Source organism: Diabrotica undecimpunctata, chromosome 3 (assembly GCF_040954645.1).
Source record: "Diabrotica undecimpunctata isolate CICGRU chromosome 3, icDiaUnde3, whole genome shotgun sequence".
Classification (NCBI taxonomy): domain Eukaryota; kingdom Metazoa; phylum Arthropoda; class Insecta; order Coleoptera; family Chrysomelidae; genus Diabrotica; species Diabrotica undecimpunctata.
In genome coordinates, this window is record NC_092805.1 from 22423147 (window position 1) to 22495235 (window position 72089).

The 72089-nt window shown below is 32.7% G+C and overlaps 3 protein-coding genes across 3 annotated transcripts in view; all 3 read right to left on the reverse strand.

Moving 5' to 3' along the window:
* Positions 1-1137: 1137 nt before the first annotated feature.
* LOC140436578 (uncharacterized) lies at positions 1138-28983 on the reverse strand. The gene is made up of 4 exons (XM_072525521.1): positions 28721-28983; positions 28160-28234; positions 16167-17043; positions 1138-11882 (listed from the first exon to the last, which is right to left on the reverse strand). The coding sequence occupies exons 1-4, from the start codon at positions 28781-28783 to the stop codon at positions 11233-11235; spliced, it is 1665 nt and encodes a 554-aa protein (XP_072381622.1). The 5' UTR covers positions 28784-28983; the 3' UTR covers positions 1138-11232.
* A 26803-nt stretch (positions 28984-55786) lies between these two features.
* LOC140435703 (uncharacterized) lies at positions 55787-56535 on the reverse strand. Its single transcript, XM_072524424.1, has 2 exons — positions 56479-56535; positions 55787-56275 (listed from the first exon to the last, which is right to left on the reverse strand). Exons 1-2 carry the CDS (start codon positions 56533-56535, stop codon positions 55787-55789), a joined length of 546 nt encoding a protein of 181 aa, XP_072380525.1.
* Positions 56536-56777: 242 nt separating this feature from the next.
* The window catches only part of LOC140436579 (protein zyg-11 homolog B-like), a 41907-nt gene continuing 26595 nt past the window's right edge, over positions 56778-72089 (reverse strand). Inside the window, 2 exon segments of the mRNA XM_072525522.1 lie at positions 56778-58156; positions 59904-60260. Coding sequence (XP_072381623.1) covers positions 58020-58156; positions 59904-60260 — 494 coding nt within the window. The 3' untranslated portion in view covers positions 56778-58019.

Consider the following 72089-nt stretch of genomic DNA (forward strand, 5'->3'; position numbering starts at 1 on the left):
GTTTAGCGAGGAAAAGATCTCTTCAGTGACAATTTCATAATTAATTATACTATTAGTAGTAATATTCCACTATAGTTTTTTTTTAAACAATAGTCAGCTTCTGTAAAATGTTTTGATCATATTCTCGTGGTTTCTACATTAAATTTGTCTTGCTGAAAACACTTGAAGACCCATACTTTACGCATTTGTTTGTCTCCAGGAAACACAAAAGAACGACGCTTCGAAAAAGATTTACTTTTTTTTATTATAATTGTTTAAACAACCCACCACTGCACAATACATTATGGCAACCCAATAATTAGTCTTCTTTATAAAGTAGCTACAGGTAGTCGAGAGGAAGTTGCGTACGATAAATAAATTAGGTGATATTAACACAGTAAACTGAATGTTTTCACCACAAAATTTATATAACAATATAATATCCAAAGTCTTTACTACATCAATGAATAAATAAAAATCTCATTCATTACGTTTTGAAGCACACAGGAAAGCAACAGATAGAGCATTTAACTTGGCATCATTAAAGTTGTCTCGGGCTTTCGTCACAGGTGTGCGAGAGAGATGCAAGAAAATGCGCGTTGACTTATCTTGTTAGTTATAGTATCATGCTTACTTCATACTTTACTATTTTCCGATCTAAAGAGCATATATTAAGAGTTTGAAAGAGATCTGTTTGAGCGTTCTATACAATATGGAATATTACTTGATTCATTCGGAAGTATTGACAATGACTGCTATTACATAACTACTGTGAATGTATTGTGTTATAGATTGTTTATCTTATCTGTGACCTAAATATATTTTTTGCCCTATTTTATTTACCACTTCTCTTCTTGAAATGTATTCTTAAAATCTTTCAGAAACAGAAACTGGGTACAGAATATTCTTAAAAAAGAAAAGCTATGACAGTATTTCTAAAATATCCTTCTATAGTAGAAACCACAGTTAGAATGCAGTGCAGGTAAGATACGCAATGTATTTCTTACGGGAGAACGGCCGACCACGTTGCCGGTTTGTACCGAGCGGCGCATCAGGACCGGATTTAAGAATCATAGCATTGGAATATACGCGCACACAACAATTGCCTACGGTTGTACAAAAGACATGGGTTTTGAATGTGGTAAAAGAGGTCGAGATTCATATCTTATCCTGGAGACACAAGTACCTCAGACAAATAAAAACATTGAGAAAGAAGGATAATGTAAACTTTATACCGATGAGTCCTGGATTAATCAAAAAGGAATGGAGGGACACACCAATCAAGAACCCACGAGATGCCTTTTTAAAAGGGCTCTCTACTGGACTGAAAGCTCCAACCCAAAGAGGTCCTCGGTTTGTTGGTCACTGTCCAGGTTCCTTTTGACAACGTCTTTCGCAATCGAAAAGAATGTATCATTGTAAACTCAGTTATTTATTTTATATAGTGAAAGTCTAAATGACATTAGGAAATTTATTTCACTGGGAAACGACAAACTGCTTCGTCTCAAGCAGGTGAAACACTTGCAACATGTCTCAACACTATGACGAGGTACATAAAGATCATGATGAATTTGAAGTATTCTTGGCTGCAAAACTCTTTAAACATGAATGCAGACCTATAGTACATAAATATATATTGGTAAAATGGTATTGAATCACACTGTGAATTATCTAAAAGACGATGGTTCAGGCTTTGGTCAGAAAAAAATGTAGCAGTTTACAATTTTTAATTAATCTGTTACTTCGACCGGAATACGCTGGTATATCAGATGGACCTATGGATAAGAAATACGGCAAGAGATGAGGCCTTGCAGCTCTGTGCTACTCCCCCATAGTCCCTACCGGAAGAGCGGGTACGCTTGAAAAAACAGGAATATAGATAGATTGAACGCCATCCTTTCACGTGGAACAGATATTTTTTATATCGGCGTCACCGCTGCATAACTTGGTTTGGAAAGGTGGGAGACAAGGTCTCACCGAACTTACCAGTTGAGCTGAGACGATTTTCATTCCGCCGAATTTTGTCCTGTGAAGTTTGAGATCACAAAATACAATTTTAACGATAAATGGTATTATCTGTTGAGGAAAGAAATTAATATGAAGTAACAACGAAGTGGTCTGATCTAGTAGCAGAGATCAAAGCAGCCAGGCTAAGATGGACAGACAATATAAAGGTAATGCCACAAGTGTGATCAGTTAATAAAACTACCTAGGGACCACAGGAGACAGAAGACGAAGGAAGATTCATCTTCGCTGGCTCAACGGTGTTGAATTCAAACCGATTATATTTGAAAACATGAGATGAATGATTTTACGAATGTTTAGGAATTTCTAACGCCGAAAGAGGATATTTTCTTTAGAATGTCTTTTGTTTCAGGTCAAATGATAATTAAAATATAATGTAGAAAGAAATGTTTGCTAAATTAAAGCGATTGAACATTTTGTGGTCTCTGCTGTTTTATATCTTACTGGCGAATATTTTGTATCGGTTGTGTGGTCATTTCTTCGACTTCGTAGCATGTATTTTGCCGTTATACGCCGACTCTCAGTATCATTAAAAAATTATAAAATGTGAACACATAATAATATCCACTAATTATATGGCACTTGAAAAAGAAGGCACTAAAATTTTATAATATTAGTCATGCATAGAATAATTTTTTAAATATTTCTAATTTGCATACCATCGCGGCATCATTATTTGTCCTGGTTGAATAAAATATCGATGTAAATTAATAAAATTAATAAAAAGTGATAAAATTACAAAAGAAATGTATCCATCACGCAAAATCATTTTGATTTAAGATTGAGATTTAACAGTTGTAAAAGGGGAAATCATGGTTAATATTATTATTAGAAAGAAAGAAAGAAATAGGGCGTAAGAGATCATACCGCTTACCGTTTCGACTATGAATCAGTCGTAACCGTAAGGCCGCACAATGTTACAAAGTAATATATGCTTATACAGTGAATCAATCAAATATGTGCCGTATTAACTCCAACATTACAAATGATATAAAATAATTTTTTATTTTGCATACTTGATGAATACTTTTTTAGGTTTGCATACTCATAATGAATATGAAAATGTTACAAATACTGAAACCGCCCTAAAGAAACCGACAGTTTGTCATTAGATATGCCCAAAAATTAATTGAAAATAAAACTTAAAGCACCACTCATATGATTTTTCAATCATTTATGTCAACAATATACCATAAGAGAAAAATAAAATTAATCTTATGGTATATCCCTTATGACACGTTATACAAAGTGTAACAGAAAGATTGGTCATATAAATATTTTAAAAACAATAAATTTGTGTTTTTTTTTTTCGATGAAAGTTGGATCAAGCATTAGCAACTAAAATATATTCATAGCCAACAAAAAGCACGCGAAATGCATAGAAACCGCATGATCATCTTTCCGACCGCATATTCATTGGTCGAAAGTTATAGCCTAAGAGACCGTGAAACCCAGACCTTGCGTTATTTTTTAAAAGATGAAAATTTGTCAGCGCATAGTCCCGATAATCATGAAGTTTGGGTTATCGTGGCCATGGCGGTTAGATGGCGCTAAAGGTGTGTAAAATACCAGCCTTCATTCATAAAATCATAAAAGCATAATTTTTTATATTTCCTTCAGAATACTGGTTAAAATTACATTCATTGCCAGACACTTACTACCGTGGCAACTCTTTGATAGACTCCCTTAATGCGCATTTAATTGTAAACTGTACTTACGTTTTAGTATAAAAGTTGATTTTTATACAGGGTATGATAAAAGAAGCGGGACGATTGAATATTTCACGAATTAAATATCCAGCCACACACCCTAGAGCAGGGAGGGAACAACTTTAAAATCATAAATGGGAACCGCCATTTTTAATACAGATTTGGATTCCGAATAAAAAATAAGCAACTTTATAAGAAACATTGATTTCGAATTGTTGATAGATTAGGTTATAATCGAAAAAAAAAAAAAACGATTTATCCTCATACCCTAGGAAAATCACGGAAACGGTTTAATATCTCGAGAAATAGACTTCAAAGTGACTAAAAAACACGTGTTTAATATTTTAAAATATTAAATAGGAACTCCCATTTTTTATTGCAGACATTGCAAACATTCTTAAAAAACTGTATTCAGTAGATACCGTGAAAATTAGCTTACAGACTTAATCTGCATGTTTTTCTGTGATTGCAACGCAATCTATCACGAATCAAAAAAAAAAATTCAGATAAAACTTGTTAACTTTTTGACGTAAAATCCTAGCCTGCAATAAAAAATGTGGGAGTGGTTGTGTGGGGTCGTGTTTGGTGTCATTCGATAGATTTTTGAAAAATATTAAAGAAGTGTTTTTTAGTTTTTCATTTGTAAGTATATTTCTCGAGATATTAAATATTGTTTACATAATTTTCTTAGGGTATCATGATAAATGTTCCCTCTAAGATGTATTTATTTTTTTATGAGGAATCCAAATCTTCAACAAACAAATGGAAGATCCCATTTACGATTTCAAATTTGTCCTCCTCCCGCTAGAGGGGATGTGATTGGGGGTCGTATTTGGTGCCATTCGACATATTTTTGAAAACCATTGAACACATGTTTTTCAGTTGTTCGATCCGATGCTTAATTCGCGAAATATTCGACCGTCCCACATCTTTTATCACACCCTGTATAAAAATCAGCTTTTATACTATGTATAACGAAAATACAACTACAATTAAATGCGCATTAAGAGTGTCTGTCAAGGGGTTACCACGATGGTAAGCGTCTGGCAATGAATAACGTAATTTTTAACAATATTCTGAAAGAAATATCAAAAAATCACGCTTTATTATTTGATAAATATAGGCTGGTATTTTACACACCTTTAGCGCCGTTTACCCCCAAGGCTACTATAACCCAAACTTCATAACGACACCATGTTTCGTACTTGTGTAGGGAGCATGCGCTGACAAATTTTCAACTTTTATAAAATAACGAACGTTTGGTTTTCACTGGCTCTTGCTTTATTAGTATAATAACCATAGAGAGAGTTGTACATCGAAACAGCTTGTGTTCGCTTGACGTTCTGTTTACGTACATGGTTTAAGTTAGGCTCATTTTTTTCACTTTGAATAGATTATAAAGTAGAAAACCTCGCACAGAATTGTCAATACAAGAACAAAAACTTCCAAAAAAATTGCACCAGCATAATGAACGACTTGCATTTACGGATTTTTAAGAATTTCTAAAATTGCTTTGCCTAGCTGAATTAAAACTTTTTAAGTTTGTCTTCATCGAAGATAAAAAAAGGAAAAGTTAAAAGTAATTAAAGCATACTATAGCATAAAACTCATCAGTGCACTTAAACATTTGAAATAGTTTTAAAAAAATGGATTAAATAAAAAATGGTTCAACTTTTGCACAAAACTTTTGTGCACCTGATAAAAACTTTTTAAAAATGTATTTTAAATGGCCAGTAATTATTTTACATAAAAGTTTAAATGATAAATGAAGAGACCAGAATGCAGTGTATTACTGGTACTGGTAGAATTATTAGTAAGAAATTTACAACTACTAACGTATAGGGACCAAAATTTTACTTTTTATTTAAAATTCATATTTTAGATCTGCTCTGTTAGTTTGGTCTCAAAGATAAAGTTAAATTTTTTAGGTTATATTTATGTGAATTAAGGATTTACATTATAAATATAATATAGATAAAAATAAAAATTAAAAGAATGCTAAACAATTAAAAAATACTCCTCGTTATATTAATTATGATGTGGATATATTAAAAGTAGAAATGATGAAGCGGTGGGTGGCGGTTGCATGCGCATAATATTTATGATTGCGTAAGTTATTCTAGGATATAGTTTATGATTATTTCATAATAATTTAAAAACATTATAGACCAGGCGATATCTGTTATGGGTTGGGTAAATCGTATATGATCTTATTTTTTGTTTTAATCGCTTCGAATTGTTATTAAAAATGATAATTTCACTATGCGGACATTTCAAAAGGTGGGCTAAATTTTTTTATTAAACAATTTGTAAAAATATTTAATGGTTTTTCTCCTTTTCGTTTCTATATCTCGGCAGCCATGCATTTTAGGAAAAATTTGTGAAGACAAAAAAGTTTTGCAATTCAATTTCCTACAAGATAGAATTGATTGCAAATTGAAAAAATAATAATTATTATTGCAAAATTAGCAAAAACCGTCAAAAAGGGTCAAAAATCAATGCTTTTTCAATATACTTTGTCAGATACTTAAAAGCCACATAGAACATACAAAATTTGTGTAGAAAATATTTTTAATATAAAAAAAAACACTATACAAAGATTAAATTTTTTTTTATATATTTAAGATTTCAAATAAAATTAGAATCATTGAAATTCGTTATATAGGATATCATAGGAAGTTTTTTAAACAATTGTACAATTTTTAAGCTAATAAACAAATAGAATAACTTTTTCAATTTCCAATAATTACAACATATTAATAAAAGGCTTTTAGATTTTTCAGTTGTGTCATTAAAATTATTTAATTTCTTATTTTTTGTATATTTTTGTACTTTGGACAAAATTATTAAATTAATAAATAAAGAGTAAATTCTAGATCGATTACTAAGTCCTAGGCTCTCGTATTTAACGGATTTCAATAATTCGAATTCTATTTGAAAGCTTGAATGCTCTTTTACATGTAAACAAATTTTCAAGTAATTAAAACTTTCTTTGTTGGCTTTGCATAAATTTGAAAATTAATAAATTATTTTTCAAAAATTTAGATTGTAAAATTATTTAGAGAAAACAACTTGATCGATTCTGCTGAAATTTTGTGTAGTGTTTTTTATATTAAAAAGATTGTCTGGGCAAATTTTGAAGCTTCTAAGTGGCTTTTTAATATCTGAAAAAGATTGTTGAAAAACTAATGAACTTTGAACGGTTTTTGATAATTTTGCAATAATAATTATTATTTTTTGATTTGCAATCAATTATATCTTGTAGGAAATTTAATTACAAAACTTTTTGTCTTCACAAAATTTTTCTAAAATGCATAGCTGACCAGACACTCTATTTTTTTCATAAATTGTTTATAGTACATCTGAAAATGATTGATAGAACAAATTTTATTGCACGTGGGATAAAACCCAATTATCACAATCATTGGCTCCACAACCCATGGTGGGTCTTGACCTACTCAAGGATAAGTCTTCATTCTCTCCTATTCTTCGCCCTGGCTTTCCAGTTTCGTACTCCAAACATTCTCAAGTATTCCTCCACCTGATCTTTAAATCGTGCTCTGGGTCTGCCTCTCCTTCTCACTCCATCTATTCTTTGGTTATAAATATGTATTGGCGGCTCCATCTCATTCATTCCCTCTATGTGACCTAACCACCACAGCCGGTTTATTTTGATGGACCTAATAATATCAGGTTTGTCATACAGGTGGTAAAGTTTGAAATTATAGCGTCTACGCCATGATCCGCCCTCCTGTACTCCTCCATAGATATGCCGGAGGATTTTACGTTCAAAGCATCTTAAACGTTCTTCATCGCTCTTTGTCATCGTCCATGTTTCCGACGCATAGGTGAGGATGGGCTTGATAAGAGTTCTGTATATCACTAGTTTCGTTCTTCTTGTAACCAGACTTATTGTTAAAAATTTTTTTAATCCATAATAGGCTCTATTTGCCAGATATATCCGTCTGCTAATTTCTGCACTTACTCCATTATTCTGATTAATTTGTGAGCCTAGGTATATAAACTCAATATAATATCATAAAACAGTGACGGAGATTTTCTAAAATAAAATATTCAGCATTGTTCTGTTGTTTTATCTAAAATTTTTACACAAACCAATTTATTTCAATTGTTGTCTTAAATTTTGTAATCATTTTAATCAACAAATAATATGAGTACGTAATCTCTACAGGTACAAAATATTTACAATTTTCAAAAACGAGAGGGTCAATTTATAAGCCCTCAACTTTATTGAAAGGATTAAAATTTCCAAACGCGGGGGAACGTGTTTTGCAGATTGTGAATCATTTTAGTTAATATTAACAGATTGTGTTTGTAAAGTCCTGTAATTATAAAACGCAGAATTGTTAGTTCTATAATAGCGATATTAATAAGCGAACTTGTGAAGTAAAAATGTCACAAATGTCTAATTTTACTCCTGTGAAATAAAGTGCCATTTAACATGTGTTAAACGTACGTGATGTTCTTGTACATGAACATTTCAGTTACTATTCGGAGTATAGTTTCTAAGTGTTCAGATATGACTGGAGTTGGAGAAGCAACTATTTATAGACTTTTAAAGCAGCCAAAGAGTGGAAGTATTATAGAAGCATCTAAAACGTCAACAGGGAGAAACCCCATTAATATAGACGATACTGTGAAACAATCGAGTAGAAGAAAAGTTCATCAATTTTATTTACAAAAAAAGATGCAAATGCTCGCCAGGCATTTATAGAAGGTTTGTCTATGGGCTTAAAATTTCCAAATGGTAAAGGTCGCCGATTAATTATCACTCATATTGGAGGAGATAAAAGATTTGTTGATGGAGGCTTGCTACTTTTTATTTCTAATTTCACAAGCAACTACTATGTAGAAATGACTGCTGATGTTTTTGAGGAATATTTCAGTCAAATGATAGATTTACTACCGACCAATTCTGTAATAGTCATGGACAATGCCAGTTACTATTCAAGATTAAAGGAACCGTAACCTAATACTAAATCGAGAAAGCAAGAACAGTTGAATTGGTTAATAACCAAAGAAATAGTAGTGCCAGTAGAAGGTTTACTCAAAAAGAGCTATGCAAAAAATATTCACCAAAATTTAATATTTATAGTGTAGATAAAATAGCAAAAGAACATGGAGTTAAAGTGTTGCGATTACCACCTTATCACTGTGAACTTAACCCCATATAACTAATCTGGGCTCAAATCAAGTGATATGTCGCGAGAAATAATACAACATTTAAACTGCAAGATGTTTAGAATTAGATGAAGAGCAAGATGAAGAATGATTACCTGACTCCATATCAAAAATTTCATCTGACAATTGACAAAAAGCTATAAGACGTGTCATAGCAGGGGAAGAAACATTCTGGAAACTCGATATGTTAATAAAGGAAACAATAGAACAAATTATTATTTCTGTGGGAAATGAAGAAACTGATGATAACGATGATAATGCCTCCTTATCGGAAGAAGACAACTTATGTATTTAGGTATGTGATTATATATTTATATTACTAATTATAAGTTTATATGACACTAGTACCCGAAATATATTTATTATTAAATTGTAAAGAAATGCCCTAAACGAATATTTAGTATTTTTATAAAAATTAATGTGGTTACGTAATATTGACATTTTAATTATTTTATATTAAAGTAATTTTATGTTCTCCGTCACTGAGTCGTTATTTTTTAATCCCTTTTGGGGAAAAGGCTTTGCTCATTTGCATTTTATGATATATTGTATTTGAGATTTGTAGGGGTGGTCATATTAAAGTCAACTAAAAATTCAGATAAGAAGGTATCAATTATTACGTTTTTTCTGCAGTGACCAACACTGTATTTACAGCTTTGCTATAAAATGTGTGCTATCAATATCACTTTCAAATGTACTATAATAAAAAAATTTTAGCCCACCTTTTGAAGTCTCCACCTCCACATTGTAAAATTATCATTTCTGATATTTCGAAGTGATTAAAGCAAAAAAAATAGGAACATATATGATTTACCTAAATGAGGGTGTTTTGGAACAGATACTGCCTGGTCTGCTTATGTTCGTGCACTCCAGCGCGTAAGAATTGAAGACTGGCTCTAGCTCTACTTGAAGTAAAGCAGCCAGTCTCTCTACAACTACTACAACAAAAATTGATTTTTATTTATTATCGAACTTTTCGGGGTTATATCCAAATAATTGCTTTTGTCATCTTTACTACGAATATATAACTAATCTTTTCGTTACATTATGTATAAACTTTAATTATTTTTGAACTGAACTTGTGCAACATAATAATTATTATATTCGTTGGTGATAAACCACGTGTAACACCTTAAGTAGATCTGATTGTTCTATATATTTACCCTGAACATAACTGAATACAAGGCACATTTTTAAAGTAAGTACCGCTTCAGGCACGCGCGCTGTGTACCTATACCTGTCTGGAAAAATCCAAAGGCCATCAAGGAAGTATTCTGACATGTTCACATCAATTTTTGGATACTTTAAACTGTCTTAAACGATTAAAAATGTCACTGACTATGAAAATAGTCGCTGTGATTAGTTTTCTGAGAACTAAAGGCGTGAAAGTGGCTGATATTCAAAGGGAGATCAGGAAAGTTTATGGAAAAATGCAATGATTAGTTTTGCTAGTACCTACTAATTTAAATAACAAGAGTGGTATAGCTTATAAGTGGTATTCTTTTGAAAAATATCGTTTTATTGTCGTTCAGTGTTTATTCTAATAAAAATGCTCATTGTGTACATCTTGATAAATACACAATAACCCAAAATAAGATTTGATAATGATATTATTCATCTTCGGTCATTATTTGTCTGGTTTATTGGATTTCAAATTTAATTGTCTACAATTATCTTTGATTTTGAAGATGTAAACTGTTTCAATTTGATTGTTATAAAAGATTTTTATTGCAAGCGGTGAGTCTTTTATTTAGAAACACTATACTTAAAAGGGTTAGAGCTGTTAAAAATGATCATAGAATGCTCATGATATGGAACGAAGCAAATACCTTCATTTGTGATTGACGATATGGCGAAAAACAAGTCTTTGATGATGAGATCAAAAGGAACGTTTATCAAAAACAAGTTATGTGATACTATAATGTATTATTTTGATGGAAACTATGTTGAAAACTAGATGACAATACAGGCTTTCAGGTAAACATAATTTTAAGAGAACAGTGAATTCGCCTGGCTTAAGGTCCCAAGCCGTAAATTTCGGATGCGAAGAGCAGATATGACTGTTTATTAAGTATATGTGAGTCCGGGGGAAACAAGGATAGTTGCACCTTGAGCACATCTAAAATTAAAAAAACTATAGGCGAATTTACTAAGAATCCGTAGTTATTTGTCACTTGAAATCAACACCATTGAGTCCTAAGTCTGGCGAATCATCTGTATACTTATCTATATCAAAGCGGTACTTACTCTAAAAATATGCCAGTAGTAATAATAATGAATAATAATAATAATAGTAATAATAATAAAGACTAGCATTTCAATCGATAATAACATAGGGCAAAATTTTAAAAATTTCACCTTGGTACGAGGTAGTGTCAGTGACCTCGTGCCATTCTCTAAAACATTTATTATCACTAGTATACACATCACCTCCTGTCCGTTCCTCAGGCTCTTGCTTCACTTCTGGCGTCTCTGAGAAACTATACCTACTAAAATTTTCACCTGCAAAGTTTTTCACATTTTTAGGTATACTTTCTATATTTACATTAGGCACTACATTCACATACAATCCATTCTCTTGCATGACGGGCTCAGGCGCTGGGGGCCCCATGCTGGAGTTACCATTTACATTTGGTATCAGGGTATTGTGTAATCTTTCGACCATCTCGTCGGTCACGTGGTCCAAGTGGTAGGTTTCCCTTAATTTATACTTGGCTTGGCAGTTGTGATCTTCCACGAACTCGAACTTGTGTTCCAAGTCGATTTCTGCTTCTTCCTCCACCGAGAAATCTGATTTGTTCTCTTTGAGAATGCAGGTACACTGTACTTCGTCATCTTCTAAGAGAACTGACTTGTCAATTGGGGGAAGCTGGGCCAAGGCGTCTTCCACACTTAGGGCGGAAACGAAATTTAAGTTTTCAGTCTCTTGACTCTCTTCTTTAACTTTTGTTTGGGATTCTTCTTTTGCTAAAAAATAAATTTATAATATTGAAAAACATCAATTAATGTTCTATGATTTCTACTTCAAATATGTTTAAATGTGAATTTGATCAGAAAAATAGTTTGTTTTACTGCAGAGTTATGTTAATGGATTAAATAACACTGGTCTGCAACCAAATCCCACAAATTTTGTGATATCAATGCTCTAAGTCTATCGCAGTTGACCGATTTTTCTATCACGTCTAGATTTTCTGTTATTATTTTTTTTCCATTGTTGTACCCTAATGAGAAAAGGAAGAGCAAGATCGTAGAAGATGAAGGGCCATAGTGGATGCGGTGAAGACTCCGGAGTTGTAAAGCCAGTCAAGAATTATTTTTAAATATTTACAATTGATGATTTTTTTTATTTTGTTTTTTGCATCAACACTAAAAATGGTGGGTACACATACAATATGGGTTTTAGCGAGTAGTAAAATAAAAAAGATAGGTTTGTTCCAACATGCCACTTTTGTATGGTTTTAAAACGGTAATGAAACTGTTTGGCATCGATTTTATGTACATGCTTCGACTTTGCACCGTTCACTCACGATGTGAAGAGGAGACGTATTAGAACGGATTTTGACACTGGCCTACGGACCAAAAAAACAAAGAACGGTTGTTTATTTGTTTGTTCGCTACTTGTCTCTCTTTCTATATTTAACCCAGAGATAATAAACACGTTCCTGATTTCTTTGATTACTTAAATAATTTCAAAAATGGATAATGTACTACTTATAGGTAAAATTTGGAAAACGTATTTGTTAGTTAAAATAATATTGTGTATTTGTAAGTTGCAGATTTAAAATACATCATTTTTGATCGATCCATGCCAGGAACGTCCACACAAAACACAGACATCAAGTTTGATTATAAATGGACTGAAAACGATTCCAAATTATTACGATCACAAGTTGAGTTAGAACGCCAAAAGGATGGTACGATGAAAGGTCCATTTTCAGTTGGAACGCATTTTATTTATTGCGCAGAAGCATTACCGTACATTGTACGGTTTCTGGACGAGTTGGAATAGACCTAGAATCGCGAGTTTTATAGTACTTCATACAAGCATGCGCAGATTTTGCTCAGCTAGCTATTTTGCATATTTTTTTATGTAGTGAGTGGGTGATCAAATTATTAAAGCCACCCCATAAAATGTTACTTTTTGTTTAATAATGGTATGTAATTGAGTTATAAAACATATTTTTGTGCTTAATTCTATTTTAATGTGATTTAGAACCTTATAAAGTTTACAAATATTAAAAAAGAAACAAGTAATTACATATGACATACAAGTAAATACATGACAATACTTAAAATTATGCCTTAAGCCGAATACTTGGTAGTGTCATGATTTGCAGCTATGACTGACTGGCACCTTCTGGCAATTTTGTTGAATTGTCCACTTCTGTGTCATATTGCTATTAAGCGCTCAATCAATTGACGCTTTGTGGTGTTATAATTTCGTTACAAGGCACCGAGTCATGCATAAACGTGAAATTCTCATTCGGGAACCACTCCTGGAACTGAGGAAGTATTTTTGTTTGCAGCACTCTCAAGTACTTGTCCTGCCGCATTGTTCCTTCGATAATGTAGATTCTACCAGTTCTTTGACTGCTTATGATAAGACCACATCATGATGCTTAGGGGGTGCATTACCGTCCTTACAATACAATCCGCTTTGCATTTTTCTCCAAATCTTCTCCTTACAAATTCAGCTCTATCCATGAAGATCTGCACGGTAGATTTGCCCGAGAAACAAACCTGGAAAATTATTATTATTTTACAATCGTGGACAAACTGATCAACTGTAAACTCGATAAAACAAAAACAATGTTAAGTAACGTTATTTACCTGATTCCAATCATCAATGGTATTATGGTTATGATTTTATTGCCTTATGGTTTACGATCTTTAGCCCATTGAAGCCTTTTTCTTCATGGCTGGTGTGAGTGGCGGCTTTTTTGCAGGGCGACAGGTTGAAAATCCCAAATCCATTATTCACCGACGAGCTTTCATTGGTAAAATATTGATGCCAGACCTCCTGCATCATTTTCGTTAAAATCCTTCGAGGTTGTTTTCTGTTTGCCAAGACAATATCTGGAATTTTTCTTTCATCTCGTGGTGTTGTAACTGTTTTTCGACCGCATTTTTGTTTGCACAGTAGGGTTAAATCCAAATTTTGGTCAAGTTTTTTCTTTATAGGGTCCATAGTGGCCCTTGCAACTTTAAAAATTGATGCTATCTTTATGTTGGAGTGATTATTGTTCAATAATACAGTTTTTATTTCCGCTATTTCCCTTGATGAGATGTCTTTGGCTTTTCCCATGATGTTCTGGTACCACTGGTGTAACAAACATGCAATGTTTGCTAAATTCACAAAAAATAGTAAACGACTGTCACAATATCACTAGAGAGCAATGGAAACTATTTATTATAACTAAACACTAAGAATACAAAATAATATGCACACGAGTTGCAAGCTAGGCTGGACAGCAGGGACAAACAATGGCATCTGAGTCACATATTGCCGCGCCCAATGTTGTCAGACTATTCATTTTACTAGGTGGCTCTATTAATTTGATCCCCCGCTGTAATGAGTGCTACAAGTATTTTATGTGTGTACTTTATGTATTTATTTAAAAGCTGAGACAATAAATGTTGTTAAAGCATGAATATATCACCAATAATTCCACATTATTTTTGTTACAATTATTAATAAAACACGAAAATATATTCTATTTATTTTCGATATATCTCAGCTCAAATAGAACGAGTTCGGTTGAAACACCTGCTAAAACAGGTTGTTTCTCTTGGTATCTAAACACGCTTCAATATTATGTTACCGCTAATTCCCCTCTTCTCAATATAAAAAGTTATCATTTTTACGACAACAAAGTTTTTTGTCTACCTAGAAATGGCTCAATAATGTTTATTTGTTCTCGGAACTCGTAAAAGGGCAATAAATCTTTTAGTTTTATTGTTTTATTATTATGCATTTTCTTCGTAAATGTATAGAAAAAGTGGCTTATTATAGCCCACCGTTGGAACGTTTAAAGTTCGTTAAAAACGGTTGACATTTGGCGGTTCTTTTCCTACAAAATGTTATATTGCAGCGGCATTCAGAGACTCCGTTCTCGGTCTCCGTGCTGGACATTGACGAAATTCGTGTACCCCCCAACAATAAATTGTCAGCAGGACCCTGGTCTACTTGGCCTTTCGGCATACGACCGTTAGCTAGCCACTAACCCCTACGAGTCCGACACCATTTGAGGATGGCGCGTTGCACGAAGCTTCGCGGGGCTCCACCCTTCGCGTAGTACCTATGTTGCGGTACGCACACACGTCCGTTATTCTCCCCCACCCCGGGCGGAAAGGTGAACGCAGGTCGAGGCTCGACCTCGCACGTTGGACAGGTAGCCGCCGAGGAGCTCTCCTCTACCACTCTTAAGTCTCCTCCCAAGGTGGGTACGTGCCGTAACCCCACGCCCTTAATGGGGAAAGGGTGTATCAGGGACGCAGCACGTTCAACCTCACCTTGGTTCTGTGGAATGAGAGTAGAGTGGTCCCACAAGACCACAAGAGGCTCGTCTCGGATACTAGGAGTGTAGATCGGTGACCGTAACGGCGAAGCGCCCTGCGTGCGTTTCTACGAACCCGACACCTCGAACGACGGCTCTCCACCTCTTCATTCCTTCCCATTAGTCGCCTCTTACTAGCTCAAAAGTTTACTGTTTTTCAGTTTAGTTTGATAACATGTGTAACCTGCATTTACTCTTATTTTGTTTATTACAGTTTTAGTCATTTTTTATGAATAATACTCGTTACGAGTCTCCTCAGTAGTAGTAAAAACAAAGTCATTAATTAATTCTGAAAATCATACTTAACATTGAATAAAGAAAATGATCAAGATGAGGGAGCCCTGAAGTAGATTTCTATACAGTTTTTTAGATCATAACCCATGTTTGCTTATATGCAATGAAAACACTTTTATGTCTGATTACTATGGTTTAAATATTTAGTTACTATAGATGTTATGGGATGTAGGTTTTCAAAAACTGGAAAATCACGTTCATAAATGTATACGCAGTTTTTAAAATGCAATAAAAAAGAAGTATAAAACCATCCATTGCAATATTAGCCATTTTCTAATTCTTATAACCAACATATTATGTTTGGCTCAAATCTAAACTCACGACCTCTCGATTAAAACATAAGTACCTGCTACATTTGACTGTCAAGGTAAAACAAAATACTATTGATAAATTTAATTACCTTCGTGCGGATCCTCGTCTTCATCTTCTTCCTCTTCGGCGTCCACCACAACGGAGTCCTCCTCCTCTTTTTTAATCAGAAGGCTTTTATCGTTGATCACAGATCCAGATTCTATCACCCTCTCGTTCTTCTCGAATTTGAACTTGTTGCGTTGAGAACTTTTATTTCTGTTGGCATTGGTATTCAGCTGTTGGTCAATTATAGAGACGCGTTCGGTGAGCTTAGCTGCTTTCTCAGTCAGATCTTCTTTAGGTTTCACCAAGGAATTTAACACGGAACTCGAATTCCTACTCTGCAAACTGGCGACCAACTCCTGGGTTGTTTTCACTTTGGAATTTCCCCTCGAAACGGCTAATTTGCTAGTAAAGGAACTTTCGGCCTCGTCCAGTAGAGACCTGTGGTTCTTCGATCCTTTTTTCCTGCCTCTCTTCTTAGGCAACTGTTGATCTAACGGCGGATCGTGTTTTTCTGGCATACTAGAATTCGAATCTGAATTAATAATAATCACATCACGTTTTGGTTCCGTTTTTACAGTAGCTATCACATCTTTAAAACTCGAATTGGAGTTATCAGAAAAGTCTAACTCTGATATGCCTCCATTTAACTTAATCCTCTTACTGTTTATATTGTCTAGTGCTTCCTTTGCTGGTCGCTTCTTTGCTTTTATCTGGTTTAAATTTACATCTTCCTGGCTTACGGGTAAGGCGGATGACAGGATTACGGCTTGTGGCAAAGGCGGACTTTGTTTTAACTGACCATTGGATTCAGGTAAAACGGCATTTCTCCATTTTTTAACTAATTCTTTTGCTCTCTTTGATAAGGCTTCATTTGTAGTCTTCTTTCTTAATTCGTTTATGTATTTGCCCAATCTGGTGGTCTAAAAAAACAAAACAAAATTAGTTTCACATACTTCAATTAAATTAGTAATCAAAGTTGGTTTTAAAATATTCGACGAATAAAAAGACAGAATCAAATTAAAATCATTATATAACAATATAACACTGAAAACTTTTGTTTTCAAAACTTACGCAAAATTTATTATAACTTTTTATACCAGCTGTTTCGGCATACAAACTGTATACAAACTTAAACGTGGCGACTGCCCAAAAACTTACATCGGTCAAACTGGTAGAACTTTTAACAAACGTATTGCAGAACATAAAATGGCTTTCAATAATAGAAAAACAGATTATATGTACGCATTTCACCTTCTAGACCATAATCATTCTTTCACATTCAATATAAAGGCCTTAAGCTATCGTATTGGAATCTATGGAAATTAACAAATTAAAAAATACAGACATAATTCTGAATGACCAACTTAAGACAAACAGTTCTACCCTCCTATGGGAGTGGTCTTAAGACAATGCATAAACTTCATGAATTAATATTCGAATTGTTGGAGCATCTATCCACCATATTCACCAGATTTGGTCCCTAGTGACTTCTATCTGTTTCAATACCTAAAAAAATTCATGCATAGAAAGAGTTTTTCATCAAATAATGACGTCACAACAGCTGTGGACGCATATGAAATGACTTTTTATGAATTTTGACATTTGGTGCACTCGCGAAATTGGGTCCTTCAATGGTTACAAATGCCTTGACAAAAATTTAAAGAAGTGAGCAAAACCAATATATAGACCAGGAAAATAAGGTTTTGTTCGTGACACTAAACCGACCAGGCAAACTACAGTTGTTTTGAATAGTAGGGACCTCTACAACGAGAACCTATATCTTTCCTGCAGTTGATTTTTTGGACTATCTTAGTTATTAACAAATTGAGGTCAAAAATGGTAAATTTACACTGTTTTCGTCTATCAGTAAAAAGTGAAGCATTGGAAACAAATTTAAGAGTAATAATTCATATAAAAACCTTCACAATGGCGTTTTTTTAAATGTTTCTATCCTTATTTGTTGGTTGGTAAGTTGCAAAATAAGTCAGAAATTTCGGTTTTTATGAATGATAACTTTTTTAAAAATACTCATAGAACCTTCATATTACAAGGAATATAGGTTCTTGTGGTGCTTAAAGTATGATCAACATTTCATATCGGTCAAATAGTTTAAAAGTTATTTAATTTGTTTATCCCAAATTAAATTTTTTTGCAACAATATAAGTCATAAAATGATGAAGTTACAGTAATTCTATAAATAGATTATGAAAGAAGCAGATTTATTCAATCAATATTATTTTAAAAATTGAAGAAAAACGATTTTAAATATTGCAAAATGATTTTGCAAAAACATGTCGATTTTTTGCTTATAAACAATTAGAATAACTTTTTAACTGTTGCTTAACAAAAATTGTTTTGTCATATTTGGAAAGTTTGCATTTTTTTTATAAGTTTTAAAAAAGAAAAAGTTGTCTTAGGACAATTTGGGACGAAGTTAGTTTCTTTTTGTAAATTGACAGCAGCTTTGTTTATAATTACAACATCTAATTAGCATCATTTTAAAGAACATACTTTAAAAGTTTTAACGTGATAAATTTGAAAGAGATTCCTTTAAACGGAATCGGCCAAAAAGCTTCAAAATGTGGTCTTCAAAATTCGCGGGAGCGAGGGAGGGGGAAGGAGCTATTAACTGTATCTCTGGTTCTTGTTTATGGATTTTGATGTTTCTTTTCTAATTTGCATGTACTTTTTGCGTTAATTACGAATATGTATTATTTAAATATATAAATAATTATTAAATAAATCATCTAATTTGCTTAAACAATTTTTTTTTAATCTTTAATTTTTAGAATTTTTAATTTGAGTATTCTGAGACCAAAGTTATTCTTGTATTTTTTTCGTAAAATACTTACTTTAAACGTAAAATGCAAATTAACATTAAAAATTCTGAAAAAAAAAAAACCGATTTTAACGTTTTCGAGGCCATTTTTTAATAGGGTGGACATCGAATTTAAAAAAACAAAAAAATTTGAGGTGAAAACTTAAGTCCATTAGTTTCAAAATGCGTAAGTCCAATTTGATTTTATATGGCATGTCAGTTTAAAATTTCCATAAACAAACAAGTTGACATACCATCGCGTTTCGGGATACTTGACGAAAGTATAAATATAAACTTTAACGTTGGAAACACAGTGTTTATTTTCCCAAAGTTTACCGCGGGAAGCTGTTTATTTTTAACAAATTTTGAATTTTTTTGAAACCAATTTATTCTTTCGTTTATAATAAGCAGGTTCCCGTGGTAAACTTTTTAACCCTCCGTTCATCGGGTGTGGTCTGTGAGTCTACGACAAAATAAAAATTTTGGATAATTCTCTCATTTTATTTTTTAAAATTTCTACCTTTTCAGTACCTTGCTAGAAACTAAATACCAGTCGTTTTTTTTTATACAAAACTGTTTTTGAAATTTCTAAATGGCTGCTGCATGGCCGTTTGTCCTGACAGACCCCACCCGATCAAATATGTAACAATATTTGGACTGCTTCTTAGTTGTATTTTTCTTGCAATCTTGTTTCACTTGGCCAGACCTAACGCAAATTAAAAATAGGCAGGTATATTCTTCAGTTTTTGCATTTAGCAACGATATGACTGCCGCATATATACCGAAGAAAGGAAAAATGTGATTGCTGTTTCCACTGTGCACAGAGATGATGGGATTGATGAAGATACTGGTGATCAGAAAAAACCAGAAATTATTACTGTTTATAATTCCACAAAGAGTGAAGTAGATGTTGTAGACAGAATGATCACATCATATGTTTCCAGAAATACGAAACGTTGGCCAATGGTAGTAGTTTATAATCTCCTTAATCTCGCAGCAATTAATGCATTTGTAATTTACAAAGGCAAAAACCCAGATGGAGAATTTTCCAAAACGAGAAGATTATTCCAAAAAAACCTAAGTATGGAATTGGTACAGGAGAGTATACGACGGAGAGCAGTTGACACGCATTTGACAAAAGCTGTACGTATTTCGGCCTTGAGACTCTCAGACATTCAGGTCGACGTTGTACCAGAGCCCCAACCAGGTAAGAGAGGAAAATGTAAAATTTGCAAATCCTGGCTATGTATGGACCACATAATGGCATGCTGCAAAGATTGCTTAGAAAATTTGACCACCAAAGTTTGTGTCCACAATTTAATTTTTTAGTTTATATATGTTTTTGTAGTACTTTGTTTGTTTCTAATTAAAGTTTTAAATGTTTTTTTTTTTTTTTTTTTTCATTATTTATACGCTGTTCACAAATTTGAAAAAATATGCGTTGAAATTGTAATCAATTTACCTAATACAACTTAAAAAAAATTTGGAATTGTTTCTGTAATAAACATTATATAGTAAATGATTTGCTTAAAACACGTTGATGCGAAATTAGTAATAAAATGTATGCTGTTGCAAATGTATTTTGGTCCTCACATACCAGACCCGACCGAAAGTGTTTCAGAATAGTTACCCGATGAACGGGGGCTTAATGTAATATTGCAGCATCATATTCTTTCGATTCAAACAACATTCAGCTTGTGGGTAAGAAACAAACAATATCTTTCGAACATTAAAGTTTAGAAGTCTATATATTCCTAAACTCATCGGTATATCAATTTCTTTGTCGATATTTTAAACTGACTTTCGCAATATAAAAACAAAATATAATTGCAGCACATTCTTAAACTACTTGACTTAAGCCTTCATTTCATGTTTTTTGTTTTTTTTTTAATTTGATATTCAAACTATTATAAAACTGCCTCGAAAAACATTAAAATTGGCTTTTTGGTTAGTTTAGTTGCTTATTTGCATTTTATGCTTAAAGTTAGCATTTTACATATAAGTCACAAGAATAACTTTCGTCTTAAAATAACCCAAATTATTAAAAAAAATAGTAGATTTGAAGCGAATAAAGCAATTTTTTATAATTTGTTTAAAAATTGTTATACATAAATAGGTTGCCATAGAAAATTTTCGGGTCAGTTTTTAACATAGCATATTGGCATCACTAGATGAATATATTGATTAAAACAAGTTTCAGTATATAGGTATGAAATCGACCTTTTTGGACAAAAGCCACCCGCCTAGCATGTTTAGCAAGAAATAAAAACTAGTTTTTTTGATATTTTCTATTTCTAAAGTAATATATCAACTATTTTTTTAGAAATAATAGAATAGGGTAATTTGTTTTTTTCATAAAATCTATTATAAATAAATTAATTACGAAGGAAGTGTATCAAGCTTATGGAAGAAATATATATTAATCATATTTATGTTTTGTATGTATTTATATTACCTGAGATATTACTAAAAAACTGGAAAAAAGTGTTTAAACAAATTAGATGGTTTATTTAACAATTTATTTATTTAAATAATACATATTCGTACCGAACGAAAAGTATATACAAATTTAAAAAAGAAACATCAAAGTCCATAAACAAGAACCAGAGATATATATTTAATAGCTCCTTCCCTCTCCATCCCTCTTGCAAGTTTCAAAGTCGGTTAATCACGAGGACCACATTTTGAAGTTTTGTGGACGATTCCCTTGAAAGGTCATCTCTTTCAAATTTGTCACATTAAAATTTTAAAGTATGTTCTTTCAAATAACGCTAATTGAATATATTAACTGTTATAAACAAAGCTGCACTCAATTCAAAAAAGGGACGAACTTTGTCCCAAATTATCTTCAACCAGAATCTTTTTTAAAATATGTAAAAAATGCAAGCTTTCCAAATATGAAAAAACCACTTTCGTGTAGGCATAGGCAACCGTTAAAAAGTTATTCTAATTGTTTATAAACAGAAAATCTACATGTTTTTGCAAAATAATTTTGCAATACATATTTAAAATTGTTTTTCTTTAATATCGATGGAATAAATTTCGTAGAATCACATTTCATCTTTTTCTGACTTGGATTGTTGCAAAAAAATTTAATTTGGGATAAACAACAAAAATAACTTTTAAACAATTTGACCGACCACTTTGAAATTCTATTCATATTTTAAGCACTACAAGGCCTAACATTCCGTTTATTAACATTAAAAAAAAACGATATTTCAGACTTATAGAGCAACCAACTAATCAACCATGTCAGGTACTACCAAAACAACAATAAAAAAGAAATCAGTGTTCATAAAAATATTATAAAATGAAAACAAATCAACAGTCTAATCAGGTGATTAATGTAATATGTCTAAACAAAATAATCTGTAAGATTTGTAATGAGATTCCAATGTAAATGGTCATAGTTGACAATAAAAATTGAATGGTACTGTTTGTTATTGATTTTACAGGTTTAATTCGTAAGTTGTCAGTTGGTTATCGTTGGGTGTTCTAGTTTTAATTTACAATTGAAGATACAACTGGAAAAAAGTGTTAAGTAGCAAAATGCAACATTAAATTATAATTAATATTTAAATGGGAATAAGCCACAATTAAAGGTTAAAGTATGTTTATTGACGTTTCAATTTCCACTTCGGAAATCGTTCTCAAACTACAAACATTAGTAAAATAATAATTAATAATGTTTGTATTTTGAGAACGATTTCCGAAGTGGAAATTGAAACGTCAATAAACGTAGTATAACCTTTAATTGTGGCTTATTCCCATTTAAATATTAATTACTTTAAAATGCCACAAGAAAACAGCTTTAGAACAATATTAAATTATTATGAGGAAAACATAAATATTTACGTTAAATATTATATTTTTCTATGGGATTAATAATTATTGGTTGTGACTGTGATGAAAATCACATTTTTAATTAACTAATGTTTGACGTTTCGATTTCCACTCCGGAAATTGTTCCCAAAAAAGGTTTTTTTGTACAAATTATGTAAAAATGTGTATAACCCAAGATTTTGTTATTGGTTATGTCATTTCAAGTTAAAATGCTTTAACTAGATCTTGTAGGCCAACAGTGGCTACAACACATTTTGAGGGTGATGTTTTTACGCCACCACACCATAAACAATCCAGAAACACTCACAAGAAGAGACTCAAAGATAATAACAATGCCATATGTAAAGGGCTTATCAGAAAAACTGAAGAGGATAGGAAACGAGTATGTCACAACAACATTCAAAACAAACAACACACTGAGGTCCATCCTGTCCAAAACAAACCCAACACACAAGAAAGATAAAAAAACTGCATCTATAAAATGCCCAGTGAATGCAACAATTTCTATGTGGGAGTAACAGCAAGACCACTTAATGTCAGGAGAAACGAGCATGAAACATATATCGAGAACAGAGACTTCGAGAAATCCCAGATATGCAAACATGGCTGGGACAACGAGCACAGACCACAATGGAAAGATGCATAAATAATCATAAAAAAACAGACATGAAAAAGAGGAAGATCAAAGAAGCAGCCCTCATCCTACTCAACGAAGCAAAATGTGTAGCATGCCTTGAGTAGACTACAAGTCACTCTAGTAAAATTTTTAAGCATACAAGTAAGTGGAATCTATAGGAGCAAATTTTTTTTTTCAAAATTTCATGATTCTTGTAGGTTCACAATAGAGAAAAATGTTATTTCATCTTCTTTTTTAAATTTATTCACTAAATTGTGTTGTAAAATGAATTTTAGAAAAGCTGCTGGATGAAAACTTAAAAGCTTGAAACAGAGTTGAGGTGGTCTGTCTGTCCAATGACAAAGTTTTATCATTGCTGAGTTTTGAACCCAGGTCTCAATCATGTGTATGAAGAGTGATTGAATGAATAGATGGATGGATTTACTAGTCATTGTTTGTTAAGGAAGGGTTGGGTTTTCATTTTGCGTTTTTTTTATTTTTTATTTCATAGTATAACTCTTCAAGAGTATCCAGTTAAAATTTCAGAGTGATAAGAGCAAAATTGATGCAGTTATAATCATTTACGAGTGAGTTAGTTGAGTGATTGATGTGAGTAATTGAGGTGAATGAGTGAGCACTCACATAGAAATTGGAAGAGGTACAGTGTCAAGTTCTCATAATTATGCACTAATGGCAGATAACAATAGAATTACGAGAGCGGATAACATCACTGTAGATGCAAAAAATGCAGAATATGTCGAAAGCATGAGCAAAAGAATGCACTAGATATTTTAGCAAGAAGCATGTCACGTTCAGTGTCAGAATAATTTTTTTCAAGTCGGTATTCACTGTATATCAAAAACTACTTAATCTATCTTTCTCAAATTTTGCACACTTCTTTTATCAATAAATTACTAGGTCGCAATGTCCATTTTGTTGTTATATTTAATTTTACAACATTAAATTAGTCAAATTTTAACAAAAATTTTTCCAAATTCTAAAGTTTTTTTTTACTTCTAAAAATTTGAAAAAAACGATAAAATGAACAATATCTTGATGTTGCGACCTAGGGAAACTCATAAGCTAACGAAATCTTTTGCTTTTTTGTCAGCAGATGATCCAGTTAAAAGATAAGATGAACACCACAAAGTAACTTTTTTTTCATCTTGGAAAATTAGCTGTCATTTTCTTAATTTTTAATATTTTTATACCAAAATTTCAGATAATAGTCTTGAAATGTTCTACTATAATGTTGCAGTATTATAAATAAATTGATATCAAAGAATTTTTCCAAAAAAAAAATCTTAATTATATTTAAAATAAACCCTATCCCCCCTTAATGTAATTTTATGCAAATAAGTACATAAACAGAAATTAATTAAATAAAAACTTTCATTCATAGGAGAAAATAGGGAAGAAAAGTTCCTAAAAGGCATTCAAACCACCTAGACCTAAGTGTAATATTAAACCTACTGGATAGGTATCATTTTTTAAATTGTTTTGGCATAAAACAATGGTTTTATGAATTATATGTACACATTGGAATTTTCAGTCTAGAGACAACAAAAAATTTACAGTCTACTACAGACTGTATTTGAAAATTGACAGTTCAAGCTGTAGGTTTTGTTAAACAGTTTAATCATCCTACATTTTAGTACTGGTTTGATTTCTTTTACAAAATAATGCTTCATGTTCGAACATTGGTTATGGTAAAATATAATTGGTTGCTTAGGTACTTAGGTAATTTAATAGTGTCATGGTTTGGTTCAAAATTTTGTGAAATAAGTAAAGTTTTGACTATTTCAATAACAATACCAATGTAAACTGTACAAACTGAAAGATGTTTCACTACTGTAAAATTGAGCAAGGCGATTCTACAGAATACTAAGAAAAACTGACAGCTCTTGCCATGTTGCCCATTAAAAAAAAAACCTAAGTTGGAGAAAGTTCCGATTTCAACAAAAAGGTGATGGAAAGGTTCATCTAATTTAAAAACAGAGTGATTGAATTTAATTTTAAGAAGTAGGCTTTTGGTAAGTCTTATTTATAAGTATTAATTTTTTTTGTATTCACAAATCAGTGCCCCTGAACAAAATTATCACCAGCTGCCACTGGTAATTACTGATCAATTACCTTTAATAGTAAGCACTAAACTCAAAATCCAAAGCATTATGCACAGTTACCATCTTTTACTAATTCAATGTACAAGGGATTTAAAATTGGAACTAAGAGTTAGGTTGGCGAGGTATTTTTTCGACTTTGTTATATGGAATGGAATCTTGGACCTTGAATGCGACATCAATGAAAAAACTGGAATCAATCGAGCTGTGGGTGTATAGAAGAATTCTGAAAATATCGTGGATAGAACATGTCACAAACAAAGAGGTTCTGAGAAGGATGAATAAAGAAATTTTAAATACAATTAAAACAAAAAAATTCGAATATTTCTGACATATTACATGTGGAGAGAAATACACCTTGCTCCAACTGATTATGCAGGGAAAGATCCAAAGAAAGAGAAGCATAGGAAAGCATAGAATGTCATGGCTGTGCAACCTGAGAGAGTGGTACAGATGTACATTAAGAGATGGCACTTGAAGAAGAAGAAGAAGACTAATTCAAGGTCATTAGAAAGGCAGTAAGTGAAATAGACACTCCATTTACAATAAATGATGTTCTGCACTGCTGTTGATATGGTGGCTTCTTATTTGCTGATGACATGAACTTAAACTTCAATCTGATTTAGACAGCTATGTTAATTGGTGTAATTTTAACAATAAAGATTTGAATAACAAGAAATTTAATATAGTAGTGTTTAACTGTCCATAAAACATAATTACCATTCAGGAACCAATAACATATATTAAAGATATGTGTGATTTAGACATTGTCTTAACTTTCAGACCAAATATTTTTAGTGTATTATCAAAAGCACTTGAAATACTATGCTTTTTTAAAATATGTTCCAAGAAATTTACTGATTCTTCAATTTGCATTTTATATAACTCACTTTGTATACATCAAGACTTATTAGTGTGTTTGGTCCCTTTTTTACTATAGACATATTCAACATCTTGAGAGGCTTAACACACATTTATACATATAGCACTTATACATAACCAGAATTCCCACAATATTGTTAATTACCAAGCAATTATAGCAAACCTAAACATGAAGACCATTGCGTTCAGAAGTAAAGTGACTTAGCACTATTTTACAACAATCTCCACTCAAAAAGCTCATGCCCACAACTTCTTCATAAAATGCCTTTTTAACTGTTCTTGACAATGTTTTTTTAGGATATATTAATACTATTTAAACTGTTTTTAAATATCATATTTTTAAACTTTCTTTAGGCAGGTCAGATTACCTTGGAACACCACAGTCTCTTTTTGTTATATTGGGATTTTAGCTTGTTCTAATAAACAAATAGCTTAAACAATGTCATCCCAGGAATGTACACAAAATGCTGATCAACTTATTTTGATTGCTGATAGTTTTCAATCATACTTCAATAAATATGATAAAATGTCCACATTGTTAGTACATTAGAAGGCAGGCTAGGGCAAATGAAGACAGAATTGAATAAGTTAGATTGCTTTTGTTATCATAATATAATATCAGTAGATAATAGGTATTGTTATTATTTTAGATATTTTGAAATATAAAGCAAAGTACATATCACTTTAAAAAATTAAATAATTTGAACCTACTAGATATATCCATTATATTAATCAGTTATAATAGGCAGAGGTGTCATTTTTTATAGTACTCCCAAATGTAAACAAATTTCATAGAACTCCCTCTGCCCTTAGTTTATTTTATTGTTTCTGTACTTTGACAATGGCTTTTGATCTGAATTGGAATATTAGGCGTTAAATTTCTTCAATTTTGTAGTTTTATACATTAAACAACATTACAAAACTTAAAAGATTTTGAAAAACTATTGAGACTGTTGAAAAAAACAGATATACTAAACCAACAGCATACTATAATCAAAGGTTCTAAAAGCAAGTGGCCTATTAACCGTATAAGCACCAAAATATTATGGACTGTAAAAAGATACACCTGTTATTTTACTTGTATGTTAAAAATTTTTAATTTATCAGTTAAATATAAATCTACTGATGATCTATAAGATAAAGATAACATGTTAAGATATTTATTTTATTTTTGTAAAGATGTTTAAAAACATTATTTAACAAAAAAAATATGACTGTCTTAGTACTAAATAATAATTGTACATTATCAAAAAAAAAATATACAATACAAATTATGGTGAACTACAATATACAAATTAAGGTAAACAAATGTCCTAATTAAGATTAGCTATGATAAAAAATAAGCATTAACTTGTGTACCTGTAATTTGGCCCCACATTGATTTTACTTTTTTATATACCACTATATATTTGATGGGTGTCAACATATTAGGATATTTCATAAATGCTTATTCCTTTAGTTGATCTACATCTACATTAAAATTACTGAAACTTGAGACAAAGATGTTGCATTTTGTTGAGTAAGAAATGGAATTAAATATCTTCCTAGGTAAAAATTATTATGGCAGTTCTCATATTAACTTTAGTAATATATCTTAAGAAATGTGCTTACAATCTTTATTTTTAAAATTATCATTTACACAACAGGTTTGAACATATATTTATAATTTGCTAAGCCATACTCACATGGTTATTACATGAACATAACTGATTATCAGAGTTAACAAAATTATGAAAAATAGGTATAAACATTCTCACCTCCAATAATTCTTTGGTAATAGCCACTTTTTCCAATAGGGATATGATTTCAATGACTGCAGGCATATCGATGACCTTAAAATAAACGTGTAAATTAATTGGAATATCTTTACTATATTCGCGAAGAACACTATGTGGTAGACTGTACTGGTGGCACCTCACAAACTTATCATATTGAAAAATGGCTTCAAATTGTTGGTGAATGTTAAATATAAACAAAATACAAACAAATACATTACTTTTAAAAAATAATTTGTTATTTGAATGTGGTTTTAATAGCAATTTCGCAGATTATTCATCACTTAAATGTCTTATGTAAAACAACATTTTGACGTTGCGAAATTTAACTTATTCTGAGAAAAAATCTCTTAAAACTTTCTAAATCATTAATTTAAATGATAGAGAATTGAAAAATACTAAATACAATTAAATATTGATATGAATATTTATTAGTCACACTAGGGTAAACGTATTTAGCTAGTACAGTCCACCTGGTTTATGAATACTGTAATGGTGAACTAAAATTTCACGAAAAAACCAATTTATCTCTCATTTTCTTACATTATAATTACTGTCCAGTGAACGTAGCAATCTGTGTGTTAATTCTGTTACGTTATTCTGCATTTAAAGTCGGTTTGTAACGTGAAAACCGAATATACTTTGATAGAACTTTTCGTAGCTCTTCTCCACAGCAATGGCGCACATACATTGCGCTTTGTGCAATTCTCGGGTCCGCACTGTGAAACGAGAAACATGGAGCACCCGAAAAGACTGAGAGGGGATCGGCCGAACGAATCCCGACGAAAACTGCGCCTGTCCTTACTTTTTACGTCATTCTCCTGAACATAATAAAAGTAAATTTCCCCAGATGAGTCATCAATTTATGCTTATTTTTATTTTGAAATTTTTATTACCAGTATTATTGCTTTTTAACAATGAATTCGTACAAACTTTTACGAAATCGAATCACTTAAACACAAATTTATCTTGAAAAATTGATAAATTATTATGTAAGTTTTAGTAGGAAAACAAATTTTATGCTTTGCGATGTAGCGGCAAATTTGAAATGATATTATATGACGTGTTGTAACAATTCATTTATCTTATAATTTACAAATCGTAGATGAAAGAATATAAAAACTATTTTAAATTTAATTATAATAAAAGCATTTAAACTATAAAGAGAGGATTATAAAATAAAATTAGTCTGAATGTAACTGTAGCTGTACATCATATCAAGTCTAGGATACCTATGTCTAAAGAAAAACGAAGAATAGGGATATCTTTTTTACTATTTATTTCTTTTTCGCGTAAATTTACACTGAATTTAGAAACATTACATGTTATTTCACGAACCAAAATATGTAGAAAGAATTTTAAAGCTTTAGTGTAGTTCATATTTAATTTTGTTCCTAAATAAGTACAAGAAAACCTTATCCTTAATTTATATTTCCATTTGAGACATTCCATAAATAGAAAAATCAATATATGCACACAAAAAAATAATTGGGTTACCAGCAATTTAACATTTTTCATTCTATTAATTTACTCTAGTTTTAAAATGTATTGCTTCATTTGGCGGAAGTGACATCATTAGCGATTATAAAGCGGGGAGTAACTGCTATGCATATTTCGTCTGTTTTAAATCCCGACAGGATGAGCGATGGTCGTATTAAGAAAAGATTATAGAATATGTCACGAATAGTAGCTTTTTGTCCTAATTTTAAATAGAAGCACTAATATAAAACAAATGTGAATACTATAATGATAGAATCTGGGAGTTTCTTGCAAGTTAACATTGCTTCGAGAGTGGAGCTACCAGTGGAAGGAATACTCTTTTGTGAACCAAAATAGATACTCGATAATTCAGCCAGATATTCCCAAATTTCCTTGGTACAAGTCTTTTAGAGCTTCCAGGAGGCACATAACCTCCATTATTAGAATACGTTTCGGACACGCATGTTATCCAAAGCACTTATTTAAAATAAAGGTTTTGGATGATGACAAATGTGAGCATTATGGAGAGGAAAGTGATTTAGATCATATATTTTTTGGTTGTTCTAAAAACAGAGTGTACTCATCCAAACTTATAAATGATTTATTAAAATATAAAATAGCAGCTCCTTGGAATATACTATATTTATTATCACTTGGCTCTGTAGATATTTACAACTCCTTAATTCAATTTTTAAAAGACAGCAAATTATCATTATAATTCTCTAAAAATTATTTAGTTAGTAGATGTAATAGTCTTTTATTTTGATAGGGCATTTAGGTAAATAATTATAATGATGACTGTCTTAGTCCTTTTGTGTCTGGCTGTATGACGATAAGTCTAAGCCAAAAAAAAAAAAAAAAAAAAAAAAAAAAAAAAAAAAAAAAAAAAAAAAAAAAAAAAAAAAAAAAGAATCTGGGAGTAAATATTCCAGTTTCTTGTCTTTGGATATCGTTTACTTGGAAATTTCTTATTAAAATGTGTGTTGTGTTTACTCTACTTTTAATAATAAAAATGGTTTATTATGCTTCAAGATTTTTATACTAAATAGTCATTTCCTATTTCCTGTTAATCAAAATTTCTAATCTATATGACTATCTGGCTTCTGTCTACACATAAATATTTTTTTGTATTACAAGCTTATCTCTAAAAAGGGGATTGTTTTACATTTATTTTTTATTATTCTTTATTTATCGGTAAACAGTAAAATCTCTTCCAAAATATCTATATTTTCCAGCAATGTTACTTCAAAATCTATGACACTATCTATTTTTTATAGCAGTATAATTTCTAATATACAATGGGGTCGTAAAGATTTGAATAAATTCAATATTTTTGTAACTAAAAATGTTATTGCGCATCGGTTTGTATAATTCGAAATACTGATGACGTCACCATTTTCATGTACATGATGTCATCGATGTTTTTTCAAATGGAACGATAATATTCTTTTTTCGTTTTTGAAATTTGCTTTAAAAAACAATTTCAAAATATAAGACACTTATAGTCTAAAATCATCAGTTCGTGAATTGGAAAGAAATGTTTATTACAATTTTTATAGGTATAATGTTTATTACATTTTTTTTTTTATTTTGAGTAACACAATACATTTTACAATTAAATTAAATGATGAAACTTTATGCCGTTTACTTCCTGACAATAACCAAGGCGGTATTGAAATTCTTCTAAAACTTTAAAATGTTTCTGGGAGAATACGTCTTATTTCATTTCGAATTGTATCTTTTAATTCTTCAATATTCCCTGGTCTATTTATGTATACTTTAGATTTAAGATAACTACAAAAGTAAAAATCAAGGGGGGCTAAATCAGGAGGCTCTAAACTTCCTCGCCTATATAGGTTCTGTTGAGAAAACAATATTTAAATAATCCCGCACTATCATCGCATAATGGGGTGGTGCGCCATCCTGTTGAAACCATATCAAATTACTAGACATATCTGGATTTTTGTTACTTGCATTTCGCAAAATTCCTTCCTTCGAGATCATAACGCTTACATAACGTTAATTACAAACGCTTAAAAAAATCTTCAATTTTCGTCTGCCGAAGCAAGTCTACCCGTTTACGAGCGGCAGGTCGCGTATTTTTTTAAGAACAGTTATTTGATACTAAGACTTGCAGTTGATGAGGTGCTAGATGTGGTGTCAGTTTTATTATTAATTTGCTCTATAATTTCACTATCTTGCATAATTTGGTACCCGGGATCATCATCGTCGAAATCCATCCATTGTTGAACTTCTTCTTCATCACATCCGTCGCAATCGAGTTTTTATAGCATATCGATCATTTCAGACTTATCTTCCTGTTTTGCTTTTGCATATTCTCTTTTTCCACTAAACACAAAACTGTATTTCACGCTTTTTTCAAGTTCTGCTCTTTTACACTGTTCCATGCTGCTTCGATCATGTAGGACGCGTCCTTCACATCAATTTTTCCATGATTTCTTATCAAGCTTTCCTCCCCCTCCGCTTCTTTTTCCAAAAGTAACTTACGTAATAATTCTTTTCTATAAAACCGTTTGAAAGTTTCAATAACGCCTTGATCCATGGGCTGTAATAATGAACTCACATTATGTGGAAGAAACATTTTACTTTTTACTTTACTTAAAAGACTTTTACAAAATCGTCTTTTTCATTTAAGATGTCACATAATGGATGAGTTGGGGCATTATCAAGAAGCAATAATGTTTTCTCTCTTTTACCATTTTTTAATTGATAGGCTTTAACGGAGGGTATAAAAGTTTTTATAAACCATTCCATGACAATTGTACTATTCGTCCAAGCATTCTATTGTGAAGTATAAACGATCGGCATCGCATTCATATTAACGTGTTTAAAACAATGGAAAGCATGGGCAATCGGTGGCTGCCAGTAGCATTAGCACAAGCTAAGGCAGTGATACGATTCTTGCTTATTTTAGGTCCAGGTGCTGCGGATTCATGCCATAACACAAGAGTTTTTCGTGGCAAAACTTTTCAATTGAGCCCAGTTTCGTCCGCATTGTAAACGTTTTCGAGTGCGTAATTTTCTTCCTAGAGTATTTCACTTAGTCTTATTTTGAATGACTTTGCTGCTGATGAATCAGCAGATAGTTTTTCTCCTTGTATTTGAAACTCACGAACGCCATGTCTCGACTTAAATCGTTTTAACCAGCCTGTGCTTGCTTGAAAATTTGACGAACCTCCGAGTTTTTCTTTGAATTGAACTGCTTTTCACACAGAATCTGACCAAAAATAGGTTCTCCCTGTTTTTTTTTTTTAATAAACCATTTATATACAGCATCATTTAAACAGTAATGTTTAAATGCTTACTGTAAACATAAGCAAAACAGAATATTTAAAAATTGGAGGAAATACCACAGACCTGAGGCTTGAAAACGCAGTCATAAAAGGCTGCAACAAGTATAAATATCTAGGAAGCATCATATCAGCAGATGGCAGAGTTAAAATAGATGTACAAAACCGAATGCATCCGAATACTGAATTCATTACTGTGGTCTAATAAAATAAAGATGCATACCAAACTTGGCGTATACGGAGCAATTGTAGAACCAATTACCACATATGGTGCCGAATGTTGGACGATGACAAAGAATGAACGAGATAAAGTAGACGTTGTGGAAATGGATTATCTTAGAAGGTCATGTCGAGTATCGAGAATGGAAAGAATCAGGAATGAGGAAATACGAAACCGTACAGGAATTAGAGATACTCTTTCAGATAGAATACAAGGAAGGCAATTACAATGGTATGGTCACGTGATGAGAATGGAGGAGGAGCGGTGGCCAAAGAAAGCCTTAATGTATGTTCCGCCAGAAAGAAGGAAAAGGGGAAGACCACCAAATTCCTGGAGAAGAGAAATTACAAAAACAATGCAATCTAGAGGCTTAGAAGACGGAGATTGGAGAGATAGGAAAAGATGGAGGCTGAAATGCGGGAAGCGGCAATCGCCGTAGGACCCCCGTTATATGATGATGATCATTTAAACAGTAGCGGATCCAGAAATTTTTGTCGGGTGGGGTCATGGGTCTTGAGGGTGATTTTGATATAGGATTTAGACTTTTGCACCTTTCAGTGGCTGATCCCCAGAAATTTTTGTCTTGAGGGTGATTTTGATATAGGATTTAGATTTTTGCACCTTTACGATTGATATGATTTGTGCCTCATGTAAGGGAACCATTTTCTCAATAATTATCAATCAATCAACTCTTGACTTCCTGCTTATAGGGTTGATTGATTTTAAATTATTTTTTAGGAATATTTGATTGATATTTAATTTTGTTTGGGGTGGGGGGGGGGTGGTCATGACCCCCGTGACCCTCCCTTGTATCCGCCACTGCATTTAAATCCGTGTTTGAGGCAAGTTCTATAGTTTTACGAGTTGTGGATCCATCAGAAGAATCAAGCTGGGACATAAACTTACTTACGCTCGTCTTTTGTTTTTTTTTTATATCCGTAATGGTAGTTTTACCAAATTTGTATTCATTGGATAACTTGGTTGTAGATTCACCTTCTTGTTCTTCTTCATCTTTCATAGAAAGGACAACACGCTTACGTTTAGGCATTTTCTATCAAGAAGTGTTTGCTATTGACGCGACAAAATTTCGTTTATTGCCTATCGGCTACTCAGAAGTGACTAATACATATATACGAATATTTACAACCGACAATAATTTTAAGAATGTGACGCATACACTATTTTGATCGAAATTAAATGACCCTCTTATCTATGTTAAATGGCGAGTGACAATGAATTAATGAATCAGCGTCTTGTTAAAATTGTGGGAGTCGGGAGTTCAGATAACCGGTCGTTCGGTTGATCGACTTTCGGATAATCGACGCCCTACGTCCAATGCCATTAGAATGGACTTTTAAGATAAATTTTTGCAGGCGTATAGCGAGGACTCAGTTGGTAATCTCTTCGTAGAATTGTCTCAATGCTCTCCTTTTTGAACCTTCTTAGTTCATTGTTTATTTGTAGAGCCTTTTTGTATACCTCAGAGTTACGTAAACTTTTGGCTCTATTGAAGGTTTTACGTGCACAAGAATTTAGTTGTTCCAATTCCTTGTTGCAACAAGGCAACAAGGTAGCAACCATTGTGATCTGTTTCACATTACTTGGGGTTTCAATCGTATACTTACCACCATCAACACCTAACCTTAATTTGTTCCTATATGAACATCAGTCAGTTTGTTTCGGTATGTGACAGGTCTGGACTTGCTCACGGTATATTTCAACCTCGAAACGATGGATTCTGAGATTTTACATTCAGGCCTTATGAGAGAAGAGCCAGTTCTGTATTATTTTGTAGCAAAGCAACTATTTAGGAAGATATCCAATAGCTCTTTCCTAGTTACAGTAATAAATGCGGGTTTGTTACCTTTGTTAATAATGTCTATGTTAAAAGAGGACAAATATTCTAATAGGTACTCACCTCGTTTGTTTTGATTGCATCAGCTGATAAGACTTTCTTTGGCTGAGGGTTATCTTCGTCACCGGGAAAGTAAGCAAAGACTATTACAATATGCCATCTACCTCTTTCGGTGAGAATTTTCACTCCGTTCCCGCAAAATCTTTATAACTGAACTTTGGAAAATCAATAAATTTAATTAAGTTTGAAATAAGCAGACATGCCTTGCTGTGTCATTTATTTGTGGAGAGATTAACTTACACGAGATCTTTGGCAGTCCTTTAACAAGTAGGTACTTTATAATCGCATGGCTCTTGAATGCGTCAAATGTTGTTTCGGATTCTGCTGAACTACTAATCACGTTAGATGCAATTTTTGAGTGGTGTTCATTTAGATGTAGATGTAGTTAGTTAGATGTTAGGCCTTGAGAAAATGTTTGGACAGATTATCAGAGAGAGTTGTCTTTTGTAATTTTCTACGGTCTCCTACATCTTGACACACAGGCACTTTCATAAGAAATTACTTAAATGAGTAAAATCATGAAATCAATTCTCTAAACTGATTGTCACTTTTTCCTTTGCAGACATCATCCTGTTTTTATTTTTATTGTACACTTTTTCTTTAACTATTGTAAAATTATAGGGTAAAGCATTACGATTCAAACAAACAATAAAATAATGACTAGCTTTTATCTTTTATAATATTACATATACTTTTAATATAATTTACATCGTCTTAAATATTAATATACGCAACATTCAATGTACAAATTTACATGGTTGGCACCATTAACATCATAAACATACATGAGGTCATTTTTAAGATATAAATATTTAAAGCTTTAACAAATAATGTAAACTTTACGGCAAAAAAGACGATTCATCTTTAAATTGTTTCAAAATTTGACACATCACGTTCTCAAAACGAAGAAAATATTTCCCTTTTAAGTTTAAAAATCTTTACATTTTAATATAATTTTAGTACTAAGAAGTGCATGCTTTCAACACCGGTGTTTTGTAAAGAAACATGGTCTTTCGCGTTATAGACATGGAATTATTTCTGCCTGATGTTTCTTCTGTGAAAGTTCTGTGGAACTTCTGTTGTATTTTCTTCCTGGAATGGACTAATTAGTAATGAACGCTAATGAAAGTAAGCGATCAGCCCCAGTCAGGAAGACAACTCCGACCAATGCAGGACCGCCTTTCACAACGTCTGTCTGATTAGAAGACGAAACGCTAGACAGAAATAATTCAATATCACAACGTGATATGGAATAAGCCATAAGCCTGGAAAACAATATATCATTACAAAATTTTAGTAATTTTCCTATAGTACACTGCTGGAAAAAACAGGATATTTTCCTATTAACTTTCTTTTTATTAGTCTGAAAAACTGACAGATGAGGACCATAAGAACGAGGATATGTACAAGTTAAAAAGTTTTAAGAAAAAATGGCTTCTTCACTTCTACGATTGAAAAGTCTCAGAAATTTCGAAACAAAAGAGATCCGGTAGAAGAAGAAAAACCAGTTGGAAAAAATATCCTGCCTATATAAAGGACATGACAAACAAAAACAACACCGACAGGAAAATCTCAACCATATTACCATCCGCAAAAACAAAAATTGCATCGGAAAATCAAGGAGTATACAAGATTCCTTGTGAGGACTGCAATAAATCGTATATCAGACAGACCTATAGAAGAATACAGGTTAGACGAAAAGAACATCGAAATGCCATCGAAAGAAAAGAGAAAACGTCATCCTTAGCACAACATGTCATAAACACAGGACATAAAAAAAAGTTAATTAAAATAAGGATTTGAAAACATTGAAACCTAACATTGAAAATAGGAGCAAACGAGTAATTAGGGAAGCAATAAACATTAAAAAACATCAAAAAAATTCAATATAGATGATGTCAAAAGGCTCCCAACTGCATCAAAATCAATTTTACAAAAAAACGTAGAAATTAAATTACGTAGCAAGCTATTTAAGCAAATTATTCGAATTATACGAAAATTATTCAACGCGTAGTCAAACTTGGAAATTAAGAGAAATCACATATAGCTCTCGCGGGAACCCTCAAATCCAATATATATAAATAGACGATTACATTTTCTTTCAATTCGAACGCCACCATTGTTTTATAGCGTGTTATTTTACTATAACAGCCAAACTAGGTTGCATTTTATTTCAGTAACAACAGCCACAAGTGTTCTTGATAAGAGTTGAAAAACTCGAAACACATGTAGAAATGCAATCGTCTATTTCATATATTATATATAAAGTTAACGCAGGCCTTTTAATCCCATAGGTTTACCGTATACCTAATGCTCCTCCTTATTTTTCCTTATTGTTCTCTTCCAATGTTCCTTATTGTCAATTTTTACCAGGTTTATTAATTTTCTCGGTATTTTCAGGTTTTCGATCCATCGATCTCAGCAATTTCTTTCTGCTTGTATAATGTGTTCGTAACACAGCCTCTCTGTGTCTTATCACGAAGATGTGCTCAGTAACTAATGTTCTCTTTCTACATCCGAATTGGTATTCTCCTCTTGTTGGTTGTAAAAACTGTTCCAGTTTTATTTGTATTGTGTATTGGTGTCACCATTGCTTTGACCCATGATAAAGGCATTTCTTCTGTCTCTCATATATTTTGTAAATTTCTCCTACTAGCTTTTCTGTGTACTGACAGTGCAACTCCTTCTTTGGATCTGATTTCTTTCGCGACACCACTGTAAATCATCAGATAGTCATTCAGTATAATTTGACCCTTTCATTTTTTGCTTCGTCTCTTGTAGTGCAATAGGTCCATATTTTTTCTACAAGCTTTTTTGTAATTTCCTGCTCTCTTGTGTTTAGAGACTTTACGTTCCAATTACCGATGCGAAGTATATTTCTTGTTTTCCATAAATTCGTTGTCTGCTTTCTCGCGTTAGTCGTCGTAATAAAATCATTCCTGTTCCGAGGCATAATCCTATTTCTATGAGCTTTATTATTTTTAAGTCTATCAGTAGAATGCTAACCTGACAGAATGAGAAACAAAGAGATACAAATACTCTGTTACGCAGACGACGCAATATTGATAACGACGCAATATTGATAACCCGGTCCACAGATTTAATATAAAAGCAAAAAACAATCTCATCTCAGAAAACTAAAACCATCATCATCATCATCATTTGGCTCTAAAGCTCTATGTGAGTCTTGGCCGCGTTTACTATTTCCCTCCATTGTTGTCGGTCCTGAGCAGCTATTTCCCATTGCTGTATTCCCATTTTGCGTAGATCACTGGCTACTGCGTCCTTCCATCTCTTTCTTGGGTGACCAACTGACCTTCTGCCATCGGGCCTTTCCAATAATGTGGCGTTCAGAAGTCTTTCGTCACTCGATCGTAGTACGTGGCCCGCCCATCTTATTCGGTTTGCTTTAATGTAGCGTACTATGTTTTCATCTCCATATACTGTCTGGAGTTCATCATTGTGTCTTCTTCTCCATTCTCCTGTTGTATCTTCTCTGCAAGACCCATACATAGTCCACAGTATCTTTCTTTCCAGTACCAGTAATTTTGTCGTTTCCCGCTGGTTCAGAGTCCATGTCTCGCTTCCATACGTTATTGTGGAAGAATTATTGTCTTGTACACTCTTATTTTTGCTGGTATTGAGAGTATTTTTGGTTTAAGTACGGTCATTAATGAGTAATATGCCCTGTTTCCTGCAATAATCCTGGCTGCCACGTCTTTTTCATATTTATTTTCAGATGTTATGATCACTGCCAGGTACTTAAATTCTTTGACGACTTCAAAGTTGTATTCATTGATTGTTACGTTTTGTCTAACCCTTGGTCTTTAAAACTGGTCCACAGATTTAATATAAAAGCAAAAAACAATCTCATCTCAGAAAGTTAAAACAATAGTAATCAGCAAAGAACCAACCAGATGTAAAATAGAAATTGATGGTATCACTATTGAACAAGTAATGGAAATAAAATACCTTGGAATTACACTGTCCAGCTATGGATACATGGACAAAGATATAAGAGATCAAGTACAAAAAGCAAATAGACTGGCAGGATGCCTTAATAACACTATATAACGACACAGTCGCATTAACACTGAGATGAAATCAAGATTTATAAAGCCATTGTAAGACCAATAATGAAATATGCCTCAGAAACAAGACCCGACACAGCCTCAACACAAAGGCTACTGGAAACGGTAGAGATGAGAGTATTGAGAAGAATGACAGGAAATACACTGCAAGATCGAAAGATAAGTGAAGACATTAGCAGAAAATGAAACGTACAGTGTATAAATGAATGGGCACAAAATAGAAAAAAGAATGGAATAACCACATAAGCAGAATAGGGGAGACCCATGACGTCAAAATAGCAAGAGATAAGTCACCAATCGGCAGAAGAAGTATCGGACGACCGAGGAAAGATGGAGTGACAACCTTTCATGGAGTATTAATCCGGCAATAACTAAGCAGAATTGCTTATAAAGAGAAAGAAGAAGCTGTTCTTCTTCATATTTAATAAGTTCAGCGTTCTTCTAGTGATGGAGGGAGTACAATTATTTCATTTTGTGAACTTTTATTTTCTTATCTTCCCATCGTTATGTATTCTCTTTTTAGTATTTCCTCAAAATGTTCTTTACCTTCATCACAAATACCTACCTTAAGTTGTCTACTTGTTTTCCGATTATTGTGGTATCTATTTGTTTTGTAGTCATCTGTGTAAGTCACACTGAAAGATAGCCGCATTCAACGTCATGTTAAATGTTACATAATGTACACTTCTTCAACTTTTGAAGATCTTTTAAATATATTTGATATGAAGATGACCAAAAATCCGACGGAAGATGCTGTTACATTTTAATCAAAATTGTAATTGGCTGTTATCACAAACAACAAATTGGTATCAAATTCATAAAAAAAATAAGGATAATCGCTTTTTTGCCGATATAAAGATATATTGCACTAACTAATTAATTCTGTATATATTTAGTCTGAAAATTATTGATAGCACAATTGAAAGCTGAGCTATCATGAATTTCCAAACCGACTACAGTTAAAAATTCCAAAACGGAATTACACTGCCGAGCGTAAAATTTCTAATTGCATTTCTTGTATTTTATTCGGATGTAACATAGTTTATTAACTAATTTCTTGAAAAAATCTGTTGTTGTTGTTTCGATTAGTGTTTGACAAAAAAGGGCCCCTCACAAAATTTCCTAAAAATCATAATCAGCATAGTTTTTGTTTCTGTTGTCTTTTCTGTCGATCGAAACTTATTTGTGTAGTGTTGTCATTGTTAGTGTACTGCAATGACCGTACATTCTGTTCTTGCCGTAATAACTGTGGCAGGTTTAGAATATGGCCGAGATCAACGCGAAACTGAAGGAGAAACGTTATGCAACGAGTATGACGGCAGTACGAAGAGACTGGTTTGATTACTTGAAGACCTGGTGAACATAAGTGAGTGCAAGATTGCCAGATGTAATTTTTGACGAGAATACTTGGCTTGGATAAGTTGTCCGATGAATCGCGATTTTATCGTACGGGCTCAGATACGTTCCTTAAAATTGAATTACACACCAGGCGAGAAAATAGTCAAGCGTGTATTGCCGAGCGATTTTCATTTGGTGGAAAATCAGTTATGGCATGGGGAGGAATATCTTTACACGTTCACATGGAGTTAGTTTTTATAGAGGATATGACGTTAAATGAGCATAAATATATATGACAGATTTTCTAGAAGAATATGTTTTACCGTTCACGGTTATTCTTGGAGATGACGTAACATGTATGTATGTTAATGCACTGTTACTGAGTATGTTGACAATGTTCAAACAGCTATATCTATTTGGCCTTTCCACAGTCCAGATTTATATCCCATTGAAATTTTTTTAAAATTGGGAGACGTTTATGAAGGCATTTGCCGGCTCCCATAAGTTCTAGAGAGCTTCACGATTTACTGGTGCAGGAATGGGACAATCTTCCGTAGAATGTGATCAAAAATCTGATACAAAGCACGCCTCGTCGTTTGCAAGATGTTATCACTGTCAGAGGAGAAACACTTTATAGGAGTCTTTAATATTTATTTTGTTTTGAAGAAAAGCTTATCAAAATAAAATTGTTCTTTTTCTTCTAGTTCCATGACCGTTATCGATCGTTAGATATCATGCTGGCTACCATATTCGCTATCGTGACTTTATTGACAGCAACTCTATATAATAATGTAGTCGTTTTTGTGTACCATTGTCTTGGATTTTTCAGCTATGATATTCTTCTTCTACCATGACCACGAGTACCTTGGATCTTTCCCAGTTCATATTTTTCAGGGTGTCCCATAATGTGACCGAAGTATTCCAGCTTGCGTCTCTTTATTATATTGTCTAACTCTGTCGACCCAGCTTATTCGTAGTAGCCGTTTATATAACCACATCTCAAAGGCTTGCAAGCGTTTAAGCATTATCTCACTTAGGGTCCACGCTTCCACTCCTGGAAAAATATAGCAATATGTCATTCGAACGCGAAGGTCAATACTAAGGTCGTGTTATATGCGGCTTTTAATTTCTACAGTGGGATCCCAGCTGAAATTAATATTACTGCCGAGATACACGAGTTTCTCTACTCTTTCCAGTACGGAATCTCCGACTATTATACCGTCAACCTGTATATAGTTTTGTTTGCTAGCTATCATATATTTAGTTTTCTTAACGGTGAGTTTTAATCCGTACTGATTACATGTTTATTTTATTTTGTTAATTAGATTTTGAAGGTCTAATGTAATGTATAGTCGGTATATTTCTTCTGAATACAAGTTAAAAAGTAAAGGCGATAGTATATAGCTTTGTCTCATACCTCTTTTCATATTTATTTCATCCGACAGTTCTTGTTCAATTTTTATTCTTGCCACATACATTTGTAATTATTCGTAAATCTTTATCGTCCAATCCAGCTGTTTTCAATATTTCTGGCAATTTGGTATGTCGGACCTTGTCAAAAGTTTTTTTAAAATCGATTTCATAGATGTATACATTTTGATTTCTATCTCTGCATCTCTAGATCAGAACTTTGATACTGAACAAGGCTTCTCTCATACCCAAGCCACTTTAAATCCGAATTGAGTACTTCTATGTTGTATATTCTGCTATGTAATACTTGCAGAATGATCTTCAAAACGTGACTCATCAGACTTATTGTCCGATAATCACTGCATGTCTTTGCACGATGTTTTTTTGGTATTGTGACAAATGCCGACTCAAGCCAATTAGTTGGTAATTGTGACCACACAGTGCTGTAATTCCATTTTCTCCCAGTGTTCATTTTCATTAATAACAATAAACTTTGATAAAACAAAAAGTATCTTACTAGTAAACTATATTACAACCGAAAGAAATCCGAAAAAAACTAAAATTTCTAAAATAATATCAAATTACGGGGTCGCCCTGATTTTATGTTCGGCAGTGTATAATACTAAAACGTACACTGCACCAAAAACTTGGGCAAATTAAAAATCAAAACAATGAGTACGTCAATTAAAAACCATACTTTTCATAGTACTGTTGATATCATAATCATATTTTTAAAATAATTAGTTCATTTTGTAAAAATAATTTAATAAAGTATAATGAGTGGCATTAAAAATTTAAATGTCACAACTATAATGTTTCTTTTTGTAAATTATATAAGTATAAAGTAATCTTTTAGGTACTTTGCAAGTGAAAATAAGTTTTTGTCAATTATATTTCAGTGATATTTATCTTGGGAAAGACCAGATAGGAGATCTGTATGAGGGCCGAGAAAAAGGTGGAAAGACGCAATCAGAAAGGATATCTGCAGGAAATGGGATGAATGAGAGAATTGGAAATATTAGCAAGGCACCGATAAACATGGAAGGCAACAGTACACGCGGCAAAGACTCACGAAGAGTTGCAACGCCATTGATAGTAACAGATCCCACTGCAAAATCACTACGTTCATAACGCAGTTAATCAAACTCATATTTTTACATACATTTAAGACAAGGAGAAATCATTGATAACAATTTGCCAGTCATAAAGTGGCCGCAAATAGTGTTAATTCAATTATCGGTAATTACTTTCGTTGATTTATTTTTTAAATTAAATACGCTACTCGTGACGTATATGCATGTCTTTTATACGAAAGTAAAGGTATCGCAATGTAATATTATATATACGTCAAAAACACAAGGTATCGCAATGTAAAGTAAACGTAAAGGCAAAGTAAAAGAGAGCTAGCGCGCAACGCCACTGGGTTGACATGGCTGGTGTCGGTTGTGTGAGTTTTTAAAGCATGCATCGATAGATCTTCTTCTTCTTGTAGTGCCTATCCGTGTAGGACATTTTCAGGATTCTTCGATAAAGCCACATTTCGAAAGCCTGAATTTTCTTACAGGTAGCGTCTGTGAGAGTCCACGACTCAACTCCGTACAACAGTATAGGAAAGATATAACATCGTAGTAACCGGATTTTTATGGATACTGATAAATCGTGGCATTTGAATAGCTCAGCCATTTTTTGAAATGCAGATCTTGCTTTCACTATCCTAGATTTTATTTCCGTTGAATGGTACCAGTTTTCATTGACGTTCGTACCAAGGTAGGTGTCTGTTTTTACTCTTTCTATTGGTTGACCATTCAGACTGATTCTTTCAATTGGCTGTTCCGTCTTTGAGATCATCATACATTTTGTTTTCTTAATGTATACCATCGGATTCTCCTGCCTCTGTACGGATAGACGATCTTTGATTCCAGTAAAGATTGCCATATTGATCGCCAACCTCAACAGAGAAGGCACTTAGGAGGAGGAGGAAAGATTGCTAATAATTCTTAGATCACAGGTGTTTATTCTAATATTTGTTAATATCTCCATCAGCTTGTTGTGTTTTACTATATCAAATGCTTTATGGTAATCAATGAAGTATGCATAAATATCGCAATTCACATCTCTACATCGTTGAAATAGCATTTGTATGCTAAAGCTGTGTACAGCTGTGAAAACCAAACTGTGTACAGCTGATTTTTTCTTCGCATAGACTATATATCCTTTGATCCATGATTTTTAGAAATATCTTTAAAATGTGGCTCATTAAGTTGATGGTCCGGAAATAATACGGATACGCAGGATACGGATTTTATTTTCTTTGGTAGAGCAATAAACATTGACTTCAGCCATCATCTTGGTAATACTTCGTTTAAATATTGTATGTCATTGAATATTTTTGTTAGTCATTGAGTACCTTAGGTGTTAAATAGCTTTATGAGTTCAGAATATGCATTGTCAGTTCCCACTTCATCTGATGTGATTGGTAAGTGGTCATTACATATGTATCGATAGATAGGTGTTAATAATATACATATTGTCACTTGAAAAACCAGTGTCGTATTAATATATAAAAAATAAAATGTACAATTAAAACAACAGGATGTATCACTTTCAGAAAAAAAGGGGGACAATGCTCTCCAGTGCAAATGAATAATGTTGAAATCAGGCCTTCATTGAGGAGATAATGCACGAACATTTAGTGTACACCACCTAAAATTAAAAACATGTGTCAAATCTCTTCTTTTTAACAACAAAGACATGAATTAAACAATAGAACAGTTGCAAGAACTTGGCAAAGAGATCTAAAGTACGAAGAAATGGGTCTTTTTTTTTTCTGGAGAAAGCCCTTTAAATCATTATAATTCCGCATGAGACCTCAGTCCCGTGTCTGTGAATATATCTTCCAAAATAAATTACTACAGTTTACCTCGTAAGCATATCCAAAAAGTTCGTTAAACTTATAGAAATAATTATCGATAGTTTCAGTTGTGCGAATAAACTAAGAGCTGACAGATGCATTTAATGATGAAAATGGGGTCAGCGAAGACGTTGCCTTGTCAAAACTACTATTCGATGTAAATTTTAGCCGCTGCTCAAATACGCTTAAGTCAGATTAGGTAAAGGGAATTTGAACCAAAAACTAAGTATAAAATTGAAACTTCTAGTTCCAGCTGTAACGTTCCGTCACTTAATTAATCCATAAACATGTCAAATTATAATCTCTAATTGATTATTTGAAAGGGGGAAATAATTATTATTTCGGTTTGTTGTGTTGGTGCTTGACCCATGATTTTTATTTATTAACGAGCCATTTTGTAATATTCCTTTTAAAAATTTATACACCAGCCAAAAATTAAAACGATTTTATTATATCATATTTTTCTACTGTTTCAATGATAATATATTATCATTTTCTATTCCTTATTCATATATTTGATTCCGAAAACCATATAATTATTCTAAATCATCCAAGTGGTAATTTATATAATGACACGCTTATTGAAGTTTCTCGGTAAATCCCAGCAACGAAACAGAATAAAAGGAAATTTGCTATCAAAACTGTTATTTTTATAAGATATTGACATTGTGTTCGGTTGTTCTCTGATATTGATAAGCATTATTGGGGCTTATAATTTTAATATATTACTTATTTGTTTTTTTTTCTAATAATTTGGTTGTGTTTAAGATATCTACCAAGAGATAATTTTTAATTGTTTAATATTAGGTTAAGGTCACACAGTTACACCACGATTTTCAGCAATTAAATCAGGTTTACACAATCATCATCATCATTGGTGCTACAGCCCTATAAAAGAGCCTCGACCTTCCCAAGTCTATTAAGCCAGTCAGTTCTATCCAATGCCAACTGTTGCCAGTTTGCTGCGCCTATTTGTCTACCATCCTCATCTACACCATCCCTCCATCTGAGTTTTGGCCTACCCCTACTTCTACTTCCCACAGATTGTGACATAAGGATTCTTTTAGGAGAGTTGTTCTGCTGTGATCTTGCCAGATGTCCTGCCCATCTTAGTCTTCCTATTTTTATAAAGGATACTACGTCTTTACCACCAAATATATGTGTTTATATCTGTGATATATCTCGGTTTATATAATACTTATTTAATTTATTAGCTTTGTTCGTGGAGACAATGACATGACTGGTTTCTGGCTGATTCGTATGCGCAATTGCGTTTTGAGCGTTCGTGGTGTTAAAAATCCGGGACTTTGACAGAAAGTTTGATGTTCGGGGAGTTTTTCTGACTGGTTCATGATCAGTCAGAAACGGGTCCATTGGGTTTGTGGATTAGATTGTGGATTTTATAGTATCAGAATTTTTGTTTGTCTTCGTTTCTTACAAGAAAACATAACAATAACGAAAATTCCTGTACTAAACGAGGAAACATGAACATGAGGAAAGTCAGTGATTATTGCAGACCATAATATTGATCTTTTTTTAATATTTTTTATGTAGTTGCCGTTTAATTTTGAGTTTTTTTATACAATTTTTGACAATCTTTTAAAATGATTAAATTTTTTTTTACCCAATACAGTTATTTGCAGTTTACTATGTTTTTTTGATAAATTAAAGACATTTTAACGATGGATATGTTATTTACCACATTTAGAACGTTTAATAAGGTTCTTTTTTTTGTTAAATATTATTATCTTATATTAAAATGACAAAAATATATAGGGATTATATTTATACAATCATCTGAGAAACCAGTCATTTCCATTTGTTTTCAAAAATGTGAACTTACCGGTTAAGGGTTAAGGTTAAAAACTTTGGTGTGTTTTGAGGTTAGAAACAGTAAAAAATATCCGAAAATCATTCGCAGAGAATTTAAAGTTAAAAACTAATAACTAATCTCGCCAGCGCACAATAATCCCTAACTGGTCCGAAACTAGTCAGGGACTCCCTTCGCGAACAAAACTATTATTTTCACATTATCGAACATTTGTAAAAACATCGATGTTTGTATAACATCGATATTTTATTTTCGATATATCGTTACTATCGACGTTAATAGTGTTGGAGAAAAAGTAACTATTCGTTACAAAGTATTCGTTACTTTAGAGTAACCGAAGTAACGAATACATATCCTCAAACCAAATCGTTACTTTGATTACTTTATGTACCGATTACCGACTTACTACCGATACCGAAATAACGTATGAATAACGAGTAACGAGTACGGCTGAAGCGTCTACCCTGCTTCGAATTATTTCGGAGGTACAATACCGACTCCGACTACTACCGACCGATGTAGAGTACCGATACCGATATGCCGATACGCAGACATATTATGAATAACGAGAGTATATAGGTATTTTACGAGTAACATTACCGCTGGAGCAGGGTCTAATATTCAAATGTTTTGTTGTGATATTGGATGTGATTATGAACAAATGGAAAAGGAATATATGCGTATAATAAAAAATATTTATTTTTTTATTTAAAAATTGAGTTATTTACTTTATACTTTATATATTTTTTACGTGTAAAAGATTAATTGTAAAAAAATAACCTGGGATTGTAATTTCTTTAAAGCAGATCTTACAAGCCCCAAGGTATCTAGTTTTGTTTTTAAAAGATATTTTCCAATTTCCAGATGTTAAAGTTGATAAATAATAAATCAGATATATTTTTTATGCCTTAAAACGTATTTTTTAAGAATTAATTATGGGCCTAGAGTCTTCCTATTGTATGCCTAGTCGGTTGACCATAACAAATTCCTTCGTACCTCAAAAATATGAACAAAAAAGGGAAAAATTAAAAGCGTTACTGACGAAAACCAATGCCATTACTCTTACAACTGACTCTTAGACTGCTCAACATTCCCATACTAGCTACATAGGTTACACCGCTCATTTTATTACTGATGAATGGATTTTATATTCATGTCTACTTAGGATTCATCAGTATGATGAAAGTCATACTGCTGAACATTTAAAAGAAGAACTGACTAATGTTGTTAATGAGTGGGAAATTTTTAACAAAGTATTTGCTGTCACCTAGCTGTAAAATTGGCATATAATGATATTGACATGGAAGAATCCCATTCACAGGTCGAAGAAGAGGAAAATTTAATATGGGAAGATTTTGACAAATTTGTTCAAACACCCAAACAGGCGGATTTAAAAGTCAACGCTATTTTATAAGTAAAATTGTATTTAAACGAAAACTTAATATTCAGAAAAAAGAAATCCTCTCGACTGGTGGAAATCTAGAGTTTCATTATACCCATATCTCTCAGAATTTGTTAAGAAATATTTATGTCTAATGTCTACGTCCATTCCATCAGAACGAGTGTTTTCTAAAGCCGGGATATTAATATCTGAACGAAGGAATCGGTTGAAAGGAAAAAATGTGGAAATGATTATGTTTTTACATTGCAATCAACAGTTATAGTAGTTTTAAATAACATGTTGTACAGAATGTATTTGTATTGCTTTTTTGCAGTTTTGTATTTATTATTTTTTTTATTGTTTGAGTTGATATATTTCTTTATTAAATTTTTTATATTGAGCTGACATTTATTATTTAAATTTAAATAAAATTTTATTCTATCTGAATAATCCAATTTCAAAAATGTGCCACATAAATATGAAGTTTTAAATAGCTCCTATTAAATATGATTACCCGAAGTAATCAGAGTAATCAAAGTAACGAATACTTTATATGATTACTCGATACAAAAGTAACGATTTGTAACGAGTACTCAAAAGTAACGAAATTCTCCATCTCTAGACGTTAAGGTTCAATTTACCATCGATACTCAACATCGATGTTTTTTACAGATGTCGCATCCCTAATCCAAGGTCACACTATATTCCAACAGTCATTAAGTTTTTTCGGCTCTAAATCAACTTTTTGTCCAAATTTTTATCTTCCCTACAAGGTTAAAATCCCTTTATAACGAAAACGGAAAATAAAGGGATATCTTTTTTGTAGCCACCGACACCACTCTTAGAAAAAGGAATATTTATCCGAAGTCACAGAAAATAATTTAATTTGGGATTTAATTTTCTATTTTTTTTTCCAAACCAAGAATTTTGGTTTGGTTTGGTTCACCAAGAACTGGAGTTCAGTTGAGAACTCCCATCCCAGAGACTTGAGGAATACAGAACCGGCTGTAGAATCTCAGGAAGTTTATTTTGTTTGTATAATAATAACTTTATGATACATTTACATATTTAAACTTTTGCTAAGTAATATCCTCCTCAACGCTTTAAATTTTTCCTTAATAATAATGAAATGTCATTTATTTTATAATTATTATTATTATAAAATATTTTTAAGTATTTAATAATAATGAAATGTCATTTATTTAATAACAACTATTTATAAGAGGAAGCTTTAGTACCCCCATAATACCTCGTATGTCATGTATTTGTGTATACATTTAACCAGAGTTATCTTTTTTTTTATAAATATATAGATATGTCTGGGGACTATTCCGCCAGAATAGTTTCCCATATCACTTGTTCTTCTTCTTCGCGTGCCATATCAGAATTATCCGACGTTGGCGATTACCATTGCGAACGCTTCTCGATCTTCACTGGCAATAACTATTCTAATCGAAATCGAAGTAAGGAAATATCTTTCCAGTAGGCAAATATATTAGATTTTTTGTTTGATTTGAAATTGATGATTGGTTGAAACTTTATTATTGTTCAAATTTAAATGTTAAAGTATACATAATTGGTTGGAAGTTTTTAGATATACTATATATATATATATATATATATATATATATATATATATATATATATATATATATATATATATATGTATATATATATATATATATATATATATATATATATATATATATATATATATATATATATATATATATATATATATATATATGTATATATATATATATATGTATATATATATATATATATGTATATATATATATATGTATATATATATATATATATATATATATATATATATATATATATATATATATATATATAAGAAAAAGTAGTCCAAAGTTTTTTGACTAGTTTGGAAAAAATATATGTAAATACTTTTTTCTTTTTGGGTGTGGTAGTCAATAAAAAATAGAGCTTTGCTAAGGCGTACTATTTATTCTGAATCCAAGCTTTCGGTGGTTTTTTGCCACCTTTATCAAGGTCTACAAAGAAAATTACTATGTTGTAACAAACTGAATGGTGCCAAAAAGGCTGTAAAAAACTATAAAAAACTTACCCGAATGTAAGATTCGTGGCATAAACAACAACGTTAAATAACATGATAAAACTGAGGTTGCAACTAAACTTAAAAATGTTACTGTTAAAAAACACTTTAAAAATTACTAAAAACGTTAAAAGTTAAAAACAAAATGAAGGACGACATGTTGAAACAGTCGTCGTTGCAGGCTTGATTTCAGTCACATTTCACGAGCAGAAAGAGAAAGTGAGTGGATAATTATTGTTTAAATAGTTTGGAGAAAATACAAAAAACAACTTTGAAAATAACGTCTAACAGAATACTGTTAGTGAATTTTTAGTACTGCCAACTGTATTACCAACTTGAAATTAAGCGGGAAATTAAAATTGTAAATTATAACATAAGCAATCGAAAGAAAATAGTATTTAGTAAATAGGTTTAGAAAAAACAACTCAAAACAAAACAAAACTGAATTAGTAATTGCAGTTTGATCGTAAATATTCAATTAATAATGAAATTTCAAAAAAAGGAAAGAACCAAAGAAAACTCTGAGATGCAAAATAGCTCAGTCAAAAGTCAATATAAAATTGTAAATTTTGCTAAGATTCTGGATCTCAGATCTCTTATTAAGATAATAATAACAATCTTAATAAGAGATCTGAGATCCAGAATCTTAGCAAAATTTACAATTTTATATTGACTTTTGACTGAGCTATTTTGCATCTCAGAGTTTTCTTTGGTTCTTTCCTTTTTTTGAAATTTCATTATTAATTGAATATTTACGATCAAACTGCAATTACTAATTCAGTTTTGTTTTGTTTTGAGTTGTTTTTTCTAAACCTATTTACTAAATACTATTTTCTTTCGATTGCTTATGTTATAATTTACAATTTTAATTTCCCGCTTAATTTCAAGTTGGTAATACAGTTGGCAGTACTAAAAATTCACTAACAGTATTCTGTTAGACGTTATTTTCAAAGTTGTTTTTTGTATTTTCTCCAAACTATTTAAACAATAATTATCCACTCACTTTCTCTTTCTGCTCGTGAAATGTGACTGAAATCAAGCCTGCAACGACGACTGTTTCAACATGTCGTCCTTCATTTTGTTTTTAGCTTTTAACGTTTTTAGTAATTTTTAAAGTGTTTTTTAACAGTAACATTTTTAAGTTTAGTTGCAACCTCAGTTTTATCATGTTATTTAACGTTGTTGTTTATGCCACGACTCTTACATTCGGGTAAGTTTTTTATAGTTTTTTACAGCCTTTTTGGCACCATTCAGTTTGTTACAACATAGTAATTTTCTTTGTAGACCTTGATAAAGGTGGCAAAAAACCACCGAAATTATTATTATTATTATATATATATATATATATATATATATATATATATATATATATATATATATATATATATATATATATATATATATCCCCGTTATTTAGGCGTTCACACGCCCTTCCGGTAGGGATCTATGGAGGAGTATCACCTAGCCGCAAGCCCTTATCTCTTGCCGTACTGCTCCACCATAGGCCGATCAGATACCAGCATATTCTAGACTAAGCCGCAGATTCATTTTAGAATTTTAAACTACTGCGTTAGCCTTTTTGTTTTCTGTTCACCGAGCCGGGGATTGAACTGACATCTCTCGCATTGAAGCGAAGGAGAAGCCAGCCGCCCAGCCCGCTTGGCTATCCGATCGACCGAAATTATTAACACAATAATATTTCGAATACATTGTGAAAAATAATTTAGAATTTTCTTCCGCTAATGCACTTGTCATTTTTCTTATTTAATATATAATAAATGAAAAAAAAGCAATTTCCTTTGCATATTTTTTAATGGGGAATATTTTTAACTGTACTAATATGTATTAGTCTATTTGAATATGGCGTTTGAGGGATTTACGATGAGGAATAGGTGAATGTATGCCATTATCGTTGAAATATATAGTTTCAAAGGGCGATATATCTAGAGAATTTACTATAATACTTTTTGCATCAATGGATTATCCAAACTGACCGCCGTATTAGATTGGTTAATTGTTATCTTCAAAGAAGCTTCTGAATATTGTATATTTTCAAGGAAAATATGTTTTAATTGATAAAGTTTTGTAATACTCCATTAATTTTAGAACTTTACAACGTTGGAAAGGAGATCTCGAAGAGTTATGTAAAGAAAACATTTGAAGATGAAAGAAATCTAATTTGGTGAAATATAAACAAAAAAAAAATAGAAGTTCACTTGGAATTCCTAAAAATTATAGACAACGAGAAAATATTATGGATTACATCGGTATTCCATAAGATCTATAATATACGTAAAATACCACAAGAGTGGCTAAAATCTAGCTTCGTAGCTCTGCCGAAGAAACTTAATGAAAAAAAAAATTGTGAAGAATATAGAATCAGTAGTTAAACTAGTGTTTTATTTAAAGGCTTCCTAAACATAATTCACAAAAGAATCTTGAGAAAATGCGAAGAACAACTGACACAATCACAGTTTGGTTTTAGGGATACTGTAGACACAATGGAAACGTGGTTCCAGTGCTGCAGAGATGTCAACTGTCACATATAAATATATGGTCGACTTTTGTCATCGATGACAGAGATCTTAGAATAATCAGCAACCTGTACAACAATCAAAGAGTAAAAATCGAGAGAGACAACCAACTGAACGAAGACGTTGTGATAAAGCGAGCTGTCTTATCACCCCTACTTTTTAATTATTACTTGGAAGAGATATTTAAAGCAGCTCTGGAAGCCATCGATGAGGACGTACCAAAAAATGGAGGACGTCTGAGTAATTTAAGATATGCAGACGACAAAATAATCTTCGCAGATGGTATGGAAGGTCTACAGACAAGAGTCAAAAATACGGCCTCAACTTTAATACTACAAAAAGTTTATTATTGGTAGTAAAAACCATACACCGCCACAAAAATTAATAATTAATTCATGGCCAATGGCTGCGTTCAGACGACCTCAGACTGGACAGCTGAGTAAGCGGTAGCGTTCAGACCATAGACATATAATATTAACATGTTAATATATACGTCTATGGTTCAGAGACCTCCAGCGCAAGCCACTTGAAGTCAGCCGCTGTTAAATTTACTCATCATCATCAACCTGTATGCGTCCACTGATAGACATTGGTCTCCCTCAGCTCTTTCCATCTGTCTCTGTCTTATGCGGCTTGCATCCAGTTATTGCTAACACTCTTCAGGCCGTTAGTCCATCTAGTTGGTGAGCGTCCTCTGCTCCGTAGTGCTTCTTGTCTTGGTTTCCACTCGACAATACGTTTTGTCCATCGGTTGTCTGATAGTCTGGCGACGTGTCCTGCTCAATTTCATTTCAGCGACGCGATTTTTTTGATGGCGTTTGTTGTTTTTGTTCTGCGACGTATTTCTTCGTTTGGAATTCGGTCTTCCAGAGAGACACCCAACATCTGTCAACACCCAACAGTCACGCGAATCTTATTCACTATCTGTTTTGGGAGTGTTAATGTTTCCTCTTTATAAGTGAGTACAGTTAACACACATTGGTCAAAGATTTTCCTTTTGAGGCATCTGGGTAGGTCCGATTTAAATACATAGTTTAATTTACCAAACGCTGCCCAGGCTAATCCTATGCGACGTTTGAGCTCACATGTCTGGTTATCTCTGCCCAACCGAATTTCATGTCCTAAGTACTTATACGATGCACAATATCCCTTCCATCAAGAACAATATTTCGATTCAGCACCAGGTTAGTCATTATCATCACCAGGTTCTTTATCACTTGTAAGTGGTCGTTAGTGCTGTATCCCGATCTAAATCCAGCTTGTTTCGGCAGTTTTTTAGATATCTTATGTCTCCTTGCATGTGTAATAAAATAATGATTGCATTGTTCCATTGAGAAGGAGTTTTTCCTTGGTAGATGCATTCGGTGAAAAGCTTGGCCAAAGCCTGGATAATTTTATTTCCACCTAGTTTTCACTGCTTCGATCACTACTCCGACATCGCCAGGGGATTTGTTATTTTTCATTTCTAAAAGTGCCGTTTTGATTTCGTATGGAGTAATTTCTGGCATTAATTCTGATTCCTGGTTTGTGATTTTGGATAGGGCTGATATTGCCTTTCGTCGGTGCTCTCATACATTTCGCGATAAAAGGATTCGACAACCTCAAGGATTTTGGTTCTATCCGTAGTAATGTTTCCTTTTTTTGTTTTTTATTTTGTACATATTTTTGTTGCCTATGTCATCAACTAGCCTCTAACGTCCACTGCTGAACATAGGCCTCTCGCATGCTTTTCCACTTAGTCCGATTTTGCGCCATCTGAATCCAATTTGTAGTCACTCTTTGTATGTCATCTGTCCATCTCGTTGGGGGTCGACCTATATTTCTGTTAGCTTGTATTCGGGGTCTCCATTCCAAAATTCTTTTTGTCCACCGGTCATCAACTGATCTTGCTACATGACCTGCCCAGTTCCATTTTAGTGTTGTTATCCTTTCAATAACGTCTGCTACTCCTGATCTTTTGCGTATAATACCATTGGGTATTCTATCACGTAGAGAAATCCCTAACATTATTCTCTCCATTGCCGTTTCCGCAACTTGTAGTTTACTCACTGTTGTTCTTGTGAGTGTTAGGATTTCTGTGCCGTAGGTCATCACTGGCAAAATACACTGATTAGATACTTTTCTTTTCAGACACATTGGAATCTTAGACCTAAAAATATCCTTCATCTTTCCAAATGCAGCCCAAGCGAGGTTTATTCTTCTTTTCAGCTCGATTGTTTGGTTGTCTCGACTTATTCTGATCTCATGGCCCAAGTATTTATAGGAGTCAACTGGCTCAATATCTTTGTCTTCTACTGAGATGATTTTGTTGTGGACTAAATTTGTCATAAATTGTGTTTTTGAAAAATTTATTTTAAGACCAACTCCTTTTGTGGCAGTATGGAGTTCTTGGAGCATTATCTGTGCCTGATCAAAGCTGTCTGCAATAAGAACGATATCATCTGCAAATTTAAGGTTATTTAAGAATTTTCCATCTACATTGATGCCCTTTTCGTTCCAATCTATCGTTTTACAAGCGTATTCTAGCAAAGTTGTAAATAATTTAAGAGACATGTTGTCTCCTTGCTGAACGCCTCTTTCAATACGAAAGGTCCCAGTATTTTCATTAAGTCTTACACAGGCTGTAGCATGCTGATAGATGTATGTGATGAGGGATATGTATCGGTGATCTATTCTACATTGTGTTAGAGCTTGGAGCATTTCACTTTTATTGACCGTATCAAATGCTTTTTCAAAGTCGACAAAGACAAGTATCAGGGGTCTATTATATTCAATGGTTTTTTCAATCAACGACTTAATGGTTTGCAAATGATCATTTGTTCCGTATCCAGCACTAAATCCTGCTTGCTCGCAAGGTTGATAGAAGTCAAGTTTTGATGTCAACCTATTAGTTATTATCTTCATAAACAACTTATAAACGTGAAATAACAAGCTAATAGGTCTATAGTTCTTTAGCTCTGTTATATCTCCCTTTTTGTGCATGACTACTATAACAGCTTTATTCCACTGAGATGGTGTAACCTCTTTTGAAAGGCATAAGTTATATAATTGTGTCAATGCTTTCAATACTGTCTTTCCTCCTGCTTGAACTGCCTCAATAATGATTTAGTCATCACCAGCTGCTTTATTGTTTTTCATTCGATTTAATGACTTTGAGACTTCTTCGATTGTTATTTCTGGGATATCCTCTGAACCCACATTCTGGACTTTTCTCAACTTGGTGCCGTTTTTCTTACCCCTTTCTCTATATAATTCTGTGTAAAATTCTTCAACTACCTTAATTATCTTATCTTTATCTGTTACCACTTTTCCATTTCGATCTACGAGCTTAACAATATTCTTCTTACCTAGAGCTTGACATCTCTTCAGCACCTTTAAACTTTTATTTTCCTCGACAACCGTTGTAATCTGTTTTGTGTTATATTGTCGTACGTTCTTTCTCACTGCTTTATTAATATCTTTATTAAGTTGTTGTAGTACGCGTGCATTCGTATCGTTTTTGTTCTTAAGTTCTCTTCCTGTCTCCGTAAGTCTTTTTGTCTCTTGACTGATTTTTTCCTCCTTATCTCTCCTAGGATTTGTATTGCACTTTTTCTCAAAATTAAATTATAAAAAATAATAAAATTATCATTTAAGGTTTCGACATCCATAACGTCTATATTTGTTATCTCTAGACATCTCAGAATTTCCTCCTCGAAGGACATGGTATTTTCGATTGGATTCCATCCTATTGGGTGTGTTTTTGTTATCATTTTGTATCTTTGTTTTTGGAGATTTAGCACGATCTTCGCTCTTACCATTCTATGATCACTTCCCACTGAACAGCTATTAAGAACTGTTAAATCATGAACCATTGTTCTGAAGCTATTTTCTTGTGGCATTTTAAATTAATTACTATTTAACTGGGAATAAGCCACAATTAAAGGTTAAAATACGTTTATTGACGTTTCAATTTCCACTTCGGAAATCGTTCTCAAAATACAAACTAATGTTTGTATTTTGAGAACGATTTCCGAAGTGGAAATTGAAACGTCAATAAACGTATTTTAACCTTTAATTGTGGCTTATTCCCAGTTAAATAGTAATTAATCATGAACCATGTCTTTGTTGTTGGTTAAGACAAAATCAATTTCATTTTTGGTGACTCCATCTGGACTTGCCCAGGTCCATTTTCTTTGGGGACTTCTTTTGAAAAAGCTATTCATTGCTAAAAAATGTATTTGCAATGAACTAATAAAAATACAGTTTGGTACTGAGCGAGAATATTTATGTAGGTATAGAGATATATTTGTGTAAATATTGAAGTTAGATTCGTTGAAACGTCAAACATGAAATGAAATGTCGAGACAAATGCATCCAATAACACAAGTTCATAGCTACGGTTATGTGGGTACCAATATAAACGATCAGTCGAATCATTAACTTGAAATTAAACAGCGCATACAGAAGGCACATGTAAAATGGGGAATTTTCAAGATTCATGATTTGGCAATAAATACCAAGACCCGCCTTCTTCGCTGCTGTGTGGAGACTTTCTCTGTGTATTACAGAAGAATATTGAAAATCTCTAGGATGGATCGTGTATCAAACAATGAAGTTATGAGAAGACTCCATAAGGAATATGAAATTAATGTAACTGTGAAGAAGCGCAATTTAGAATATCTGAATCAGATAATACGCAATCAACAGAGCTATAGTCTACTCATATTGCATCTCATATTGCAAGGAAAAGTACAAGACAGAAGTGGTGCGATCAGACAAATAATTTTCTGGCCCTATAATTTTAGAAAGTGGTTTTCACTATCTACCTCTGAACTATTTAAGAGTATCAGCAAATAAAGTGACAATAGTCACATTAGTCACCAACATCTATAGAAGATAGTCATCTTAAGACGAAGATAGGACGTCGACTGTAATTATTTCCTACTAAAGTTTCTTCTGTTAATACGACAGACATTGGTATAGACAAATATCGATACGACACGATAATGATAAGACTCTTGAAAAATCTAGCTTGATCTAGCGAATTGGGCCGACTGGAAGGTTGACACAATTGACCGTTGCCACAAATTACCCGCGGACGATCAAAATATGTCTTATTAAAAAAATAACAGTACCTTATCCTTCTCATTGTTGCCACTGCATTCTTAGTACATTTAATGCACTGTCTACTATATTAACAAACAAGTAAACAATATTTAAAACCAATGAACTTTTAAATAATAAAATCACATTACTTTGAAAAGCCTTTGGAGTTTTGTTAATACTTCTCTACTGAAAGGACTTTTACAACACAGTGCTAAGCCTCGTATCGGGTGTCCTGTATGGAGGAGATCAATTAGACGCCATTCGGTAACGTTTGAAGTATCAGACAGCAATAGTTCTTGATTTCATAGTGGGTGTCCTCGTATTCTAGTAGGTCGTTAAGGATTCGTCGTCCTCTTTCTTCTAGGAGCATGTGACAATATCGTTTTGCTAAAAAAGAAAAGAACTAAAATAACGGGATTATTTCGTTTCACCAAAATTTTCAAAAAACAACGTTTATATTCCTACAAATTACATTATTTTTTGCAAAAAAAGTCTTTAACAATAGGCAACAATATAATGAACATTGTAGAAAACTGTCAAAAAAGACGTAAAATTTCGGAAAAATTGGGAACTTGATCATTCAAGTGAATGTAATACCATTTCATCCTCTGATATAAGAGTTGTGTTTATTTTTAGCTGAAAGTATATACCTTTTAACAACTCTCCTAAATTTTGAAAGAAATAAAAGATAGCAAAAAAAGTTTTTGAGATAATCAGATCTATTCTGTAACTTTTAAGAAATCGAATAGAAATGACCAAGTCGAATCGTAATTACCCGAAATCGGAATGTTGGATATCTATCGCATCGTTTTCGTGTTTGGATTGGCATTCTGTAACTCACATCGTCATCGGTGTAAATCGAAAACGACAACTTCTACTTGACGCGCTCAGAAGTTGGTGGCAACCCCGCACTGAAAAGTGAAATAAGTGTTCTGTGACGTTATGTTAGTGGAAAGGCTAGTGCGCGCGAAAATTCATCAAAAAAGAAGATTATATTTCAAGCTTATCGTCAAGTAGTTTTGATTTGTTTTGGTTAAGTTAAAAAAGTACGTTCGTTACAAGAATACAATGGCAAGCGGAACACCAAAGAAAAAGACATCTACTGAGAAGTTAAATTATTTAGTAAACTTTATCTAAATAAATTTACATAAATAACACCACAGACTAAAAAATGAAGCAGCTACAAAAATGAATCAACCCCTAATTTATATCAACAAGTCAATAAATAAATGTCAAAACAATTTCGATGTCGAAACTTGATCTCGACAAAGGTTGTCTAGTCGAAATCAATTTCTACACAACATTCCGATAGTAAAGGTCAAGATGAGTTACTGAATACCGATTCCTACAATTCCGATCCGACTTGCTGACCTCTATTCGATTTGACTCATTTCTATTGGATTTGTAGTTACAGAATAGGGCTAATTATGATTTTTTTAAGAAAAAGAGGGTTTTTCTAGTTTTTTGAATTTTCCTTGATAGTTAGGCTAATTTTAACACCGGGATCGTCTTAGCGAAAAATTTTAGATCGAAAATATACATTTGGATATTTTTTGAGCATCTGGAGCCCGCTATGCAAGAAAAAGTGATAAAATACGGGAAAAACTTTTTTTCTTGGAAAAAAATGAATTACCTCTATTATAGACCGCTATTTTAGACCTAGAAGGTCGACATTTGGTTAATCATCATATTTTATAGTATAGAATACGCCAGTAAAATTTAAACCACATCGAGAAGGGTCGCCTGATGAACTTTAAATGGTGACGTGGAATTACCCTACTGTCAAGTATGAAGAAGTTCATCTGGACAAAACACTAACATATCCAAAAACCTATATTTACAAAAAAAAGCGACTAGAAATCAAAATTCCAGAAATTTACTCGATCATAAGATGCAAATGTCAACTATCACTCAAGAATTAAAGAAAATAATATTTGATAATGTGAAGAGAAAAATAATAGGATCAGTCTCTACATATTGTTCTTAAAGAAATAGTTGTTATTTTATAACAACTTGAGTTCTAAAGAAAGAATAATATTGTTCTTAAAAAAAAAGAAGCTCAGTTTTTTGGATAGGAGACATGCTAAAAACGGAGACTAAATGATTATATTAAAGCTTTTAATAGCATACTTACGATTCTTTGTACAAACATGATGTATCGCCCACACAGCCCACAATTGCACTTGATAATCCATCCCTGTTTGCAGCAATGGAAAAAACGGTTTAAAGCTTCTGTAAGCCACCATCTCGCTTTCCGGCACTTTCCAATTCGCCACAGAATTTTTCAGTCCCTCCAGCATTTGTTCTCGACTATGGTTTTGAATCGTCCAAAAGTGTGGTCCTTCTGAGGCCAGATTGGCGACGATCCCAGCGGCGAAATAACTTACGTCTATATTTTCGGAACTTAAGAGAACGAACAGTTCGTCCATAAGGTTCTCGGTTAGCAGATTTCTCCTTAGTTTCGCCACTTCGGCGATGTTGTTTAATAGACCTGAAAATAAAATAAAATTGACATTTTTGTGAAATAAACACTAAACAACCACAAAACAGAGAAATAAAAAAATAGATAGAGGGAACAAATAACAGAAAAAACAGAAAATGAAAATCTATTATATAAAAGCGAAGCCCTATTTACCAAGAAACTGTAACCACTCAAAACATCTAATTGATGAATTATACCATTAAACCCTGATTTCGTATCAATTAACTTTTTTATTCATCTCCAATAAGGCCAAATGGCAGCATTAATATTTTTCAATGTTGAAAATTTGTATGGGAGTGAATCTGTGAAATCATTACATATGTAAGATAATGAGTAAGAGAGATACAGAAGACATATTTTCTCTCTCTTCCTCTCGAATATAAAAATGTTCCTTTTGTATATATATTTAATATTATATATATACATATAATACATAATTTATTAATATTATTATTTATGTGATATGTTTCGTATTATTTATTAAATGTTCATAATTATATTAGTCTTTTGTATTTCAAAATAATAATCTCAATAAATCACTGTATGACCCAGAACTGTCAATTTTGAAATACGTTTTTGTCATGTCCTCGGTAGTATAGTAGTTAGTATCCCCGCCTGTTACGCGGGAGACCGGGGTTCGATTCCCAGTCGGGGTGGACTTTTTTATTAATATGATTACATGGTAAATTAAACATATGCGTAAATAGAAAAGTTATGTATATTATTGTCATTTTTAAATACTTATAAATATTGCATTTTAATTTGTATTGTATTATTATATTGAATTATGTTGCAGTGTATTGTATTGTATTTTTATATTAATAACAAAATAAACAATGAATTTTACTGCAGAGTATGTGTAAAAAAATTTTTGCATTCAACTCCTTTTATACATATATGAAAATAAAAATATACATTTTCATCAAAATATTGATTCAATCCTTCATTTACTATACTCCTATTACAGGTCAAATGTTGTTTATTAATTGTTAGTAAGTTGTTATTAATTCTGTTTCTCTTTCTGTTATGTCTTACCTATAGCATTACATATGTAATGATTGTGCAGATTGACTCCCAAATAAATTTATAACGGCGTATGCGTGTATAGAAGTGTAACTTCTACCGGCAGTCCCACTGGACTGCCACAGCCGTTTTTTTTTAAGTTTTCTAATATTTTGTAGAAGGTTCTTACGGAAAGAAAATATAAGAAAATTGCACAGAAAATTTTAAAAATTCAGAAAACTTAACGATTATTTAAATTTCGCGTTTGATAGTTATCACGATTCGAATGTCGTCTGGGTAGTGCAGTGGTGAGTATGCACGCCTGTCAACGTGTTTCGGTTCCCCACCGGGGAGAAATTTTTAAGTGTTTGAGATAAAAAGGCCCTTTACCCTAATTCCTAAAACCATTATCAGCATAGTTTTTGTTTCTGTGGTTTTAACGGAAATTGTAAATTGTTTTTGTAGTATTGTCACTTGTACAGCAATGAACATAAGTTCTGTTTTGGCGGTAAGAATTGTGGCGCTCTGGAAGATTGCCACGGTCAGCGCAAAACTGCGAGAAACGTCAATGTCTGCTTACTCTAAGACCTGGTTCAGGTCGAGGCAGAATTACAACAGTTAGAGATGACCGCTTTGTCGTTTCTAGTGCTTTGAGAAACCGAACGGTCATGGCAGTTTCCCTTCAAAATCATCTGCAAGAAGTGAGAAATGTAAACGTAAGTGAATGGACAGTTCGGAGGTGAGTTAATGCTGCTGATTTATCTTCTCGAACTAGAATAACTGGACTCCTGCTGGCCACTGGAACATACAAGATTGAAGTCGTGTACTGTTTTCCGGTAAATCGAAATTCTGTCTTACGGGCTCAGACATACGTGTAAAAATGTGGTGGTGGTGACGTCCAGGCGAGATATGCTCAACAAGCATGTATTGCCGAGAGACTTTCATTTGGTGGAGAGTCAGTTATGGCATGGGGAGGCATATCGTTTGATATGCCTCCCCATACACGGAGTTAGTCTTTATCGAAAATGGGACATCGACTGTGCATAGGTACGTGACACAGGTTCTAAAAGACCATCTTTTACCATTTACTAATATTCTTGGAGACGATGCAACATTTATGTCTGATAATGCACGGCCCCACACTGCTCGGATAGTTACTGAGTATCTTGACGAAGTTCAAATCGCACGATTTGTTTGGCCTGCTCGCAGTCCAGATATCAAACCCATAGAACATGTTTGAAATGAGATGGAGAGACGTTTACGGAGTCATGTGCCGGCCCCCAGAAATTCAAGAGAGCTTCGCGATATATTGGCGTAGGAATGGAACAATCTCCCGTAAAATGTGATCCAAAGCGTGCCTCGTCGTTTGCAAGCTGTTGTCAGTGCCAGAGGAGGGAATACTCGCTACTGAAGTTCTTAAAATTTCTTTTGTTTAAACAAAAAGCACATCAAATTAAAATTGTCCCTTTTCAATATTTAGTATGTCAAAGGAAAATTGTTCTTTTTTATTACTTTTAATAAACTTTGAGAGACAAAAACCTTGTTATCTTTAAGCAATCAGTTCGTGAACTATGTTACAACTGAAAATAGTTAAAAAAGAATAATAATTTCTAAAATAAATTCAAATTAATTTTATGCTCGGCAGTGTATTATACTCCTTTGTATTGACGTCCCTAAAACCGTGGCTATCTTCACGTGTATTTACTTTAATACACGCGTCCGGTTTTAGGTTAAGGTTAACAAACAGTATTGCATCTATAATAAATATTTTATTTTTGAAGTTATACTTCTATACGCACGGTCGGCGTTGGAAATTTGCATGAGAGTGAATCTGTGAAACCATTACAATATGTAAGATAATGAGTAAGAGAGAGACAGAAGATATATTTTCTCTCTCTTCCTCTCTCGAGAATAAAAATGTTTCTTTTGTATTTAATATTATATATAATATTGTATATGTATATATATATATATATATATATATATATATATATAATATTATATATAATATAATATGTATTAATATTATTATTTATGTGATACGTTTTGTATTATTTAAAATTAAACGTTTATAATTATTTTAGGCTTTTGTATTTCAAAATAATCACTGTTTTACCGAGAACTGTCAATTTTGAAATCCGTTAGTGTCATGTCTAATTGGCAAATCCTTTACGTGTTTGGTTCATACGCTGGTGGTTGTAAGTTCGAATCCCAATTATGAATTTCCTTTTTTATTTTTGAAATATTTAAAAACCTCACGTTAATCTTATTAAATATATGTAATATACGCAAAAAACATAAATTTTAAAATAAAATGAAAATTTACAACATAATCCGAGTTGTTGGTTTTTTATTTTTATCTTCGTAGAGTAAGTTATATGTATATTGGCAGTTTTAAATACTTATGAATATTACATTTTAATTTATATTGTATTATTATATTGAATTATGTTGCAGTGTATTTATTGTATTGTAATTTTTATATTAATAACAAAATAAACAATGAATTTTACTGCAGAGTATGTGTAATTTTTTTTGCATTAAACTCCTTTTATACATATATAAAAATAAAAATATATATATATATATATATATATATATATATATATATATATATATATATATATATATATATATATATATATATATATATATATATACCCGGTATTTAGGCGGCACACGCCCTTCCGGTAGGGATCTATGGAGGAGTATCACCGAGCCGCAAGCCCTTATCTCTTGCCGTACTGCTCCACCATAGGCCGATCAGATACCAGCATATTCCAAACTAAGCCGCAGATTCATTTAGAATTTTAAACTGCTGCGTTAGCCTTTTTGTTTTCTGTTCACCGAGCTGGGGATTGAACTGACATCTCTCGCATTGAAGCGAAGGAGAAGCCAGCCGCCCAGCCCGCTTGGCTATCCGATCGACAAATAAAAATATATATTTTCATTAAAATATTGATACAATCCTTCATTTACTATACACCTATTACAGGTCAAATGTTTATATACAGCAAACGATACACCATATACCTATATAACTAATTCTTTTTCTCTTTCTGCTCTCTCTTACCTATAGCATTACATATGTACTGATTGTGTAGATTGACTCCTATATACATTTTTAACGGCGAACGCGTGTATAGAAGTATAACTTCTACCAGCAGTACCACTGGACTGCCACACCCGTTTTTTTTAACAGCAAGTCACCCTTAATCGAATTAATTCAAATTTCAAACAAAATATTCACTTTTAATTTTCACGAAATTTTCAGCAAATACAGACATCCAAGTGGAAATTTTTCTCACGAACCGTTAGATGTAAGAAAATTTTATGTATGGCAGAAAAATGAACGGCCAATTTTATGTAGGAAATGTCCATTCGCTTGACTCTCGGACCAAAATTGACGCCAATATAACCAATTAACGAAATTTGATAAAAATCCAATGGTCTACAGTTTTTTCAATTTTCCGGCAAAATGGTGCATAATTTTTAGCCACACGTTTAGATTTTTTTAATCAGCAAGTCACCCTTAATCGAAATAATTCAAATTTCAAACAAAATATACACTTTTAATTTTCTCGAAATTTTCAGCGAATACATACATCCAAGTGGAAATTTTTCTCACGAACCGTTAGATGTAGGAAAATTCTGAATATGGCAGAAGAACGACCGGCCAATTTTATGTAGGAAATGTCCATTCGCTTGACTCTCGGACCAAAATTGACGCCAATATAGCCAATTAACGAAATTTGATAAAAATCCAATGGTCTACAGTTTTTTCGATTTTCCGGCAAAATGGTGCATAATTTCTGCCACGTGTTTAGATTTTTTGATCAGCAAGTCACCCTTAATCGAAATAATTCAAATTTTAACCAAAATATACACTTTTAATATTCTCGAAATTTTCAGCAAATACAGACATTCAAGGCGAAATTTTTTTCACGAACTGTTAGATGTAGGAAAATTCCGAGCATGGCAGAAGAACGAGCGGCCAATTTTATGAAGGAAATGTCTATTCGCTTTACTCTCGGAATAAAATTGACGCCAATATAGCCGATTAACCAAATTTGATAAAAATCCAAGGGTACCCACTTGGAAATTTTTTTCCAAATTTAAAAAAAAAAAAAATTTTGTTTAATGTTTTGGTACATGCACTTGGTCCAGCTTGTTCCAAACATTTGTTTTTTTCTGATCCCTTAACCCCAGTTTGCCGGAAAAGAGGAAAAATCGAATAAAAAAATCCACAGTTTTTTCGATTTTCCGGCAAAACGGTGCATAATTTTTAGCCGCATGTTTAGATTTTTTTAATCAGCAAGTCACCCTTAATCGAAATAATTTAAATTTCAAACAAAATATACACTTTTAATTTTCTCGAAATTTTCAGCGAATACATACATCCAAGTGGAAATTTTTCTCACGAACCGTTAGATGTAGGAAAATTCTAAATATGGCAGAAGAACGACCGGCCAATTTTATGTAGAAAATGTTCATTCGCTTGACTCTCGGACCAAAATTGACGCCAATATAGCCAATTAACGAAATTTGATAGAAATCCAATGGTCTACAGTTTTTTCGATTTTCCGGCAAAACGGTGCATAATTTTTGCCACGTGTTTGGATTTTTTTAATCAGCAAGTCACCCTTAATCGAAATAATTCAAATTTCAAACAAAATATACACTTTTAATTTTCTCGAAATTTTCAGCAAATACAGACATTCAAGGGGAAATTTTTCTCACGAACTGTTAGATGTAGGAAAATTCCGAGTATGGCAGAAGAACGAGCGGCCAATTTTATGAAGGAAATGTCTATTCGCTTTACTCTCAGAATAAAATTGACGCCAATATAGCCGATTAACCAAATTTGATAAAAATCCAAGTGTACCCCTTGGAAAATTTTTTCCAAATTTTACAAAAAAAAAATTTGTTTAATGTTTTGGTACATGCACTTGGTCCAGCTTGTTCCAAACATTTGTTTTTTTCTGATCCCTTAACCCCAGTTTGCCGGAAAAGAGGAAAAATCGAATAAAAAAATCCACAGTTTTTTCGATTTTCCGGCAAAACGGTGCATAATTTTTAGCTACATGTTTAGATTTTTTAATCAGCAAGTCACCCTTAATCGAAATAATTTAACTTTAAAACAAAATATACACTTTTAATTTTCTCGAAATTTTCAGAGAATACATACATCCAAGTGGAATTTTTTCTCACGAACCGTTAGATGTAGGAAAATTCTGAATATGGCAGAAGAACGACCGGCCAATTACATGTAGGAAATGTCCATTCGCTTGACTCTCGGACCAAAATTGATGCCAATATAGCCAATTAACGAAATTTGATAAAAATCCAATGGTCTACAGTTTTTTCGATTTTCCGGCAAAACGGTGCATAATTTCTGCCACGTGTTTAGATTTTTTTGATCAGCAAGTCACCCTTAATCGAAATAATTCAAATTTCAAACAAAATATACACTTTTAATTTTCTCGAAATTTTCAGCAAATACATACATCCAAGTGGAAATTTTTCTCACGAACCGTTAGATGTAGGAAAATTCTGAATTTGGCAGAAGAACGACCGGCCAATTTTATGTAGGAAATGTCCATTCGCTTGACTCTCGGACCAAAATTGACGCCAATATAGCCAATTAACGAAATTTGATAAAAATCCAATGGTCTACAGTTTTTTCGATTTTCCGGCAAAACGGTGCATAATTTTTGCCACGTGTTTGGATTTTTTTAATCAGCAAGTCACCCTTAATCGAAATAATTCAAATTTCAAACAAAATATACACTTTTAATTTTCTCGAAATTTTCAGCAAATACAGACATTCAAGGGGAAATTTTTCTCATGTAGGAAAATTCCGAGTATGGCAGAAGAACGAGCGGCCAATTTTATGAAGGAAATGTCTATTCGCTTTAATCTCAGAATAAAATTGACGCCAATATAGCCGATTAACCAATTTGATAAAAATCCAAGTGTACCCCTTGGAAAATTTTTTCCAAATTTTACAAAAAAAAAATTTTGTTTAATGTTTTGGTACATGCACTTGGTCCAGCTTGTTCCAAACATTTGTTTTTTTCTGATCCCTTAACCCCAGTTTGCCGGAAAAGAGAAAAATCGAATAAAAAAATCCACAGTTTTTTCGATTTTCCGGCAAAACGGTGCATAATTTTTAGCCGCATGTTTAGATTTTTTTAATCAGCAAGTCACCCTTAATCGAAATAATTTAAATTTCAAACAAAATATACACTTTTAATTTTCTCGAAATTTTCAGCGAATACATACATCCAAGTGGAAATTTTTCTCACGAACCGTTAGATGTAGGAAAATTCTAAATATGGCAGAAGAACGACCGGCCAATTTTATGTAGAAAATGTTCATTCGCTTGACTCTCGGACCAAAATTGACGCCAATATAGCCAATTAACGAAATTTGATAGAAATCCAATGGTCTACAGTTTTTTCGATTTTCCGGCAAAACGGTGCATAATTTTTGCCACGTGTTTAGATTTTTTGATCAGCAAGTCACCCTTAATCGAAATAATTCAAATTTCAAACAAAATATACACTTTTAATTTTCTCGAAATTTTCAGCAAATACATACATCCAAGTGGAAATTTTTCTCACGAACCGTTAGATGTACGAAAATTCTGAATTTGGCAGAAGAACGACCGGCCAATTTTATGTAGGAAATGTCCATTCGCTTGACTCTCGGACCAAAATTGACGCCAATATAGCCAATTAACGAAATTTGATAGAAATCCAATGGTCTACAGTTTTTTCGATTTTCCGGCAAAACGGTGCATAATTTTTGCCACGTGTTTAGATTTTTTGATCATCAAGTCACCCTTAATCGAAATAATTCAAATTTCAAACAAAATATACACTTTTAATTTTCCCGAAATTTTCAGCAAATACAGACATTCAAGGCGAAATTTTTTTCACGAACTGTTAGATGTAGGAAAATTCCGAGCATGGCAGAAGAACGAGCGGCCAATTTTATGAAGGAAATGTCTATTCGCTTTACTCTCGGAATAAAATTGACGCCAATATAGCCGATTAACCAAATTTGATAAAAATCCAAGGGTACCCACTTGGAAATTTTTTTCCAAATTTAAAAAAAAAAAAAAAATTTTGTTTAATGTTTTGGTACATGCACTTGGTCCAGCTTGTTCCAAACATTTGTTTTTTTCTGATCCCTTAACCCCAGTTTGCCGGAAAAGAGGAAAAATCGAATAAAAAAATCCACAGTTTTTTCGATTTTCCGGCAAAACGGTGCATAATTTTTAGCCGCATGTTTAGATTTTTTTAATCAGCAAGTCACCCTTAATCGAAATAATTTAAATTTCAAACAAAATATACACTTTTAATTTTCTCGAAATTTTCAGCGAATACATACATCCAAGTGGAAATTTTTCTCACGAACCGTTAGATGTAGGAAAATTCTAAATATGGCAGAAGAACGACGGCCAATTTTATGTAGGAAATGTTCATTCGCTTGACTCTCGGACCAAAATTGACGCCAATATAGCCAATTAACGAAATTTGATAGAAATCCAATGGTCTACAGTTTTTTTCGATTTTCCGGCAAAACGGTGCATAATTTTTGCCACGTGTTTGGATTTTTTTAATCAGCAAGTCACCCTTAATCGAAATAATTCAAATTTCAAACAAAATATACACTTTTAATTTTCTCGAAATTTTCAGCAAATACAGACATTCAAGGGGAAATTTTTCTCACGAACTGTTAGATGTAGGAAAATTCCGAGTATGGCAGAAGAACGAGCGGCCAATTTTATGAAGGAAATGTCTATTCGCTTTACTCTCAGAATAAAATTGACGCCAATATAGCCGATTAACCAAATTTGATAAAAATCCAAGTGTACCCCTCGGAAAAATTTTTCCAAATTTTACAAAAAAAAAATTTGTTTAATGTTTTGGTACATGCACTTGGTCCAGCTTGTTCCAAACATTTGTTTTTTTCTGATCCCTTAACCCCAGTTTGCCGGAAAAGAGGAAAAATCGAATAAAAAAATCCACAGTTTTTTCGATTTTCCGGCAAAACGGTGCATAATTTTTAGCTACATGTTTAGATTTTTTTAATCAGCAAGTCACCCTTAATCGAAATAATTTAACTTTAAAACAAAATATACACTTTTAATTTTCTCGAAATTTTCAGAGAATACATACATCCAAGTGGAATTTTTTCTCACGAACCGTTAGATGTAGGAAAATTCTGAATATGGCAGAAGAACGACCGGCCAATTACATGTAGGAAATGTCCATTCGCTTGACTCTCGGACCAAAATTGATGCCAATATAGCCAATTAACGAAATTTGATAAAAATCCAATGGTCTACAGTTTTTTTCGATTTTCCGGCAAAACGGTGCATAATTTCTGCCACGTGTTTAGATTTTTTTGATCAGCAAGTCACCCTTAATCGAAATAATTCAAATTTCAAACAAAATATACACTTTTAATTTTCTCGAAATTTTCAGCAAATACATACATCCAAGTGGAAATTTTTCTCACGAACCGTTAGATGTAGGAAAATTCTGAATTTGGCAGAAGAACGACCGGCCAATTTTATGTAGGAAATGTCCATTCGCTTGACTCTCGGACCAAAATTGACGCCAATATAGCCAATTAACGAAATTTGATAAAAATCCAATGGTCTACAGTTTTTTCGATTTTCCGGCAAACGGTGCATAATTTTTGCCACGTGTTTGGATTTTTTTAATCAGCAAGTCACCCTTAATCGAAATAATTCAAATTTCAAACAAAATATACACTTTTAATTTTCTCGAAATTTTCAGCAAATACAGACATTCAAGGGGAAATTTTTCTCATGTAACCGTTAGATGTAGGAAAATTCTGAATATGGCAGAAGAACGACCGGCCAATTTTATGTAGGAAATGTCCATTCGCTTGACTCTCGGACAAAAATTGACGCCAATATAGCCAATTAACGAAATTTGATAGAAATCCAATGGTCTACAGTTTTTTCGATTTTCCGGCAAAACGGTGCATAATTTTTGCCACGTGTTTGGATTTTTTTAATCAGCAAGTCACCCTTAATCGAAATAATTCAAATTTCAAACAAAATATACACTTTTAATTTTCTCGAAATTTTCAGCAAATACATACATCCAAGTGGAAATTTTTCTCACGAACCGTTAGATGTAGGAAAATTCTGAATATGGCAGAAGAACGACGGGCCAATTTTATGTAGGAAATGTCCATTCGCTTGACTCTCGGACCAAAACTGACGCCAATATAGCCAATTACGAAATTTGATAGAAATCCAATGGTCTACAGTTTTTTCGATTTTCCGGCAAAACGGTGCATAATTTTTGCCACGTGTTTGGATTTTTTTAATCAGCAAGTCACCCTTAATCGAAATAATTCAAATTTCAAACAAAATATACACTTTTAATTTTCTCGAAATTTTCAGCAAATACATACATCCAAGTGGAAATTTTTCTCACGAACCGTTAGATGTAGGAAAATTCTGAATATGGCAGAAGAACGACCGGCCAATTTTATGTGGGAAATGTCCATTCGCTTGACTCTCGGACAAAAATTGACGCCAATATAGCCAATTAACGAAATTTGATAGAAATCCAATGGTCTACAGTTTTTTCGATTTTCCGGCAAAACGGTGCATAATTTTTGCCACGTGTTTGGATTTTTTTAATCAGCAAGTCACCCTTAATCGAAATAATTTAAATTTCAAACAAAATATACACTTTTAATTTTCTCGAAATTTTCAGCAAATACATACATCCAAGTGGAAATTTTTCTCACGAACCGTTAGATGTAGGAAAATTCTGAATATGGCAGAAGAACGACCGGCCAATTTTATGTAGGAAATGTCCATTCGCTTGACTCTCGGACCAAAACTGACGCCAATATAGCCAATTAACGAAATTTGATAGAAATCCAATGGTCTACAGTTTTTTCGATTTTCCGGCAAAACGGTGCATAATTTTTGCCACGTGTTTGGATTTTTTTAATCAGCAAGTCACCCTTAATCGAAATAATTCAAATTTCAAACAAAATATACACTTTTAATTTTCTCGAAATTTTCAGCAAATACATACATCCAAGTGGAAATTTTTCTCACGAACCGTTAGATGTAGGAAAATTCTGAATATGGCAGAAGAACGACCGGCCAATTTTATGTAGGAAATGTCCATTCGCTTGACTCTCAGACCAAAACTGACGCCAATATAGCCAATTAACGAAATTTGATAGAAATCCAATGGTCTACAGTTTTTTCGATTTTCCGGCAAAACGGTGCATAATTTTTGCCACGTGTTTGGATTCTTTTAATCAGCAAGTCACCCTTAATCGAAATAATTCAAATTTCAAACAAAATATACACTTTTAATTTTCCCGAAATTTTCAGCAAATACATACATCCAAGTGGAACTTTTTCTCACGAACCGTTAGATGTAGGAAAATTCTGAATATGGCAGAAGAACGACCGACCAATTACATGTAGGAAATGTCCATTCGCTTGACTCTCGGACCAAAATTGATGCCAATATAGCCAATTAACCAAATTTGATAAAAATCCAAGGGTACCCCCTTGGAAAAATTTTTCCAAATTTTACAAAAAAAAAAAAATTTGTTTAATGTTTTGGTACATGCACTTGGTCCAGCTTGTTCCAAACATTTGTTTTTTTCTGATCCCTTAACCCCAGTTTGCCGGAAAAGCGGAAAAATCGAATAAAAAAATCCACAGTTTTTTCGATTTTCCGGCAAAACGGTGCATAATTTTTAGCCACACGTTTAGATTTTTTTAATCAGCAAGTCACCCTTATTCGAAAT

Bases quoted from the DNA above. Each gene is read 5' to 3' on its own strand.
- LOC140435703 (XM_072524424.1), bottom strand. From the start codon at position 56,535: ATGGTTCATGATTTAACAGTTCTTAATAGCTGTTCAGTGGGAAGTGAT. The intron at 56,276-56,478 runs GTAAGAGCGAAG...TTTAATTTTGAG, and splicing joins TGGGAAGTGATCATAGAATG to AAAAAGTGCAATACAAATCC.
- LOC140436578 (XM_072525521.1), bottom strand. From the start codon at position 28,783: ATGCAGAATAACGTAACAGAATTAACACACAGATTGCTACGTTCACTG. The intron at 28,235-28,720 runs GTAAGAAAATGA...GTTTATTTTAAG, and splicing joins CACTGGACAGTAATTATAAT to GTCATCGATATGCCTGCAGT. The intron at 17,044-28,159 runs GTGAGAATGTTT...TTGTTTTTTTAG, and splicing joins TTACCAAAGAATTATTGGAG to ACCACCAGATTGGGCAAATA.